At 36.1% G+C, this 72,089-nt stretch overlaps 1 protein-coding gene and 1 pseudogene across 4 annotated transcripts; both read right to left on the reverse strand.

Annotated features, from left to right (window-relative positions):
• Positions 1-5,952: 5,952 nt before the first annotated feature.
• LOC124964804 (fumarate hydratase, mitochondrial-like) lies at positions 5,953-8,078 on the reverse strand (annotated as a pseudogene).
• Positions 8,079-15,985: 7,907 nt separating this feature from the next.
• Positions 15,986-57,204, reverse strand: Il33 (interleukin 33). 4 transcript variants are annotated; one of them, XM_047524847.1, is made up of 8 exons: positions 57,163-57,204; positions 28,420-28,529; positions 23,123-23,243; positions 22,490-22,617; positions 21,082-21,189; positions 20,484-20,534; positions 19,457-19,554; positions 15,986-17,943 (listed from the first exon to the last, which is right to left on the reverse strand). In XM_047524847.1, the coding sequence occupies exons 2-8, from the start codon at positions 28,514-28,516 to the stop codon at positions 17,752-17,754; spliced, it is 795 nt and encodes a 264-aa protein (XP_047380803.1). In that variant the 5' UTR covers positions 28,517-28,529; positions 57,163-57,204; the 3' UTR covers positions 15,986-17,751. The 4 variants fall into 4 exon arrangements, with proteins under 4 accessions (XP_047380803.1, XP_047380801.1, XP_047380802.1 ...); XM_047524845.1 differs by having other exon boundaries at positions 21,082-21,207; XM_047524846.1 differs by lacking the exon at positions 57,163-57,204 and adding an exon at positions 32,255-32,349 and having other exon boundaries at positions 21,082-21,207.
• Between the last annotated feature and the right edge of the window lie 14,885 nt (positions 57,205-72,089).

The raw sequence follows: 72,089 nt of genomic DNA on the forward strand, positions 1-72,089 counted from the left end.
GCATGATATGTGCCACCATTCCTAGCTGATAGAACATTTCTAACATTGCAGAAAGTTTCCACATGCTCTTTTGTAATCTATTCCTGCTCTATACAACCACTAACTCAATATTTGTATATGTAGTATTTGGCTTTTTGGAACGTTTTACAAATAGAATTTTACAATGTGTACTTTAAAAAAATTTTTTTAAAATAGTATTCCATACTAGTTTATTTACTTAATCGTTTCCATACTTTCCAAACCACCAAACTTGTCTCATTTGTTCAGTTTTGCCCCTACTTTAGGCAGACGAGAATAAACATCTCCCAAAGATTCCTATGTAAAATTGCTGGATCCTACTATCCCATTACCTTTTATTACTGTTATGGTTTGTTTGCGAATTTAATGCAGCAAGAGAAGAGTGGGGTCCATAGGCAACATCCAGTGGTATGCCTCTTCAACCTCCAGGGTTCACTCAGGCAAGACCCTTAGGCACATGAGCTATAGACTGTGGCCTGCAAGCTCTGCATATGTTGTAGCACTGGGGTGGCAGGGATGCTGGGTGTGGCTACCCTGACTGCATATGACAGGGCAGGGCAGTGCTGAACCTGAGCAAGCCAGAACAAGCTAACTGGACTAGGAGGCAGGGTCAAGACTATTATGTACCCTTTTATGTTTGACTTACTTCATTTACCATAATGCTGTTGAGATTCATATATATTGATGCATGTATTAGGAGTGTCAACCTAAATAACAATCAGAGAGAGATTCTTCAATAATGATATTTATTCAGGAAAAACAGCAATGCGATGGGTACATATGCCACAGTAAATCTGTTTAACTATTTAACACCTGAAGTTGAATACTATATAAAAAGTTTATTTAGCTTACAGTTCTGTAAATTCAGGAGCATGGTGTCAACATGTTACCACTTATTTTTAGGGTCCCTTTTCTGTTAATAACATGGCAGATGGTATCATGGTAGGAGTGTGTGTGAGAGGGAGAGAGCACATGGTAAACAGGATGCCAGAGAGGGATTCAGGGGCCAGGCTTGCTCTTTTATTTATTTATTTATTTTAATAATTTATTTCTTTTTATTTTGAGACAGGCTCTTGCTAAGTTGCTTAGGCCTCACTGAATTGCTGAGGCTGACCTCAAACTTGAGATCCTCCTGTCTCAGCCTCTTGAATTGCTGGGATTACAGGTGTGTGCCACCATACTCAACTCCAGGTTTGCTCTTTTATAATAATTTTGCTCTTACAAGAGCTAACTAGGAATTGCATTAATCTCTTCCAAGAGCAATGCCCCCAGTGACCTAACTACCTTCTACTAGGCCTTACCTCTTAAAGGTCCCACCACCTGTCAATAGTTTTGTTCCACTGGGAACCAAACATCCAACACATAAACTCTGGGAGACACACCCAAACCATATCCAAACCATATTTAGTCTCTGGTCCCCAAGGTTCATGTTCTTTCCACAAGGCAAAATACAATCGTTCCATCCCCATTAGTCCCTAAAGTCTGAACTCACTCCAGCCTTACTCAAAAGTCCAAGTCCAAAATCTTATCTGATACTCAGGGCAAACTCCTCTATCTATGAATATGCAAATAAAAAAATTAGTTATCTACTCCCAAGTCCCAGTAGTACAACAGAGATAAGATAAATGCTCCTATTCCAAAAGGGAGAAATAGGGAGGTAGAAAGGAATAATTAGCAAAGTAACACTGAATTAAATCAAATCTTAAAACTAGGTAGACATTAAATCTTAAAACTCTTAAAATCCAGTACCCTCTGTACACTGCAGTAGGGAGTGGGCCTTCAGGGTCTCAGGCAGTCCTACTCCTATTACTTTGCTAGTTAAGTCCCACATAGATACTCTCTCGGACTACATACTATGCCTTGACGCTTTCCCAGGACAGTGTTTCATGCTACTGTTGGGTCTACCTTTCTGGAATCTCAGTTGTGTGACTCTATTCCTATGGCTTCCCAAGTCATTCTAAAGAGAACTCTGGAGGCCTGTGGCCAACTTTGTCTGACCTCATAGGCTTTCCTTTGAAATTTCAGTGGAAACTGCCATGACCCCATAGCTTCCGCATCTGTGTACCTGAAAAACTAATACAATATGGGCACCACCACCATCTATTGCCAGCATGAGCTGTCCCGAGGTCTGCTTGAACCTTGGCTGAAGCAGCAACAGAGCACTTTGCTGGAAAGCAGATAACAGAATCCTAAGGCAGATTCTGTAGGCCGTGAGCCCATGAAAAGTGCCCTGGGTTCATTCCCTAAAATAATTCTGCCCTTCTAGGCAGGTGGGCCTGTTATAGGTAGAGATGGGGGGCTCAACGGTTTTTGAGGTACCTGAGGCCTATTTCCTATTGTCTTGTTGATTAACATCCTTGCTAATGTCTTTAGCAAGCAGTTGTTCAACCATATCTTCCTCTATCTAGGAATGTCCCCCACCCCCACCAAAGCTCATGTGTTAGGCAATGCAGCAGAGCTCAGAAGTGAAAATATTGGATTATGAGAGCTATAACTGCATCCGTAGATTAATCTACTTGATGGGTTAATTTTAGACCACTAGGTAGTAACTGTAGATGTGGTGTCTGTGAGTATAATCTTGGGGACTATATCCTGTTCCTGGCTCCTCTCTCTCTTCCCACTCCCTTCCTGGCTGCCATGAGCAGAGTGATTTTATCTGCTGTACTCTTCCACCATGATGTTCTGCCTCACCTCAGGCCTAGAGAAATGGAGTCAGCTGGCCATGGACTGAACCTCTGAAACTGGGAGCCCAAAATATATTTTATTCCTCAAAGTTGTTCTTGTCAGGTATTTTGGTCACAGGGGGTAAAAACTGAATAACACATCTCTCAAATATGCTTTGTCTGCTCTTTACATTGGCAGGCTGTGGCTTTTACAGATATCTCTGTTTCCTTTTGTTCTTGAGTCTTATTGTATAAGTCTCACTAATAGCCAGTGATAGCCATGTAGCAGCTTGAATGCTTCGCTGCTTAGAAATTTCTTCTGCCAAATAAACTTGTTCATCATTCTTAAATTTAGCCTTCCATAAAGGCAGAAGACATCAAAACAGTCATCTAAGTTCTTGGCCACTTCCTAACAAGGATGACCTTTTCTCCAATTTCCAGAGGATCCTCATTTCCATCTGTGACTAGTTCCCTAATCCCCTTGCCTCTAAGCCCTCATCAGAATTGCCTGTAATGCTTCACTTAAAGCACTTTAGGTTATTTCTATCCTGCTCTTCCAAATTCTTTCAACATTTTCCTATTACCCAGTTACAAAGCCACCTCCACATTTTTAGGTATAGCTATACCAACAAACTCATTCTCAGTACTAATTTTCTATCAATTAGTTTTCTTTTGTTTTAATGAGAAAATATCTGAGACTCAATACTTTGTAAAGAAAAGAGGTTTATTTACTTAGCTCATGGTTTTAGAGGTTCAAGAGCAGGATTCTGGCTTCTGGTTTGCTCTCCTGAGGTCCTCATAGTGGATGGCAACACAATGATGGGAGTACACATTGAACGGTCATATGGTGAGACAGGAAGCCAGAGAGTAGAGAAGGGCCAGTCTTGATCTTTTTATAGAAATTCACTCTCCTGAGAATTGACTCACTCCACGAGACCAGTATTAATCCATTCTGAGGGTAATGCCCCCAGTAATATAAGCAACTTCCACTAGGCTCTACCTCTGAAAGGTTCCACCACTGCTGTTTCCACATTGGAAACCAAACTTTCAACAGAAATGTTTGGGGGCAAACTCAAACCATATCCATACCATAGCAGTAAACTATATGCATATTCACAGAGGTTGAGGCATACGGAAGTTTTTATTGACTTTAATTTTCGTTATTTTTTATTAGGAAGAAATTTGTGTAAGCAACTTGTATGTAACATTCATTGGTCTTGGAAACTTGAGGCAAGAGTTGGCATCAGTTGACTGTTGGAGATGACATTGCCAGACAAATGTTCTATTGAGAGCATATTATCTGAATTGATGTAGTCTTTTTGTTTTTGAGAAGGAAAAATAAGTTTTATTGCTTTGCTAGTGAAGGAGAAACACAGAAGACTCCTGATCAGAGTCTGTAATTCTCCTGCTGTAATCTTAAAGAAGGTTAAAGATAAAATTTGTTACAGAAATCTATACCTATGTTTATGTGAGGCATGCATATGAGCATGGGGTATGTATAGCCTGAGAAGGAATTTCTTATGAGTCTTTAGAAAGTCCTTGAGAATTACTTCTCTCACATAGGCAGATATGAGTTCTTTCTCTTCATTATTACCCGGTTCTAATTCTGTCTGGTTCTGGCAAGAATGATTTGGTATCAGCAACTTTCACAATTGTTTTTTCCTTTTAAATTGCAGAGTAGTATTCTATATTATATTTTGTTTATCATTTACCAGTTTGGACATTTTAGTTGTTTCCAGTTTGGGGCTATTATCAATAAAGCTACTATATGCATTTGCATTCCAGTATTTATGTGGAAATATGTTTAAATTTCTCTTGAGTAAATGCTTAGTAGTATAATTTCTTGGTGCATGCCTGTAATCCCAGTGCCTTAGGAGACTAAGACAGGAGGATTGCAAGTTCACAGCCAACCCTAGCAATTGGTGAGACCCTATCTCAAAATAAAATAAAATAAAAAATAAAAAAGGCCTGGGGATGTGGCTCAGTAGTTAAGTGCCCCTGAGTTCAATCTCTGGTACAAAAAAGAAAGAAAGAAAAGAAAGAGGAAGGAAGGAAGGAAGGAAGGAAGGAAGGAAGGAAGGAAGGAAGGAAGGAAGGAAGGAAGGAAGGAGGGAGGGAGGGAGGGAGGGAGGGAGGGAGGGAGGGAGGGAGGGAGGGAAGGAAGGAAGGAGGGAAGGAGGGAAGGAGGCAGGGAGGGAGGGAGGGAGGGAGGGAAGGAAGGAAGGAAGGAAGGAAGGAAAAAGGAAGGAAGGAATAAATAAATTGCTAAACTGTTTTCCAAAGTGACTGAACAATTTACATTCCCTCTAACAGTGTAGTAGACTTGTAGTTGCTCTTCATCCTTACTAGCACTTGATATTGCCTGTCTTTTTTGTCTATTATGATCAGATTATAGTAATATGTAAGTGTGGTTTTAATGTGCATTTCCTTGATGACTGATGATATTAGTCATTTTTCCTTGTAATTGCTTATCAACTGCATGCTTTCTTTAGTACTGGTTCAAATCTTTTATCTCTTTTTTATTGGGTTATTTGTCTTATTGTAAATATTTTTTAATTATTCTGAATACAAGTCCTTTATCAGGTAGATGTTTTCTCAATACTTTATTCAGTCTGAGGCTTACTTTTTCATTTTCTTGGTGTTTTTTGAGGAGCAGAGGTTTTTAATTTTTATAACATACAGCAAATTTTTTTCTTTCATGGTTGGTACTTTTTCTGTTACAATTAGTATTTTCCTAACCTAAGGTTACCTTACAGGTTTCTCTTATATTTTCTTTGAGAAGTTTTATAGCTCTTACATTCAGATCAAGGGTCTTTTCAAATTAATTTTTATATATAATGTGAGATAAGGGCAGAGGTTAATTTTTTTCTCCTCATCTCCTCTCCCCTCTATTCTCTCTCGCTCTCTCCCTTCTCTCCATTCCTCTCCTCTCCTTTCCTTTCAGGAACTTTTTGTTGATAAACTATGTTTTCTCCACTGATTTAAAAAATAATCAACCATATATAGTTGGGGCTATTTCTATAATCTCTCTGTATTCCATGATATATATGTCTGACTTTAAGCCAATATCATATTGTCTTGATTTCTGTAGCTTTATAGTTAGTCTTGAAATTAGAAAGTGTGAGATTTCTAATGCTCCTCTAAACATTTTTTGGGGAGACTTTTCTAGGTCATTGGAATTTCAGTACAAAATTTTGAATTAGTTTGTCAATTTCTTTTTTTTTTTTTAAAGATTGCTGTGACTTTGATAGGGATGGTACTAAACATAAATTTGGCAAAAACTTATACCTTAACAATATTGATTCTCCTATGCATTCACATGCTATATTTTTTATGCTCTTAAATAAATTTATTGTACATTTAAGGTTTGCTATATGACATTATGAAATACATAATGATAGTAAAAGTATTACTATAGTGAAGCAAACTAACGTACCATTATCTCTTACCCATTTTTATTTGTTTTTGTGGCAAGACTGGTCAAACCCTCATTTAGCATGAATAACTTGCACTTCTACATGACGTGTGCTAGAATACCCATGTTCTAGATGACTGGTCTGTATTCTATAAGGAAGAATATGTGTATGGACTATAGATAATAAAATTGTACTGTAATTGGGATTCATGCTGTATATTTTTAAAAGAAATTTTATGTGTTTATTTTCATTATAAATTTATTTCAATCAGTTTGGACCCAGCATGTCCTTAGGCTTTACCCACTCATCAAACTGCTCTGCTGTGAGATAGCCAAGCTCAATAGCAGTTTCCTTTAAGTTTGATCTTTTTTGTGTGTGCTAGCTTGTCATACCCTATATGACAGTCACCAACATTAGAGACTCATTCATTATCCTGTCTGTTGCCTGGATCCCTACCACACTGTTTTCTGTGAAGGAAACTGAAGCATCCCTCAGCAGCCTGACTGAGTATAATACAGTTTTAATCATCGTTGGCTTGAAAACTTTAAACTCAAAATGTCCATTGCTGCCTCCAATAGTAACAGTGACATGATTCTCCATGACTTGGTTTATAACCATGGTCATTGCTTCACACTGAGTGGGGTTCACCTTGTCTGGCATGAAACTGTTGCTTCCTGGTTTATTTTCAGGCAAGATCAGTTCTCCCAGACCAGACCAGGGACCAGAAGCCAGAAAATGAATATCATCTTCTATCTTTATCAGACTGTATGCAGTAGTATTCATGGCTCCACTGAGCTCCACCAATGCATCATGAGCAATAACAAAAGATAAGCCTGTGAGTGCAGTCACTTTTGCAGGAACCTTTTCTGCAAAGCCAATTCTAGTATTTAAACCAATACCAATAGTAGTGCCTCCAGTTGTGAGCTCATAGATTCTTGGCATGGTAGTTTTTATTCTGCTTATTGCATATTGTACCTGTTGAACATAACCACTAAATTCCTGCCCAAGAGTAAGTAGAACAGCATCCTGAGTATGAGTATACCCAATTTTGATGATCTGTGCAAACACTTCAGATTTTGCATTGAGAGCATCAGGTAGCTTTTGCAGCCCTGGTAACAGTACTTCATGAATTTCTACTGCAGCAGCAATGTGCATTGCTGTGAGAAAAGTGTCATTGGAGCTCTGGGTTTTATTATCATGGTTGTTGGGATGCACAGAGTTCTTGCTACCAAGTTTACCTCCTAGCATTTTAATTGCTCCATTGCTAATGATTTTACATGTACATTTACATTCATATTTGTCTGTATTTCCGATTCATCTGCCATTCATCTCCACAAGAGGAAAATGATCATTTAATTTACCTTCAGCTACCTCATCTGCTGCCTTCATTACCGCATTAGCAGTCTTTGGATCAAGACCTTAATCCTGATTTACTTCAACAGCGGCTGGCTTCAAGGTGCCAAAAACTTTCATAACTGGGATCAGATGAAGCCTGCTACATCTAGGTTTACTAGCCTAACCTGCAATCCTGCACTGACTATTTTTCATACTCCAGTTGGGCTCCATTAGAATATGTAATGTATTTCATCAACTCTTTTCATGCGTTAAACTCTTGGCATATGTTCTCTCACACCTTCAGTCTTAAAAGTTCATTGCAGATCTTACAATCTGGGCGCCATAATACTTACCACTTGGGACCTTCGGTTCACCAAAGGTATCATATTCAATTCGAAAGGAATTTTGACTTGCCATTGGAGCGGTGTTTAGGCACTGGAGTGGGAGGACAGCCATGCCACCCATTTCAGGAGCTAAGGTAGTAGTGGGATCTAGCAGGACGCGTCTAGATTGCGTAAGCAGCTGGAGTGTTCCATGCATCCACATGCTTTTCATTTATTTAGATCTTTAAATTTTTTTCTCAGCAATACTTAACAATTTCATTGTCTTTTGTTCAATGTATTCCTGAGTATTTTGCTTTGATTCAATTGTAGATGACATTTTTCCATATTTCAATTTTCAGTGTTTTTTTACTTGCATATAAGAAATTTTGTATGTTGCCCCTGTACCTTGTGATCCTGTTAAAATTATAAGTTCTAAAAACTTTTTTGGTTGATTCTTTGGAACTTCCTATACATAGCATCATGTCATCCACAAACAAAGGTGGTTTTACTTCTTTCTATAACTGTATGCATTTTACTTATTTTTCTTGCTTGATTGTGCTGGCTAATATCTCCAGTATAATATTCAAATAAAAGTGGTGAGAACAGAAATCCTTGTTAATGTTCTAGGAGGAATGTATTCAGCTTTTAATAGTTTAAGATGAAGTTAAATCTATGTTTTGAGTAGATATTTTTGTTATTTCTAGTTTATTGAGAGTTTTTAATCCTGAAAAGATGTCAAATTTTGCAAATGCTTTTCTGTTTATTTATTGAGATTATTTTGTTTTTCTTTTTTATTCTGTTGATATGGTGAATTACGAGGATTTGAATATGGGGCCAACCTCACATTCGTGAAATAAATTGCACTTCATGATGCAATTTATTTCTTTTTATCTGTTTCTGGTTTCAATTTACTAATATTTTGTTAAAACTTTTCAAATTGAGGTTCAAGAAGGACATTTCATAACAAGTTTTATGTTTTTGAAGCATCTTTGTCTGGTTTTGCTATTGAGGAAATTCTGTCATCATAAGATAAATTGATGTTACTCCGTCTTCTATTTTCTGGAGCAGTTTGTATAAACTTTGTATCATTTCTTCCTTAATTATTTGATAGATTTCACCAGTGAAGCCATCTGGAACTGGAGTTTTCATTGTGGCAAAGTTTTAACTATGAATATAATTTCTTTAATAGACATAAGGCTATTCAGGTTATTTGTTTCTTAAGTAAGATTTGGTAAATAATTTATTTAAGAAAATTTCCATTTCACCTAAGCTATCTAATGTATTGGCAAAAACATGTTAAAAATATTCTCCTGTCCTAGAGGATCTATGGTGATGTCTTCATTCCTGATGTTGATATTATGTGCCTCTGTTTTCTTGATCATTTGGTGACAGTTTTATTAGTTTTTTGACTGCTTGTTCATTTTGTGCTAGGGTTTGAACCCATGCACTTTTGTATGCTAGGCAAGAGCTCTACCACTTTTTTGTCATTTAAATTATTTTTGAGACAGGGTCTTGCTAAGTGCTCAGGTTAGCTTCACATTTGTGATCATCCTGCCTCTACTTCCCAAGTGGTTAGGATTATAGGTGTGCGCCACAACACCTGACTCAGGTTTCTCAGAAAAGAAGTTTCTCTTTTTTTCTTTTTGTTGTTGTTTTCTATTTCACTAATTTCTCCCATTATATCTTTCATTCTTCTTACTTTGTTCTTTATGTTCTTTGCTAGTTATTAAGATGGAAATTTAAAAGCATCTATTTGAAACCTTTCTAAAATAACTATTCAATGTAAATTTCCCTCTAAACAGTGCTTTAGCTGTGTTCCACTAATTTTGATTCATATTAGTTTCATTTGATTAAAATATTTTCCAATTTCTATTGTGTTTTCTTCTTTAATTAATAGCTCTTTAAAAGTGTTACATTTAATTTCCAACTATTTTTCTCTTAGTGATTTCTCATTTAATTCCAGTATGGTCAGAGAACATACTTAAGATGTTTTGAATCCTTTTGTATTTCTTTTTGGTGAATGTTCTATGTACCTTGAAAATAATGTATATTCCTCTATCGTTAGGAGAAGTGTTCTATAAATATCCACTAGGTTTATTTACTTGATAGTGTTGTCAAAATCTATATCTGTAATTATTTTTTTTTTCCTGTTTGCTCTGTCAGATACTGAGATAGGTGTATCAGAGTTTCTCAAACTATGATTGTGACTGTCCTATTGTTTTCCCAAAGTGTGCCTTTTCTGGCACAGAAATACCAGGATGGATCCTATAATAGAGCAGGCACTAGCCAGGCCATAAATAGAAGTATCCTTCTCTGAATGACTCCCCAAATTTATCCAGATTTTATAATTTTATTGGAAATGCTCACTTTTGGTTTCTAAGAGATGAAGGGAATGTGGTTTATTTCTCTACAAAGTTAATATTCCTCAAAAAGATGACTTTTCCATCCCTTTCTTGTCCTTTTTTCATGTCAGGGGAGAGATGGTTGTTCCAAATAGCAGCATTTCAAATATTGGGTACTTTACTCTTTTTGTTTCCATGGAATTGCCTTGGTGACAATTCCAGGGGAAAATAGAAAAAATTCTGTTAAAAAAGTTAGACTTGAGTGAAACTGAATTACTAAATCAGTTCATATTGTTCTCCTTGAAATTCATTGAAAAAATAAAAAAATTCTTTGCTGTAATTACTTAGACTGTTCACTGAGGAAAAACTGTTTAGCCAAACTGATGGTGTTCCAGCTGAGGCTCATTCCAAAATTCCAAAGTGTTTGTTTAATGTTGCAGAATGATCATTCTTTCAATAGAAGCAAAGGCCAGTATTGCAAAAGGAAGGCATATCATGTTATCAGCATTAAAAAGAGAAAAATATTTAGTTTCTTGCTTGAGTTTAACTTTACAAGATGTATTTGTTTGAGGACTCATTCAGTGGCAGTGCTCTGACCTGTAGGAGCATCTGTTGGTCCCTTTAAGAATCTATGCAACACGAAACTTTGCAATTTTTGTTTTCTTGTGACTCTTTGAGAAGATTTCCTTGAGGAAAATAATACAAATACCTATTAGACATTAAATTATAAATGCATATGGAGGGAAAGAAATAGGATTTATATGATTGAGCTTAATATAAGCCAGGTACTGTGCTAGATGCTTACAACCATTTCCTTATTTCATTTTTTTCAATAACCCTAAGTGATGTATTAGGCCCATTTTATAGGCAAGGAGATTGAGGTTCAGAACATTACAAAAATCCCCTAACTGGCAGAAATTGAGATTAGAACCCAGATGTCTCTAATAACAAAGTTTATGTTCTTTGCTATCCATTATGCATTATCATTAATAAGGTGATCAAACACAAAAGTAACCCACGTTCCATGACTGTTTTCATCGATTAGTTCAGTGGTTTCTAGAATGGCCTGCTTAAGAGTGGTTAACAGTTGAGTCCACAAAATGTCATCTTTCTCTTTAGATTCATTGTGTTAGGGAAACTTTAATCATGCCACTTTCTTTAAGCAGAACCTGAATTTTTTTTTTTTTTTAGAACCTGAATATTTTGTCTTAGGGAACTTTCACATTATACAGTATTGACATCACTTCCACTCCAGCCTTTGCAGATATTAGACTTAGTGCCAGGAATGAACAGTGAGTAACTTTGGACTCTCTGCTTAGACAAGGAGGGAGGATTAGGAAAGTTTAAAGATCATTACAAGGTTGGTTGACTAGTAGGAACAAGAAAGCTAGTTGAGAGGCTACTATAGGTGTTAGAATTCAGGGTAATACATATATTAGAGTCCCCAAGTGACTTGCTACAACTGGGAATGATCATTCAAAATAGTAATCTAATATTCATGTGATCAGTGACCATTTACTTGTGTGATCTGAAAGAGTAATTTCTGAAATGGTGATCACTAGCCAGTAGCATTAACACTACTTGGAGTGTTGATCGAAATACAAATTTATGTGTTTCACTTCAACCTTCTGAATCAGAATCTCTGTGACTAGAGCCCAGAAACTTGTGTTTGGAAAGCTTTCTAGATGATTCTTATGCATGTTCATGTTTGAGAACCTCTAAACTAGAGGAGCAGAGCAGTAAAGAGCAAACCAAAGTTATTGGTGGCTTGATTGCTTCAAATATTTAATAAAAAGTTATTGAAAGTCCCAGGCCACTGCATTAGGTGCTGGTAATTCAGAGATAAAGAGATAGAGAGTCTCTGGTGATGAGATAAAGGAAAAGAATGCATTTGGATTGGGGTTGTATTGAGTACGATGAATCTAAGTGGTGTCAGTCTATAGTCAAAATTTTATTGATTTTTCCAAGATCCAGTTTTTGGTTTTTGATTTTTCTTGTCATTTTTCTGACTCATTTAATATTAATAAATTATTACATAAATTTTTGGTTGTCTTATTAACCATTCCATATCTTAGAATATTTGCACTTTATCCTGTGCTCTTTTGAAGAAATATAGATATTTCTTTCATTTTTACTATTAATAGTTTTATGTTTATAATTTAATATTTGATATGTATTGTTATGATCTCAATGTTTGGGTCTGCACACTGCAAATTCAGTTTGAAATCCTAATCCCCAAGGTAATGGTATTAGAAGGTAAGACCTCTGAGAAGTGATTAGGTCTTAAGGGCAAGATCCTTATGATTGGGATTAGTTCCCTTAAGAAAGAGACACCAGAAGGGTGGCTAGCCTCTTTGATCACGTAAAAACCTTATCAGATACCAAATATACCAGTGCAGATTTTGGATTTTCAGCTACCAGAACTGTGAGAAATAAATTTCTGTTGTTTATAAGCTACCCAATTTATGGTGTTTAGTTGAAGCAGCCTGAATAAAGTATGACACATACAAAAGAGTAATATTTGTAGGTCAAGAAATATAGTCAAAGCTATGAGATTTTTAGATTATTTTATAACCTATCAGATCTCATCCATTCTGATTTATTCTCTCCACTTCATCTTTCAGAGGTAACTTAAAGTTGTAGAGGCATGCATATGTTTTTAAGGTTCTAATTGTACCTAAGAAAAGTTTTTCTCAGTACCAATCAAATTTGCCTATTTTTTAAGCTAACATTCTAGTGTTGTAAGAATCAGGTGTCAAAATAATCTTTTCTATTGGCGAAATTTAGTTTAAACTTCATTCAACAGAAAACCCAGCACTAGCTTAAGCAGATGTGAATTTCTTTTTCTCTCTCAACATAAAGTCTGCAGTTAGTATTTCAAGAATAGTATGGCAGCTCAACAATGTTACATGTGAATTTTTTTTTTAATGTTAAGTTGCCCAGGAGCAGACTCTGTATTAAGCGTTTTTGAACTTGTGATTTATTACTAAGGTAGTGCTTTACAAGAAAAACTAAGGGAGTTAGGGCAGGAGAGGGCAATCTATGTAGCATTTAAGCAAGGAAATAATCTCATGCTAAAAGTCCAGTAGAGTTAGCTTCAGCATGAACTTAGGAGGGAAGTTCTGAGTGAATGCTAGGTGAGGTTGTGGAAGGAATGTAAACTCAGACACTCATGTCTTTCTGTGAAGAGGGAAAAGCATCATTTGTACCATCAAGGCTGTACTTGTGAGAAGAGCTACAAGTGAATATTGAAAGCACACAGAGGATAGTGGTGATGGAGATGTGTGGTACTCACAGAAATGGCATCAAAGGAGACTAGGACTCATCAGTACTGTCTGTTATACCAGAGTTCCATCTTTTTCTCCTGCCATTTTCAATGTATAGGTCTTTATGCCCCTCCTCATCACCCCCTGATCAGAAGGAGGCTATTGTACATTCAACTTCATATCTTTTGTCCTGGTAGAAAGATGGGGAGGATGAAAGACTGAAAAGGTACATATCAGTCAAATATGTCATTTTAAAAGTTTTCTCAAATGGTTGTCCTACTTATATTTTATTATCTGGAACTATATCAAATGGTTACCACAGGCATCTGGAATGGTTTGTTTCTAGTTGGATAAACCACTGACTGGAACAACGTGAAATTCCATTGGTAAGCAAGTAGGGGTAGTAGTGATATATATTAAGTAGACAACTACATTTTATGGAGAAACTGAAGTTTCACACCTTGTTGAAGCCACACCATCTGTAAGTGGTAAGCCAAGCCTATGTTTTTAATACAGTGGACAGTGATTCATGCATTCTTTTTATGGCAATGTCCTCTAGGATAAGCTAGGGACTGTAACTGGGCACGGACATATTTTACTTCTTATTGATACCTCAACAAAGAAGAGCTCATTGATTTTATCTCTGCCAGCTGGCATTCTTTCATTTCTTGCATCCATTCTTTAGATTTAGCTTGAACCTTGACTATTAATAGAATTGGAACAACTGAATTTACCCTTTTTGCTTAAGACCTGCAGAAGAAACCTGCTTAACATGATTTTCGGAATAGATATATGAACCAATCAGGTGGGTACTAGGGCATAGGGGTAGAGAATTAAGTCCTCTTTCTTTCCCTGAGGATAGACCCACACTGATTTCTGTCACCGTACATGACTATATACTGTAGAGTTGGAATTTTAATATATACTGTACGTGTATATTATATATATTCCATATGGACAAGGAGAATAGCTTAGATTTTTTTTTCTATATTTTCTTTGGGTTCAGTGTGTATGATATGTATTTAATTAGTTACTGTTAGAAGATGAGATTTCTGGTCTGTATAGGTAATAGTATAAGGGAAGAAGGAATTTGGGGACAAGTAGACCCAATCTCCGCCAGACCATCCCAACTAAAGATCTCACAATTCACCATGAAATTTCTCATGAAGCACAAAGATTAAAATTGTTATTTCTGACTTGTTTTGTTCTGTGTAAGTAGCAGTTATGAGTCGATCTTTCTAGACTTAATTCAAGGTGCTGCATTCTAATTAGGCAATTTCCTTTCCAACTTCCCCATTCAAATTTAATTCATACTTAAGTTTCCTCCCAATTCTAAATGATCTCACTCATTCAAATACATTTTTCTTGACCATATTTCTAGTGTTATGGTTTAGATATGAGGAATCCCCAAAACACTCATGTGTGAGAAAACAAGAAAGCTTAGAGGTAAAATGATTGGGTTTAAGAGCATTAACTTAATCACTGCATTAATCCACTTGCATGGATTAACTGGGTGGCAAGTGTAGGCAGATAGGATGTGGCTGGAGAAAGTAGGTCACTGGAGGTGTGCCTTTAGGGTATATGTTTTGTCCCTAGTGAGTGGACTTCTCTCTCTTCTTTCTGATTGTCATGACCTGAGCAGCCTTCCTCTGCCACAACCTTTTGCCTTGAGGTTCTGCCTCACCTTACACTCAGAACAATGGAGTCAGTTGTTTATGGACTGAGATACCTGAAACCATAAGCCAAAATAAACTTTTTTCCTCTTCTAAATTTTTTGTTGTCGTTGGGTCTTTTGGTCACAGTGACAAAAAGCTGGCTAAAACATCAAGGTATCCAAAAATACATAGAAACTTACAGAATATTAATGAAATATGAGGGAAAAGTAAGTTTTGACATAATTTTCATTTCTGGTACAGTTAAATGGACATATTCCTTCCAATAATGTATATTACAGGCCATCAAAACACGTGCAAGTGACAAAATGTCACAATACCTTTAATATTTTAATTAAACAACATTGATTATGAGAATGGTAGAATTTTTTTTAAAAAGAAAAAACAAAATAAGATAGATGACTCGAAAGATATCTAAATAAGGAGTCATAAATCTGAGATTAAGGTATAATGAAGGTGTGTGTTAGCTGTTTGATCTTGGGTAAAAATCATCTAACATCCTTGTGAGGGCTTCTATACCAGGAACTGGGAGGACACAGCAAAAGTCTTACTTGATTTTGAATTACCAAAATATCAGTAAGTCATTTGATTTACTCTACATACCAACGCTGATATGTTAGGGTGTGCTTACTTTCACTTGAGAATTTCAGAAAATTAGCCAACGGTGGTGGTACACGTCTGTAATCCCAGAGACTCGGGAGGCTGAGGCAGGAGGATTGTGAGTTCAGTCAGTCTCAACCACTTAGCAAGGCCCTAAGCAACTCAGTGAGACCCTGCATCAAAACAAAATACAAAAAATGGCAGGGGTTGTGGCTCAGTGGTTAAGCACCCTTGGGCTTAATCCCCAGGACCAAAAGAAAAAAGAAAAAAAAAAAAAGAATTTTGGAATATTGAGTTGTTTCATGATAAAATCATTATAACCATACATACTTTTAAAAAGTACAGTTTATTGAGGATTATAAACAGTATAATGGATATATTTAGTTAATAATTATTTTAGGTATATCATACAGATGCACATAGTCAATGCTTACTATTTTGGGGAGGGAATGATATAGGTTCTTTTATTTTTGTCTCTATAGTGAAGTTTTGACAAATTATGAAATAAAGGTATATTCTACAGTTGCATAATTTTTATACAATGATTCTCAGCCTCTTTTGTCTTATATTCCACCAGAAATTATACCCAATAGGTTCCAATTAATTAGAAATTTAAAAGCCCATACTTTAACCAAAGGTTACATTTCATTTTCTATTATTATATTTGCCATTAATTGTAAGCAATGTCTATGAAAAATTATAGTATAAATTGCTAAGGATTGAAATAAGCAAAAACTATTCCTTTATTTGTTCAAAAACTATTCCTTTATTTGTTCTATATGATTATTAATTTTAGTATCTTAGTAACAATAAAACACAAAGATGGCAGTAAGCAATTTTGTCATTAGTAGGCAAAAATTCTACAGTGCTGGTACTTTATGTAAAAATTCTACATTGCCAGGTACACAAAGCAGAATAAAGGTAGGCATGCAGAGTTCAAATGAAATGGAAATGAAGGTAGGGGTAGTGGTGCCAAAGGATACATTGGTCAAAAGAAGTAAAGAAAGGTCAGAGTTTAGTGAATATTCCATAGTGAGCAGAGTCATTGAGAAGCTGAACAACAAAAAGACCTGCTGTGTTCATGGAAAGCAAGGACTAGAAGAAATGTTATCAAGGTGATGAGCATATCAAAAGTCATAGATCTCTGAAAGTCAGGAGCCAAAGGACATAGCATGCACAAATGTGAGGGGCAAACAGCTATTGAAATTTCAATGTTAATTTTGTGTCTTTTCTGACCTTAGTAAGTTAGAGGACTTCTGGTTCCCTCATGGTATTTGAATCCCACGCTACTTGGATGTCCCAAGCATACTATTGTGACTCAGTATTTTAAGAAAATGTTTTAGTTTGTTAGATATTACCAATTATTTCAATTATGTGTGTGAACTGAAATTTGTTTCCTAATATAAGAAGGCCTTGTAAAGTTAACTCTCTATATAAAAATTATTCCTTATTTAATCAGAATTTTAAAAATGAAACAGGTAAAATTATTCATTTTATAAATACTGGGTTTATTTTTTTTAAGTTTTAAATTATCCTTGCCTTTTCATTTATTTTACTACATAAGCATGCAGGCATTTGAAGTGCTGTAACTCTTCACACAGAGAGCCAAAATACCTAGGGCATTTAGAAACACACTCAATATTTTATTCTAGTTGAGAAAGGTCAGTTTATGCAGTATTTGTTCGTTTTACTAACAGCTCTAGTGTTTGAACCTATTGTTTGGAACAAGGGAAAAACATGTAGTTCTTTAAAATGGATCCCTATCTAAAGGGCAACATGAGTTATAGACTTGCTTCTCTGAAGCGATCTAAGCTCTAAATGTGAAATTCTTTCTGGACTGAAACTAGAAAAAAGTAAAGATTAGCCTATATCTCTTCAAAAAGCAGATTTCTTTACCAATATCCTATTTTATATACCCATACTTTTATTGAATATGTAGTGATACAAAGAAAAATAAAACAACTGAAGGATTAGAAAATAATTTTTTTACACATAGTAAATGAAACAGTCCCACAGCATTCTAAGCCTTTCCCCTAGATATTGCCTTTCTCTTTCACCCTTCTCCTTCTCCAGTAGTAGCACTGGGTTGCCCAAACCAGATCCTGCAGCTCTCTATTACATTAAGGAGAGCTTAAACATGATATTCTCACTAGTCTGACTCTTTCCTTCCACCAGAGCAAGGTGATTATCTTTGACTCCTATATACATTCCACGATTACTCTTACATTCGAATGAAACAAATTCAGAGGATTCCTTATGAAGTACAAAGAAGGTCCGGTCTGGCAATGGGGTTTTACACTTTTGGAGCTGAGGAAACAAGAGAAAAAGCAACCAATATGTGAGTCAGAGGTCCAGAATCAACTTTCCCTTCTTGTGTTAGAACCTAAATGGAAATAATAATCTATAACTTGCTATTCCAGCAAGCCTGCTTATTGAGGAAGGAGGTGGGGAGTGAGTAGAGGGTAAAGAGTGGGTGGAATGATTTAATTTGATTGACTGATAAGCATACTTAGAGAGGCAGTATGTCTTAGAATGACTGAATCTGAATGCAACAACTTTGCATTTATATCCTTGTTTTGTTATATACTCTTAAGACCTTGAGCATGTCGCTTTGTCTCTTAAGCTTCAATATTTTAGTCTAACCAGTTTCTAATTCTCATCTTACCTATAGGTATATGAAGAATATACATGATTATATCTTAAGTCACTAAGTTTGGGGGATAGTTTGTTACTCAGCAATAGCTGAAACATAAGTTTATGATGGAATATAATAGCTCCATCAGACTTAACTGTAAGGATTAGATGAGATAGTGCTTAGCAAATTCAGTATTTAGCAAGTGCTTGGTATATGATAGAGCTCAGATGAGTTACTTCTTATTGTTGAGTAGTTATAAATGCTAGATGCTGTGTTATATATATTTAGGGATATTTTGTTATGGAAAATGCCAGTTAATTTCCACTATTTATGTTAATGCCGTACACAACTGTATTAGTTAGCTTTATAATTTTGTGTATTTATATAATCTGTATTATACTTTCATGTTCCCATCCTTGAATCTACCTTTGACTATTTGTTCTTCGAGATATTTATAATTCCTTGTCATGACCAATATAATATTACCATTTACTAAGTAAACAATATGCAGTGATTAGATTAGAATCACTAATGATTAGAATGATTAGAATGTAGATCATTTTGCTATCCATATATCTTGACATGTGGAAATGTGTGCTGCACCCCCTAACCACCCCTTTAGCAGACTTGGAGTGTAAGATTATTTTACAAAAAACAATTCCTAGAAGAACATAGTTCCTAAAGCCAAATAAAAAGAAACTGAGGGGGCTGGAATTGTGACACAGTGGTAGAGTGCTTGCCTGGTATGTACAAGGCCCTGGGTTCCATACTCAGCATCACATATAAATAAATAAAATAAAAGATCCATTTACACTACAAAAAAAATATATACATATATATAAGAGAAACAGATTATTCTGTATAGCAGTGCTTTCCAAACTTTAATGAAATTGTGCCTCTCTTGGAGATTTGTTAAAATGCTAATCCTGATTCATTCCTGGGGGAGCTTGCAATCCTGCATTTCTAACAAGCACTCAGGTAATTCTGTGCTGCTGACAGACACCACATTTTTAGCAGCAAGGCCACATATGCTTTTCTCCTTCCCCTACTGCAGAAGAAAGTCATTAGTAACTGATTGTTTTATTTACAACAGCAAACAAAACTCCTTCAAAATATCCCAAACACCCAAATATACATGAATGAATAGAGTCAATCACCATAGTTATATAATCATGCATCTGTTACCTCCACAGACTGCTCCTTGTTGTTGGCATGCAGCAAGATGTCTCTGTCTTTTGTAGGACTCAGGTTTACCATTAACAGCTTACCATCAACACCATCATCTTATAATTAAAATGATAATTTTGTGAGGTAATACAGTTTTCAATTAACTAGATTTAACTATTCTATCATGTATACACACTTCAAAATTCTGTTATACATGAGAAATACATAGGTTCATATGTCATTAATTACGAAATTAATAATAAAAAAGTAGAAAAAATAAATTGTAAATTATGAAGACTGCAACTCATCTTTAATTTAAATCTTTTAACACCCAGGAAATGTCAAGATATCAAACAAAATAACTACTTCACTTACTTAGATATATGTGCACCCAAATGAAAGTAAAGAGTCATTATTAAATAAGTAAGAGGGTACTTCTAAATCCCTTGAAGGAGAGAGGTTAGTATTTAAAATATATGCTTTCCAACTGGAGAATTGTGACTCATGGGCATCAGCTTCCTGTCTGCCTGTAAAGCTACAGGACTTTTCATGGATGTCCCCTAATATCTACTTCTTCTTCTTACATAATAATAAAAGATTCCTAGCCTGCTTCTCATGGCTTCATGCAGCAATGAACTGAGTTCTTAGGTCTAACTTCTTGTGCCCTTAAAAGAAAAGAGAATGTATGCATTCGTTTTCCTCTGTCTCACTGATTGGATGTTATTATGGTGTCTAGAAACCTTGAACCATGTAGCTGCTGATAGAGCCACAAGGTAGAAGCCGTGCATCTGGACAAACTTTAAGCAGAACTACCATTCCAGTCCTGGGCAAATTTTTATTAAATGCAGCCAAACCTTTATCCTAAGTATTAATCTAAAAAATTAATGTGATGGAATAAATCCTCTAAGAATTTGAGATTTTATCATGAGCTTGAGTTAGAGAGAACCTTTTGAAATCATCTTCCTTTCCCATGGAGTATTTTGGATTTATTTTTACTCCAAACTTAAGAATTCAAACACTACAACTACTCAAGCCTCCAAATTACCTGATGTACTCGAGGAGTAGGGAGACACATGGTATCGCAGTAACACCTTGTCTAAAAGAGAATGCATGCAATCAATTTGGTGAGATACATTTTTATCAAAAGGTTTCTGTTCCATCATATTCATAACATCAAAGAATAGCCTCTCCTTTATTATATATCAACAAAAGCAAAACTTTTGTGGTTCTGAGGAGGTCTTAAAATTTAACATGATCTGATAAATTCAACACAGTTGTTATTAAATATTTATGTCATTGATAGCAGTGGTATATTCTTTTTGATAAAGATTATACTTTGGTGATATTAATGAGGCTAGAAAGATCTAGTGGGCAATTTAGCAATAACAAATACATGGGGTCCATCCCTCCACAGTTCACAACATATATACTCTCAATATCTATATTCTTGCATAAGTAATCCTAATTAAACTTCTGAATCCTTCTCAACATAGTGATGTTCAGATATCCACTAACAATGCATTGGAATGAGCACAGATAACTAAATCTATTTGCTGTATCTGAATTAATCTATTGTTGATGGTTTCATAGATTTATTTTTTACTAATCATAATTACATAATTGTAGATAAGGAAATATTTTACCTTTCTCTTGGTCTTCTGGCAGGTCTTCAACATTGGTCACATAATTTCCATCTTCCCAAACAAAACTAACATGTTGATCATTGTATGTACTCAGGGAAGCACAAGATTCTGTAACACATGAAACTCCTGCAATAAGTAAAATTCATAAAACTTGTTCCCATGAATAATTCTTTTGATAAACAGTTTTTTGAAGTGTGTCCTCAAAATTTTTCTTTTACTTTGCAATTTGAGCTATATTTTGTCAGTGGTGGCACAAGTTTTACATAGCTCAAAGGCTGAGGTGTGACACCTGGATGTGATTAAAGGTGCTAGTCTCCTGAATGAATACCCTAGGAAGACCTGTTAGAGTACTTATGGGAGGATTTGGTGGGGAGAAAGAAGCTGGAAAAGTGACGGGCACTGCCTGAAGAAACCTCCATGTCTTGGTTTCCTGTGGATTAGGGGACTGTGGGAAAGAAGAGACTCTATTTTGACAGACTTGTGTAAATGAATGCCCATCTATAAAATGTGGTTACTTAGAGACTTATAATAGTCCAGGGAAATATAGTTGTAATCCCAGTTCTCTCCTCTAAGCTAAATAACAGAAATACTTAGAGCAATGTCCCAAACATTTTTTAATGTCACAGCACACATAGAAAATGATAATATTTTTAAAGCATGCAGGGATAAACTGGTGCAGATTAAGGGGTTACTTTATGTTATAGGATTATACTAAAAAATATATAAAATATTAAAGAGATTGCTAAATATTGAATTTACATGTGAACTTCTAAAGCAAAGTGATCGAAAGACTCTTGGTGAGAAACTTCATTTTTACTTTTGTGAACTTAATATGTTTTTATCAGGAATAATGCTTTAAGTGGCAACATGTATTCCTTATCAAGTTTCCTGAATGATGATCCATTCACTTTTTTCCCCATGCCCCCAAGGCCTTGCACATGGTAGACAAGTACTCTATCCCTAAGCTACACCTCTAGTCCCTCTTCACTTCTTGATCGTACCATTAATTTGAATCTTTGTGCAAGCAGGTGATAAAATTGAAAAACATTGTAACTTTAAAATATATTAAGTATTGAAATTATATTTTTAAAAATAGATCTTCCACTCCTTTCATGGACAAAAGGTGGAATTTGGGGGAATAATACAATTTTTTCTCTCAAAGAATAATTTATTTCCATGAGGAATAACATATAAAATTCCAGTCCACAGCAAGCATTTCAAAATCATGATGGCATTTAACTATAGAATGCTCAAGTATTGTTAGATCAGTTACACTTGTTTGGATACCACTCAGTGGGCACATCAGCATCAAACAGAGGTTCCTGATGCACATGAAAACAGACTTGGGACTGCCCACTTGTATCTTACAACCCTCCTCCCTCCACACCACCCCTGTGACCCATCACACCTTGGATACTTGATATGTTAAATGTTTTAGTGTTTTCTTGGGTCCTGGCTATTTTAAAGGTGGAGTGTTCCATAGCAGGTTGATAGGCAGCAAATAACTGGTGTTTTTCTTTGTGCTTTTCACCTGTAGGTCAGAAGTTGAACAGGAGTGGACCATTAGTCCCCACTCTGTATACATTCCATCCCCTTTTGATGATTCCCAGTCAAGTCTGCTTGGTTACAGTGGTAAATGATCCCAGGTCTTTTGGCACCCCATGATCTGATGGGATTAATATCTCCTGGGATTCTTATACCCTAACAGAGCACACTAGGAGGAAGAAAACCGATCACCTATGGTCTCAACACTCCAAAATAAACACTATTAACCTTTTAGTTGACTCCTTTAAATAACATTACTTAGAAATATTATAAGGCTATTAATATATAATTTTGTAGCCTTCATTTTTACTTAACATTATAACTAACCATATCCCTCATGCTGTTAAAAACTCTATGTGCCTCTTTAAAAAGGGAAAATAAATAGTTCATCATCTCTACGCTTGGGTGAAGAAAAAACTTATGTATTTAGATGCAGTAAGTGAAGGCAAATAGATACCCATCACCGGTTGCCAGGAAATGTGGTTTCCATTACCTGTTTTTGTGCACACCGTTTGGTGATTTTTTCCTAAAGTAACAGGCCTTCTTTTCTATGATAAGCCAGAGCGCAGCTTCATACAGTACACATGGCAAATTTCTTTGGTCTCCTGTCAGGGATTCTAAACAATGAGAAAAGTGTGATATTGTTTTGTTCTGTCCATCTTTCTCTTTTTGCAACCCTAAGTGCAACATATGAAAGCAAGTACAGATCTCTAGTATTCTACAGAAACTCGTGGAATTGTGTTTTAAAATTCAGAGTTTTTTTGGATTTTAGAATTGTGATGTAGAACAATATCATCTATATGTGGGACCTTTAATAGGGGCTGGTGTGGCACTGCTTAACCAAAAATTAATTAATTTTTACAGTGAAACATAGGAAAATTTACAAAAAGTAAAATAAAGATATTCAGTTCAGGATTTAATGAACAAATGATTTCAGGTCATATGTTGCTGCCAAATGAGTTATGAAAAACTTTAGGTTTTAAAGAAACATTTGGTTTTCAGAATTACATTTGAGGAATTACAGGCCTTCATTTAATATACATAAATCTTTACCTTAGAAGAAATATGTATGGCCATGTGAAATCTGAGATCTAAAATAGATTTACTTATGTAAAATACACTTAATAATTTTACTGGGATAGCTATATCCTACAAACTTTATTGATATTAAAATAACTGATATTTACTAAGTGTCTATAGTAGGTCAAGTACTATGCTAATTATTCTACATACTTTTTCACTTAATCCTTCACAATAATCGTGGAAGGTAGGCGTTATTATCCCAATTTTATAGATGATAATCTGAGGCTTTTAGGAGTTGTGGACACTTGTCCCAAGTTTACATGACTGATGAGAAGTTGTGACTGAGTGTGTCTAATATAAAAGCTATTTTTTATACCCTACCTCCCTTTAAGAAAACACTACCCTGCAGTTTGAGGGAGTAAAAAGTACAAATTCAAATCTAAAAAAGTTGAAGTAGAAAAGTTAATCATTATTCAGTAAGTCTTATTTCATTTAAGCAAATAAAAATTTGCCCCAAATAAAAAAAATAATTTGTTACTTGGAAATCATAACAACCTCTCAGAGTCAGACAGAATGAAAATTAAAACGAGTCAGGCTGGGCCCAATGGCACATGCCTGTAATCCCAGTGACTCAGGAAGCTGAGGCAGGAGGACTACCAGTTCAAAGCCAGTCTCAGCAACAGTGAGGCGCTAAGCAACTCAGTGGAGACCCCTGTCTCTAAATAAAATAAAAAAAGGATGGGGATGTGACTCAGTGGTTGAGTGCCCCTGAGTTCAACCCCCATTACCCACCCCCCCCAAAAAAACCCAAACCCAAGTCATATGACCTCAATTTTCAACATTATATAGTAGTGAAATATCAAATAATTTATAAAATATAGTCAAATTTCAATTATTCACAGTAATTCAGAAAAAAGAATATTTGACTTTGGGATCCATTCAAAGATATTTTAAAATTCTCTAGAAGATTGCCTTCCTAATAGAATGCTTTTAAAGTCAAGTGGAATAAACTTTTATTAGCTACCATCTTGATTTATCCATATCTTGCCTCCAGTTCAGAGAGCTATTATGACCTGTAAGTATTTTCACCTCTTTGAACAAGGATTGACCATTCCAGCTTGAAATCCCCAACATCTCTTTATAATTCAGAAACATCAGTTACAGTATCTCACATTTATAAAGGCTTTTACAGTTACAAAATAATTTACAATGTTAAGTAGTGCCAGAGCCAGCATTGTACTTGTTTCTCCTGATAATCAGTTTAATGCAATATTTATTAATTATACCACATTGTGTCTTCAGGTTTAAAAGGCCTAAGACCACACTGAAATTCCTTATATGCTTCTCTTTATGTTAAAGTGGCATCCCATGTGGACGTGGTAGTCATCTTTTAATATTGAATGTAGACTCTAGGGAAAAAGAAATGATCTTGGGTAATTTGAAGTGAGGGTCATGACATGCAGAAGTATTGTGGAGGTAGAAGAAGAAAGGGGTTAGGAAGAGAGTTAAATGTATGAATGTGTGGAGCTAGCATCTAGTGGGACAAATGCTGGTTATAATTTATGGGGGAATGTGACTACATTTGAGTATTTAAATCCTTTACACTGGAAGAATTTGAAAGAAGTTATACTTTGGTGCTCTAGGCAGCCGAAGGTGTGAGGGGTCACGTGGGGGCTCTGCAGGAGAGAGTGCTCCACTGGGGTCAGGGAACCAGCTCAAGTTTACATAAGGCTATTACAAATTCCTGTGTCTCCATCCTGCCTGCTCTCTGAGAGTAGAGTCTTAGTGTGACTTTTAAGGAAATCTCACAGCTAATAACTAATATCATATTGGAACAGCATGCGTTCCCTAAGGCAGTTTTAGTGAGTACATAAGAAGAGGCCTGGAAATCTTTCTGTAGTTTTAGCCCCATGGTTGACAGAAACTACAGATTTGAAACACTTCATCTTTCATTTCTTCCTCAAATACCTATTTCACCGCATTCTTTTCTCATTGCTTCCTAACCTTGATCTATCTGTGGCATTTGACTCTGGGGACAACTTCCTTCCTTGAACCCCTCTTCCCTTATGTGACTAGTACATTAGTTCCTGTGTTTCTCTCTGATCAGTCTACCACTCTCTTTGTTAGTTCTCTCCTCTACCTAAAATGTCAGTGTCCCTTAGGGTTTTCTCCTTTGTTTTCTCTTGCTCTAAACTTTCTTTCAAGCCATCTTGCTTGCTCCAGTGACTTCACACATCTGCTTAGTGACTGATGACTCTGCAAACTGTAATTCTGTCTTTTGTTTCCTCCTGATTTTTCTCCACAGGGCATTTTGAATTAACTACCTTCAAGCATCTCTGTCTCTATCTATGTATGTCCTCTTGAATGAATTATGGACATTTTTACCTGGATGACCTACAGCTACCACAAGCTAAAATATGGCAGTAATGATGATGAGGGATGAGATGATAAAATAAAACGTCTTTATCTTTTTTTACCATCAATATATTTCTCCTGAATTCCTTGTCTTGAAAAAATAGTACAACTGTCTACCATTATCTGCCCAATTCTTAAATCAGAACGTTGAGAGTCAGAAAGTTAGAATCTTCTCTTCTTCCATCCTTCAATTTAGTCAATACAATCATTAAATTTTATTGATTTCACCTTCCAAATGTATCTGAATTGTAATCCTTTCTCTCCATTTTGCTGTCTTAGGTCAGACCTTCATCATTAGTCCTCTAGATGATATAGTAGATCTCTAACCGTTTCATTCCTCTCTGACTCATTTCTATCTTCACACATCATTCCCAGTTAAACATTTCGGTGGTTTTCTCTTGTCCACAGTATAAATTGAAGTTCCTTCACCAACAGAAAATCTTACATGGATAGACTTAAGCTAAAGGGGTTGATCTCTACCTAGTTTCTGGCTAACTATATCATGCAGGAATATGGGTCCAGTATTTCTAGATCTTTAGATTTCTTCAGAGAACCTATATATTTAGATTCTCATGAAAAAGTTCCTAATTTTGAAAACTTGCCTCAATTAAAAAACAATACTGTTCAGGCCAATAAATGCTTATGTAGGCTGAATCTGTCCGTGAATAAAGGAGGCTAGGTGGTTAGGAAGAGAAAGTGTTGATGGATGTGGGGGAAAGGAAGCAGGGAGAGGAGAAGGACCTAACCATGAGGAATATCTTTCCTCCAGGTCATTAAGTTCTGTACCCTGTTGGCACCAGAGGTGAAATATTCTGGGGGTGAACTAATGTGTGACTGACTGAATGGATACCTGTAGTGAATGGATATTGAGTTTGTGGCTTTGTGGACTGTGAATTGTGTCACATCCAGGTAGCCCAAGGGAGAGAAGGAAATAAAGGAGTGTGTGTGTGTGTAGGTTTTCTTGTGGCTTGGGGGCTCAGAGCAAAGTTTATTTAGAAAAATAACATGTGACATTTATTGCACTTTGAGTTTTGAGAACTGGTTCAGATCTGTCATAAACTGCATAGGTCTCTGTTGAATTTTTACGGAGTGTTTAAATACTTAAATTTAGCATGGAACTGAGTTTCAACTTTAGAGTAGAACGGAGCTGATATTATTGGAAAGGAGATTTTCTAAGGATGATAAAAAATGTGTTGTATTGCAAAGTCATATTAATGATTGGATTATCCTTATCACTGTCCTCTGGTGCAGATAAGCAGTTCCTGACTCATAAAAGGGAAATTACATTTTAACTTTGGTATCAACACTAGAAACTCCAGTAAATCTACTCCTTCATTCCTATATCTGTAAAGAACCTTTATTTCCTGGATACAAAGAAAATGCATTCTTATTAAGAAGGAATTTGGGGACATGGAGTCACTGTTTCTGCACAAAGCATTTAGCCTCAGTAAAGGAATAACAATGATTTCCTGGCCATTCAGAATCTTTGTCAAATTAGTGTTTTCCCTGGTTACCAAAGAACAGTATGGGTAGGCCACCCTCATGGAGGACAGAAGGGGACAGAAATGATATTCCTTAATACTGTGGTCTTAATACTGGCCTTAAAGGTGTTCATGGAAAGAGGGAGGAGCACAAAGGACAAGGATACACCAGTTGCTGTTATCATTCCTGTCCTTCATTTTTTCTCCGCCCACCAGGGCTCTGTTAACTCTCTTGTGTTCCATGTGAAAAATGAGTATATAAATTTGCATTATTCCTTCTTAGGTAGATAATTTTAAGGTCAAAGAGGCATAGAGTCTTTCTATCTCGGAGCTTTATTACTTGACTTTATTTCCTTTTTACCTTAATTCAAACTCTTTTAGTTTATTACTACATAACCATGAGTTTCATTTGATTGATTTTGCTTTATCTGAAGGTTGGATTATTCAAATATCTTCACTTGTTATTCTCTCCTTCATCAGTATTTGTAAGTCAAGACCACATGGTTGGTACACCAACTGTCTTAACAAGTATTTGTTGAATGAAAATGGATTCGTTTAGAATTTTGTTTTTTTAATTAAGGAAAAGATTTGGGCATTTAGTGGCAGAAGGTGTGAGGACAATATAAGGATCAACATAAAAGACTATGATTAAGTTTATATAATTCATAAGTTTAAATTATTTGAGTTATTCCTATCCCATGATGTATTAAATAAGCAAAAGTTGCCTGTCATATCTATGAGTCATCCTTTTAAAATTTAAATTCTTATATTCTTAGTAGCTTTTGGCAAGGTTATATATGTAATCATTGAAATAATAAAGTCTTGATATCAGATAAAAATAGTGTAATATAAACAAGAACGCTTAAGTCCTTACTTCTTATCTTGCAAGGTTTTACCAAGGTTCTGTCTGCTGTGCTGTTCAGCTTTGCTGAGGAGATTTTGGGGGTTGAATACTTCAGTTTAGGCTTCATTTTTTTCAGATTTCTGTTGGATTAAGATATAATATTAGTTCAAATTCTTAACTTAAAACAAACAAGAACCATGACTAACTCAACATGAAATTGATGACCACATTTAAAAAGTTAAGCAAAATTTGAACAAGTATTCTGATTATACATTTATACTAGAATGTAGTCATAGAAAAAAGAGAACTGCAAAGAAATCTTAACTTTAGTTATATTTATTGTTAGTGGTACTACAATATTGAAATTCTGAGATTGTTTAGTTACATTTTAGTACAGAGAAAAGAAGGATGTATTTATGCTACATGATTTCCATTGTAGGGGAAAGGAGATACAAATATAAAATTAAAAGAGCCAAGGAAAAAAACCCTGTAAATGTTAAAATTGAATCAATAACCAATGCCCAGCAATAAATATGCGCCCATATCTTAGTTTCTAAATACTTCTTCCACTAGAAGAAATATCCATATCCACTCCAGATCTGGACTGGGAAAACAGTGGTAAATATAGAACATTCTATTGTGCCAGAAAGCATTAATATTGTTTCAAAAGCATATGTGAACTGCTTTAAAGGGTTTCCCACTGGCCAAATTTGGCACTATTTAAGAATAATGCCAAATTAGTATTTAAGAATAAAGAATTGGCACTAAGAATAATGATGGTAATTGATTATAAGCATTTAACCCATTAAGTTCCACATTTTCAGCTCTGTGTACATTCATTTTCATCTTCCTTGTTAAAATAAATAAAAATAACAACCAACATTCATGTTAGCTCATTAAACAGTTGGCTATAAATTTGAGTTAAGCAAAAAATCAAGAAAAGTGTTCTGTAAGATATGGTATGTTACAATAGAGTTTTGTATGTTTCATATTTGCTGATTGCATGCTTACATTGTTTATATGGATAACTTTTATGATAACTTATGTATACATATAAAAATATTTCCACAAAATCAACACAGGTGCATTAAAATAGATTGGAAATCATAATCTAGAGCATATATATTCTTTTTTATTTATTTTTTTAGTTGTAGGTGGACACCCTTATTTTAATTTATTTATTTTTATGTGGTGCTGAGGATCAAACCCAGTGCTTCACACGAGTTAGGCACTCTACTGCTGAGCCATAACCCCAGCCCTATATATTCTTTATATATACTTCTGTATATAGTAAACATACTTTTTCAAACACTTTAATCATTCACCTATTACTTTTCCCAAAGAATTGAACTCTAAAAGCATAATTATTTCAAAAGTTACCAAAAGTATTTTGTTGCTCAATTTGTTTTTATTTAAGTGTCCCATCTGGAATGATGGGACTTGATGGGTTAATAAGAAAAAAACCCCACAAATACATAGCATTTCTTGAAAATGAATGAATAGAAAGGGATCTGTTCATTACAGAAGGAATGGTAAAACTAGAAGAATCACCATCTTGCAATCCCCAAATTAATACTTAGTTCAGGAAAGGATTATCAATGGATGTTGTACTTTGAACAAGCTGGATTACATTATCATACTGAAAGAATATGAAATTCTCTATCATAAATTGTGGGAAGCTCCTTATTATTTTAGTATGATACTGCAAGCTGGCTTCACAGGCAAGGTATGGCAGTGTTGTGGTTTGTGGAAGAGTAGGACTTCTCCAGTTTTACACTCTGACTGCCTGATATTCTGCCAATGATTATTGATTTTTTAAAAGCATTGGTCTCCTATTTTGCTGCATTTTAAAAAACCCACAAATTAGCTATGAAGTGGGTACACTTTAAACCTTTTCTAAACTTCAGGTGAATCAGCTCTTCTAGCTGAGTTAGAGAGGAGACTCTGGGTTACAGAATTTTTTAGAGGATACACTTCATGCACCTTTATTTTTGTCTGCAGATTACAGAGACTGAAATTCCAAATTATCTTCTCTAGGTGGAGCTAGAATCTTATATGCAGTTTGCTTACTTATAGTCACTATCCTTGAGCAAAATCCTCAAAGGTAGCCAGTTGAAGGACTCCCTGTTGTGCCCCCTCAGTCTTGTCATGGAGTGGATATTATCCTTACACTGCTTGAGGACTTCACATAAATCCTACTTCTTTCTCTGAGTCTCCCATCCTTTATTGATCCAGAGTGCTGAGAAGCAGAGAACCTTATACATGATGTTACTAAGTTCTTCACTCTATGAATGAGTAGATTGAGATTCTGAAAGATTAAATGCCTTGCCTAGGCTCACAAAAACAGCTGTGAGCATAATATAGTCTATTGACTAACATCTTGATGCCAGCACTTCTCCATTCTGTCTCCTTCCATCCCATCCTATGTCCCTTCCCTCTTTAAAATGTAGTGGGGAGAAAAAAAAAAACACCAACAACTGGGAATTTAACTTAAAACATTCAGCCTTTCTTCTATACAAGCAGTTGTCAACTTCTTTGAAATAATAAATTCCGAATATGGTATATGAAACTGAAGAAGTTGCATCTATACTCAAAATCCTGCAGACTGACCTTGGCTGAGTAGACTATCCTGATTGTAGAAAGATGGGAATGTTGTAGTTCGTAAGCCAAAATTATCTTGGGCTATCTTAGGCCATTTAGATAAATAGTCATTCACTTTTAACCTCTGTATCTGACCTAATAATATTCTCACAACTATTAGGTAAACTTTTCAGACTGTGTGTTAAGCTTAGAAGACAATTCCAAAGCTAAGAATGCCATAACAATTATACCTACAGGAAAGATATCCCTGCTTTGCTATAGCCTGCCTACCTCATGCCCACACCAATATATTGTTGAATATACTGGTTATGAATCTCTATTCTTTGACTGTAAGAGTTCATGTAACCTCTTTCATTTTGGAAAATGTCATTTAGGGTAACTGAATCTGTGTTCCTGGGCCATGGTCACTCATAATTGGCTCAGAATAAATAATTTTCTTATTTCCTTTAAAGCAGAGTTGAATTTTACATTAACAGCAGCCAGTTTATGACCATAATACATGGAATAGTACAGGTTAGGTAGTCCTATTGCAGTTAAATTTTAAATTACACAGGAAATAGTTTAAATAGTAACCTGTACAAGTAGGCATTGAGGTTCACTTTACTAACATGAACCCTGCATTGCTGTGATAATTTTTGTTTGTTTTTTCTTTTATTCAAAGCTACACATGCCCTAGGAAAAAATTTTTCCTAGTCATTAAAAAAAGTTGCATTTTCAAATAAATCTTTGTGTTCCAATCTGTATCCTATCTCTTAGAGAGCCAGATCTCACATTAGTATAATAAAGATATTGGTAGTCCGTCATTGAAGAAAAACTTAGCTATCTTTATTGACCTAATTGTTTTTAGTAATTAGTTGATATCCTAACATTTTTCCCCACCATTTTCACTTCTCTGGACTGGCGTGAGAGAACACATTAGGAAGAATTCTGTTTTAAATCACTGTTAGCTTGTGTAGTTGAACAAGATAAGAAGCTGAAAAACACTGCCTTTATGATGGACACAGAGAAAGTCAACACCTTTTTAGAATTACATAAACCAAAAGTGTAATATGGCAATATTCTCAAATCCTATTCTGAAAAACAACCTATAAATCTTTACTTTGCTAAGTATAACTATTTTCACCATTTTCTTCAGACTAAAATTTACTCTTTCTTACTCTCTTTTTAATGTTAGAACATAAGGCAATATAAACACCATAGATTTTTTTGCTGTTTTTTCCAGTAACAGACAACAAGTATTCTGCACACTGATTATAATACTCACTTAAATTGTAAATTTGAAAGGCTGCTCTCAGCTGATATGGTTTCCTGTAGTCAGTACTTGGTAATAGTTAACGAAGTTACATTCCAGTTCTATTTAAATATACACACACATGGATTATGCAACATTAGGTGACAGCGTTTGATGAATGAGACAAGCAAACAGAGCTGGTTGAATAAATTACAATGTGTGAAGCATATCTTTTTCCTACAGTCAAATCCTATATAGAGATTTCAGATTATTTTAGTTGCACACCTCCAAAGAGTTATGCTTAATTAATTATTAGTTTTTATAACCTCTGAGACATGAACTCTAGGTAGTGCTTTTTCTGGAATATAGAATATACAAGGGAATAGACAGTTTAATTGCCTTTCTGTTGTCTATAGAAAGTAGAAAACAAGTAATTTTTTTCTGATTATAAAAATGATGTATTTGGAAAATGTATAAGTGACAGGAGATCATATATACTATGAATCTTGACATTCATTTTTCACTGTTGACATATACATATCTATTTTTATTTTAAATAGTGCCATACTGCAAATATTTTATAAGCTGCCTTTCCTATTTTCCTACTAACTCTATATCATGAGCATTTCCCCATGTCACAAATGTTCTTTTAAAAGTAACATTATAAATAACCTTCAATCATACAAATAATCTTAACCAGTCCTTTCTTGATTAACACATTGGCAAGTCCAGGTTTTTCTTTCTTTTTTTCTTTTCTTCCTTCTATGTATCCCTCCATTCTTTTCTTTCTTTTCCCCCCTAACATCAGTGATCAATGTTGCAACTACTAGTTTTGTGTGTGTGTGTGTGTGGTGTGTGTGTGTGTGTGAGAGTTTGAGAGAGAGAGAGAGAGATTGAGATTCTTAGAAAATTGTTTTAAGTTCATTGGTAGAATAAATTCCTAATCTGAGAATTATCAGATTAAAAGGTACATGCATCTCATGGTTTGATAGATGTTACCTAATGACTTCCAAAAGTTTGTATTTGTTTATATTTGTCAACAGTTCAGGAGAGTGCTCTTTTCCCTATCTCTGAAGAAGCCAATTGATGTCATCACTTTTAACAGTTTACCTTTCTAGAGTAGAAAATATAGTTCTGAATTTTGTTTTTATTTAGTGAAATTAAACATTTTTATAAAACCATGTGTGTTGTCAGTTTCTGCAAATTATTTATAGGACTCTTTCTAAATCAAGAAGTTAAATCCTTGCATGGATATGTATTAGAACATTTTGTCCAGTGCCATTTCTCTTTAGATTTTGTTAGTGACATGTTTTGCCCATAAATATGTTTTCAGATATTACATGAAAATTTAATCAATGTTCTTTTAGAACTTCTGGGTTTTATGTCTTGCTTCAAGAGATCTTTCCTCCTTCAAGATTATAACAAATTTATTTATGCTATTTTCTAAAATTTTACACTTCATCTTTGGTTGATTCACTATTACTTTCATTATAAATATAACTTAAGGATTTATTCCTCAAATGCTTCTCACAACCATATTTGCAATCTAGTCAGACAAATTGAAGTTTTACTGCATGTTGTGTTGGGGTCAGTATGGAAAGGGCTGCAAATGCAGTAAGGAGTTTGAATTTTATCCAATAAACAACATAAAACCAAGTGAGAAAGATCATTTTGTGAATATATTTTATGGCTGTGGAAGCTCTATCCAAAGAAAGAAAAGAAGGAGAAGAAAGGAAAGAAGATCAGACAGGTGGCCAATTAAAATAGCCTGGGCAAAATGCAGTGAGGACAGTTAGGACGATGTTAGTTGGACTAATAAGAAGGTGCTGAAGGTGAATGAGTGCTGCAGGCACTTCATAGAGTCCTTGGTGTGAGAAAGGGCTTCATAGGTCCTAGTTCCAATTCCACTGAGTCACCCAGCTGCTCAACGGTTTAAGTCAGGATTAGAACCTAAATTTCCCTCCTGGCTCAGGGATGTGTCCACTACAGTGTCTCCACAGCTCTTTTTGGATGAGGATGTACCAGCTATGGACTGTGTAAAAGGGAAGTGGAGGGAAGTGAAGGTGGTGCCAGTGGTTTATCATAGGTGACTCAGGTGGGGAGTTCACTGGTAGAGACAGGAAGTGAGTTAGATATGGGTCAGATAAAGTTTGAGGTACTTGAAACAACTATAAGGAAATTTCAGCAGGGAGCTGGAACCGAATGAATGTGGATTCATTCTTCATTTGGAAGCATGATAGTTGCAGGTGTGGGAACAAATGAGATTGGCTTGGCTAAGTGTGGAGCAGGAAGAGAAAACTGTGGAGAGATGGAACACTGGGGATCTTACATTTAAAGGGTAAGAGAAGAAAAAGAGTCAGTAAAGTAAACCAGAAGGAGAAGCAGAGAAATGAAGAGACTCAGGGAGAACACTGTCCCAAAACAACAGAAATAACTGGCAACAAGTAACTATAGAAATCCAGCTGGAGATTAGAGACCTTGCAGAGAGTGGTATAGCTATGATGGGAATCACAAAGCAACTACAGTGGACTGCCCAGGTAGGAGAAGGAGGAAGTGAGACTTTTTCAAGAAGTGTACTAATGAAGAAAAAAAAAAAAAAAGAAAAGAATGGTATCTCGAAAGAGTAGTGTGGAGCAGGGAAGGTGCTGCTTACTAGCTAGAGATCTTAGGAAAGTTATTTGATGTTTCTAAAGCCACAGTTTCATACATATTTAATGCAATTTTTATAAAAAACTTCAATGACTTTTTTCATAGAAATAGAAAAAGCAGTCATGAAATTCATTTGGAAAAATAAGAGGCCCAGAATAGCCAAAGCAACCTTAGCAAGAAAAATGATGTGGGAGGCATCACAATACTAGACTTAAATTATACTGCAGAGCTATAGTAACAAAAATGGCATGGTATTGGCACAAAAACAGACACTAAGACCAATGGAACAGAACAGAAGACACAGAGGCATACCAACATAAATACAGTTATTGCATACTAGACAACGTTGCCATTAACATACATTGGACAAAAGATAGCCTCTTCAACAAATGGTGCTGGGAAAACTGGAAATCCATAAGTAGTAGAATGAAATTGAACCTCTATCTCTCACCCTGCACAAAACTCCACTCAAACTAGGATCAAGGACCTAGGCATTAGACTAGAGACACTCTGGAAGAAGAAAAAGTAGGACCAACTCTCCACCATGTTGGCTTAGGAACTGACTTCCTCAATAAGACTCCTAAAGCACAAGAAGTAAAATCAAGAACCAATAAAGGGGATGGTATCAAACTAAAAATCTTCACAACACAGGAAACAATCAAGAATGTGAACAGAGAGCCTACAGAATAGGAGAAAATCTTTACCACCAACATCTCAGATAAAGCATTAATCTCCAGGGTATATAAAGAACTCAGAAAACCTAACACCAAAAAGAAACCAAATAACCCAATCAATAATGATCTAAGGAACCGAATAGGCACTTCACAGAAAAAGAATATAAATGGTCAAAAAATATATGAAAAAATGTTCAACATCTCTAGCAGTTAGAGAAATGCGAATTAAAACTACACTGCGATTCCATCTCACTCTAGTCAGAATGGCAATTTTCAAGACAGAAGAAACAATAAATGTTGGACAGAATGTCAGGAAAAAGGTTCATTATACATTGCTGCTAGGACTGCCAAATTGGTGCAACTACTATGGAAAGCAGTATGGAGATTCCTTAGAAAACTTGAAATGGAACCACCATTTGACCCAGTTATTCCACTCCTTCGATTATACCCAAAGGACTTACAAATCAGCATACTACAGTGATGCAGCCATTTCAATGTTTTATAGCAGTTCAAATTACATTAGCTAAGCTATGGAACCCAACCTAGGTGCCTTTCTACAGATGAATGGATATAGAAATGTGGTATACATACACAATGGAATATTACCCAGCCATAAAGAAGAATGAAATTATTGCATTGCTGGTAAATGAATGGAACTGGAGAAAATCATACTAAGTGAAATAAGCCAGTGGCAAAAAACCAAAGGTGTGGAGAGCAGTGACTTGGACCATGGGTTTTGACTGCCTCAGAGCTGAGGCTGCACTTTTCCTGGGAACTTTCTGTGCAATGGAGCAAGATAAGATTGCCCAAGTGGTATGGTAATGCCCGCCTGAGAAAGTTCTGTGCAAAGGTACAGAACAATAACAGTCTTGACCTAGAGCTCAGACACCAGCTGCCAAAGGATAGAGATTCTGAGCATAACAAGATAATCATAATACCTCGGAAGTGCTGCAACCTTCAACCTGCCTGATTTGCAGAAGCTTTCCCACAAAAAAACCTTTGATGATGAAACCTGTATAATAAACATGCTGTGCTAGGTCTGAGTCACTGTTCTTCCATCAGAGATTGGTGTTCCCACGGTCCCAGTTTTCTCTTTGTAAATGTCTTGTGTGTTTTTCTTAATCCCCCATAGCCTCTTGGTGGTTTTTTAATGTTCAGCCACGCAGGTTGCCGCACAAAGGCAAGATGTTCTCTCCATATGTGGATGTTAACCACGGGAACATTAGAAGTTCATTGGACTAGACAAAGGAATGAAGGGAAAAGGTGGAGGGATGGGGAATAGAAAAACAGTAGAATGAATCAGACATATCTTTCCTATCCTTACATGTGAATACATGACCAATGTAACTCCACATCATATACAACCGCAATATGTGATCTTAATTGGAACAAGTTATATTTTATTCTATGTGTGTATAATGTCAAATACACTCTACTGTCATTTATATCTAGAAAGAACAAATAAAGAATAAAGCCACAGTTTCTTCATAAGAATAAATTTCCTCATAATTTAAGCTCATAAGGTTGTTGTGAGAATCAATAAGGTGTATTTTATGCACTTAGCATAGTAGAGAGCATATAGTAGAAACCCAATATATGTTTTTAAAATATTATTGTTATCATTATTGATGTTTTGTTGTGATGTGGAATTCTTAGGTATGTTTTAATGCAGAAAAGAGTCAACAAAAAGTGAGGAAAACCCTGTATGATAATCCTAGGAGGAGATAGAGAAGAACAGTAGTAAGAAGGGTCAGCTTTTTGAAGGAGGAGTCATCCTACTTCTGTAGAAGAGGAGGAAAAGTGAGAGAAGGGAGAAAAATATGAATTTTTAAGGTCTAGGACATGAACCTGAGAATCTCATAAAATGAACATCTATCTTTTTAGTAATGTAAATTGTGAAAGGGTCATAGAGATGAACATAAAAAAATCATTGATTTGAATTTTTGAGAATAAGTGGGAAAAAGTCTAAAACAGCTCCTTGAAGGATATAAGAAATTAATCACCTAAAGAATAGGGAATTATTGTTCATAGGTACAGAATTTCAGTTTTGAAAGAGGGAAAAAAAGTTCTGGAAGTAGGTGGTAGAGACACTTGCAAAACAATCTGAATGTGCTAAATGCCATGGAACTATATACTTTAAAATGGAAAATTTTATGTTATGTGCTTTTTCACAATTAAAAAGTGATTTAAAACACAGAAGCAGAAGAAATCGAAATGGAAGTTTATGTGTAATAGGGGAATTCCAAAATTTCCAGCTTAGTCACAGAGATGTTCTGGTGATAGTGGTGGTCAGATGAGATTTCTGAGCCAGCTGTTGAAGAGTGTTAGAGTCATGAAAGCAGTCATAGAAGTTGTCCAAAGTGACAAGAGCACAGGCAATGATGAATGGAAAAGGAGACATTTCCCTCAATTGACAATGACAAAATATGTGTGATATAATCCTTTTCAAAGTTGCAGATACGTACAGTTGCCTCTTTGACTGGAGAAGTCTTCCAGAAACTTTTATTCAACAAGTACTGAAGCCCATTTTATGCCAGGGACTAGGTATTTCATTAGCATTAACATTATCTCCTACATTTTGTTGTTGTTCAGAGATGAATGGCCAACTAATGAATTTCTATTTAAGATATTGTTCTTGACAGATTAAAATGTCAGATTTCCTCCCTAATTTAAATGCATGTCATTTTTCTGAAACATTCTCCTCCCATACACATGCATACTTCTTACCCTCTCCCCTCCTGTGAGAAGGTACCTGAAAATTTCATTTCACTTTATCATATTAGCTACCTTTGAGCAACTCGAAAATAATTTTCACTCACTCACCTTTTATTTTTAGGCAATGTTCTTTGACTAGTAATTGCCCTCTTTTAAAATACTTATCTGCTTAAAAGTGTTAGGTTGTCTATTGAATTTTCTTTCCTTATTGTGAATACTTCAAAAACTTTTTTAAAAAATTTTAAAAATTTGTTCTAATTTGTTGTACATGATGGTAGAATGCATTTATACATTTTGATAGATCATACATAAACAAAAATGTTTAAAAATAAGTTCAATTTCCTGTGATGAGTCTTGTCATAAAATGCAGTTTGTAAGATTTTTTTAATTAAAATATATAATCATTATGGATAATTTGGTTGATACATAAAAGAGGAAGTTTACCCTATGATGCCCAAGAAAAGTAATTAAATGATTTGAACAACTGGCAATCATTGTGAGGATATCCTAACCTCAGTGTTGTCCTGAGGCCATTAACAGTGCTGAATTTGAATCCGTTTGTGGTAATGCACAGAGTACTGCATAACATAACAACGACAATAAATCAAACACTTAGTCTAATGTTAGGCTAGATACTGGAGATACGGCAGTGAACAAAGCAAAATATTTCTTAGTAATATAAATATGGTCATATAAATATTAGTGAACAATGATAAGTTGGGGCAGAAGACAAAGGAATAAAGTGATACTAAGGTAGTGTAGTCAGATAAGTTAACATTTAAGATGCATCCAAAAGATGCAAAGAACATGTGGAAGGGATGGGAAGAAGGTGATTTCTGAGCAGAGGAAACCCAGGGAAAGGTCCTGAGGTGGTCAGAACCTGCAGTGTTAGGGAACCAAGGGGGACGGGCTGGCTGGAGCAGTGGGCTATGGGGAAAGCTTAATGCAATGAGGTAGGAGATGGAAGGGAACAGAAGTTAGGTTAAGGCTGACTCTGGAGACCAGAGGAAGGAGCTTGGATTTATTTAAAGGGCAATGGGAAACCAAAAAAGGGTTTCATGTAACATGGATATGAATTTCTTTTTTAATTAGTGCTTTGGCTGCCACGTGAGGAACAACTGGAGGGCGATAAGAGGGAAGAAATGGACCAGCAAGGAGTTTGTCTTAGTTCAGACTCTTAATAATGGCACTGGTGGCGGTAACGATAGAGGCTACTGTGTTTCTGGTATCTTACATGGGCCAGATGCTTTATCTCTAATTGTCATTATGATCCTGAAGTTTAATATGATTGTCTCCCTTTTAGAGGCTCTTTTTTATTTTCTTTTTTGTTGGTGGTGCTGGAGATTGAACCCAGGGCCTTTTTCATGCTAGGCAACCAACTGAGCTATATCCCCAGCCCCTGACCTGTCTCCATTTTAGAAGTGAGGACTGGTTATGGGTTGCATGCCTGTAATCCCAGCTACTTGGGAGACTGAGGCCAGCTTGGACCAAGTTACCAAGACCCTGTCTAAAAAGAAAAAACAAAAGAAAAAATTTTAAAAAATGCAAAGGAAATAATGACCCAGAGAAATTGTCCTTGCAAAGGCCATATACATAATAAGACGCAAAGCCAGAATCTGATATCAAGTTCATTGGTTCTCTTTTATCTTATGGGAAGGACTAGTAGAATGGGGTGATTCCTAGGTCTTCAATTCATTCACGCTTGTTGAACTTTCGTGCCCTTGCATGTCTTAAGTTGAATAATACTTGGCATTTATAAAACAATTCTGTGCTTTCCATGTTTTTTTCTGGAGGCAATATTATCTGGCTCATTTTTATACACTGGCCCTATGTGCCCCAACAACTTTTATCACCTTATCTCTCCCTTCATATTCTCTACCTTGCAGATGACTAGACTTAGTTCCTCACATGCTTTCACATCTCCATGCCTTTGTTCAGACTGTTCTTCCTAGTGATGCTCTTCTTATTTGTCTGGGAAGCTTCGACCTAACTCTTGGAGCCCAGTTCAAATGTTTATTTCCCTAACAACCCAAAATGAAGTAGACTCTATTGCTTCCTCTTTTACTTGCTTATTGCTACCATAGGCCAACTCTGTTTGTATGTATGTCTGCTCCACTGGACTTCTAGCTTCTTGGGAACCAGGGTTGTGCCTTAGTTGTCTTTGTTTTTCCAGAAACTTTGCAGAGAAGGCACTTGATAAGTCATTCTGTAATTTGGATCAGTCATTGAAAAATCCCTATAAACCAAGTAAGTCAGGCATCATCCACTAAAATATGTAGGGACCCTGTTCAAATTTCAAAGATATACAGAGCAGTGAAGCTGGAACTTTGTGTTGGAGCTGTAAGAAATTGACACTACTCCACTATTGTTGATGTGCAGAAATGATGACTTTATAGGCTCAGCCTATCAGAACCCACATCTTCTTGTTCTTGGGTCATGCTTTTTTGAAAGCATTAAAAGAAGCTGACTTTCTGGCTGGCTTGTGACTGGCCCTATGTTCAATGCACATTGTTGTTTTATTTTCCACTCCCTTCTCATCCTTCTCACCATGCCATATACACTTGGGGAGGCCCAGCCTGTGTAGTAGATCAAGTCTTAAGTGATTTTTGAAGAAGCAGAACTAGAATGGCCTTCTTCCCTAAGCTTAGTAAACCTGGGTTTTCTCCCTCCCCTCAGATCCCTTTGGCTTTTGAAGTCTCCATTTCCCCATCTTAAAAAACAACTTCTGCTGGGGTTGTGACTCAGTGGCAGAGCACTTGCCTAGCACATGTGAGGTACTGGTTTGATTCTCAACTCCACATATAATAAATAAAATAAAGTTTCACTGCCAATTAAAAAAAAATTTAAAAAACCAACTCAACTAGAATTGAAGCCACCCAAATATTCCCATGGAAAACTTCCAGGAGTGAGCAGTTTTGTATTCAAAATTTATAAAGCAAGCAAGATGCTAGGCATTATGATAAGAGTCCATAGAAGAAAAAGGTAGCAAAAACCAACTGTAAAGACTTCATATATTAGGATAATCAGAAATGACATAAATATGACTGATTTTTAATATGTTAGTAGTGTTCTAAAAAAGATTGAAAAGACAAACAGGGAACCTAGAAATACAAAAAAAAAAATTGAAATCAAAACTCAATAGAGGGGGCTGGGGTTGTGGCTCAGCGGTAGAGCACTTGCCTAGCACATGTGAGGCACTGGGTACAATTCACAGCACCACATAAAAATAAATAAATAAAGGTATTTCATCCATATTATAACCAAAATTTTTTTAAAAAACTCAAACAGAGGGGCTGGGATTGGACTCTATGGTAAAGTGCTTGCCTAGCACATGTAAGACACTGGATCAATCCTCAGCACTACATAAAAATAAATAAACGTATCCATCTACAACTAAAAATATTAAGAAAAAAACTCAACAGAGAATTCCGAGCCTGCTGGGACAGGAGCTCCTGTTTCCTGCTTTCTATCGAAGCATTAAAAATTCTTTTTCTTCCTTTTCCTCAAAACCATATCCTCATTAGATTGGTGTTGGGGACAAGGACCAAGATTTGGTAATAAATTGCTGACCAAGAAGGGACCAAGAGCATCTCCTGTCTCTGTTTTTTCGGGATAGGTCTGGCACTCTGGGCAAACCCCCTTCCTTGCCAAGGATGCAAGTGGGCTGGTGAGCTTGTGAGGACCATCCGCTAGAGATTAGGAGATAGGGGAGCTTGCCTTGGGCTGACAAGGAGCTGTTACTGTGGAAGGACTGAGGGCCCATCCCAGCAACTGCCAAAGCTCCTTTTGCTTCAGGGAACTCTCACCATCTCTTCTTGAACTGTACAGGTTTTCTCCATCAATCAATCAATCTACGTTGAGAAAAAGGAAACTGAATGCAGTCAAGTTGTGACACAACTGGCCATTTGCATGATCCCTGCCCTGTGTATGCCTTTAGTCACCTGCCCGCTGAAACCATGGGCTTCTACTCTGATGCTAAATACCCTTAACTGTCCATGCTTCATCTGATAGAGAACAAGAACTTCAGGTCACTTCCCACCTTTGCCATTTCTCAGCAGAAAGCAGCTTGGAGATGTCATTGCCCATTTTTCCTTAGAAATGCAATGTAAAAATTGACAGTGGAGACGTGTAACAGTGGTCTACTTTACACCTTGAAATAAAGTCCTTGCTGCTCTGCTACTGTGAATTATTCAAATGGACATATATCTTTCTCTTCCTCTCTCCCCTTCCCTAATCTGGAGTGGGTGGAGAACAGGATTACCTTTCTTCCCTGCCACATTCAGAGTTATTTGCACACACCTATCACAGGAATGAAGTAATTCAGACTTCTCAGAAGGCACCAGAAAATCTAAAAATGACCACTCTCAAACTAACAACTATAACTCCAAACAAGAACACCTGGAATGTAACCTTTGAATCACCTCTTTAAAAGACTCCTGTTCCCCATGATGGGAAGAATCAACCCTTTGGGACAGGAGACCCTGTGTTTCACCTTTGCTAGCAAAGCAACAACCTTCTTTTTCCTTTTAAAAACCAAAAACAAAACCCAAATCCCCTCCCCCGCAAATCTCAATGAATCAGTGAAGCAGCATATTTACATGGGTGAAGAGAGTTGGTGAATGAAAAACACATCTGTATCCAGATACACAGAGATGGAAAAGAAGATAGGAAAATTTAGAGGGTAAGAATGAGACAATCTAGTGTATATTTGGAATTATAGAAGGAGACAATAGAATAGAGAAAGAACTATATTTGAAGATATAATGGCTGGGAATGTTCCAGAATCTTCAAAAGATGCAGATATAAGAATACCAATGAATCCCAAGCAGGAAAAAGAGCAAACGGAGAAGGAAAAAGGAAAGACAGAAGGAGGTAGGGAGGGAGTCCACATTTTGATACATTAATTATGAAACTTAAGAACATTAAAGAAAAGATTATAATTTCATTCACTGAGGACAATGAATCAGTCTATTGAGATGAATAAATACAGTTTTGATTGGGCTATGGAGGGATGCATGCAGTCTTACAGTAGCTTCAGAACCTGTGAAATTAATTACAGATATTTGCAGAACCAGTGAAGCATCTCTGCCAACCAGTGAAGCATCTCTGCCGTCCATTGAGCACTATTAAAAACTGCAGAGATAGGCTCAAATTCTTATTTTACAGTTGAGGAAAGTGATGCTCAGAGCTAGTACTTGATGCTCAGAGCTAGAATGGGTACTTGGGGGAGCCAGCACCAGATCTTGGGCCTTCCAACTCACAGAGCAATAGTGTGACTGCTATTCCCTCTACCCTGCTGTTGTTTCTTTAAAGTATTAAACGACAGCATAAAAAAAGTGTGAGGAAAAGTAGTTTCATTTTATCAGAGAACTTTTGAAGCTGTCTTTATGTCTCATGTATAAAAATTAATCACTTTTTATATATTGTCAGTACAGTGCCTCCTCTCCAGGAAAGAAAACTGCTCACTTTTTTGGATGGAGGGTAATGGGATACTGCCCTGATTTGTTTCCTTCTAGTCAGGAAGAAAGCATGAGACTTGAGTAAGAAAGAGTTTTAGAAAATGTGGTTTAAACTGAGTCACAGAAAAATATTTTGGCACAGCATTCTGTAGAAGGTGGCAGGGTAGGAAGAGGTGGAGAAATCTCACCATATACAAAGGCTATGATAAGAAAATCACAGGGGAAAAGCAGGTGCCAAGTCACTGTGTGTGTGTGTGTGTGTGTGTGTGTGTGTGTACGTGGGTGTGTGTACACACCCAAATCACTAGGTTATAAATCAGTTCACAAAACTAGGGGGAGATCTTATTTGTCTTGCTTTAGTTTATTGCTTTAGACCTTTATATGATTTTTTTTCTAAAAAAAGTTTACACCCTAGACCTGCAAAGGAAGGGTAGGGGATGTTGATATATTAAGTTCAATCACTGCTGTTTATTCATGAAAAGATATTATTGTGTTTATACACATGTATGTATGAAAAATTATTTGTGTATATATATGCATATATGTGTATATATGTACATATACATACCAACAGGTTTGAGAACATCTGCATTTGGCAATAATACAGTCAAAACAGATTGATTAACTGAAGATGTCAGACTCTGGGAAAAGTACCCAGATCTCAAAATCAGAAGTGCTGTGCATAATTTAGTATTTAATAATTCCAGATCCTGACAAGGATGGCTATCAACTGATTGCTCTTTAAGAAAAGCATGAGATTTTCAGACAGCAAAGTTTTGGATTTTGAAGTTTATCTTCAAAGAAGAATGCAAACTAACTGTCTGTCTGTCTATCTATCTATCTATCTATCTATCTATCTATCTATCTATTTGCAGTACAGGGGATTGAACCCAGAGACACTCTACCACTAAGCTACATCCCCAGCCCTTTTTATTTTTGAGACAAGATCTCCTTAAGTTGCCCAGGCTGGCCTCAAACTTGTGATCCACCTGCCTCAGCCTCCAGAGTCTCTAAGATTATGGGCAAGAGCTGCCACACTTGACTCTGCTATATAGCTCTTTAAATTGATTTACTTGTAGAGAAGCAGGCTGATTTGCATATGCACATTTCTCAAACATAAAACATTAAGAAGAAGAAATTTATGTCATAGTTCACAGATATTTAGACCCAGTGAAAGTTGTTCCTAACTTTCATTCATGGTACATAGAGATGCCAATAAATACTTGAAATGTATCCTGCAAGCCATTAAAATTAATTTGAAGGTAAGTTTAGAAAACAACAAAGAATAACAAGAGGAGTGTCTAAAAGAATGAGGCAGATATTTATGGAAATGAGTAAAGAAGAATTCTAATCTCTACAATTTAGGTCCAAAAGAAGGAACCTTAAAATACCAGTTTGCAATAGCAAAACTTTGCATTGGTAGAAGTTAAATGTACCAACTTCATTTAAAAATAAAATTAAAAAAAATAGTTTTCTCTTCAATAATGGAAAACATCTGCTGTTTGTAAAGCATTTGCTAGTTACATTTTAAAAACTAAAGACAAGTTTCAGAAGTACAACCGAACATTTTATTCTCAAGCTCCTGAACCCCAACCAGAAGATAAAGATTGCCCTTCTGAACCCTTCCAAACTCATTCTATGACGCTAATATAGCCATGATACCTAAACCAGACGAGACACATTGAGGAAAGAAAATTTCAGACCAATATCCTTAATGAACATAGATACAAAGATTCTCACAAAATTTTAGCAAATCACATACAAAAACACATTAAAAGTGTACCATGATCAAGTGGGTTTTATCCCAGGAATGTAAGGTTGGTTCAACACCTGGAAATCAATAAATGTCATTCACCATATCAACAGACTTAAAGACAAGAATCACTTGGTTATTTCAATAGATGCAGAAAAAGCATTTAATAAAATACAGCACCCCTTCAAGCTCAAAACGCTAGAAAAAATAGGGATAGTAGGAACATTCCTCAACATTGTAAAGGCTATCTATGCTAAGCCCATGGCCAATATCATTCTAAAAGGAGAAAAACTGAAAGCATTCCCCCTAAAAACTGGAACAAGGCAGGGATGCCCTTTTTCACCATTTCTATTCAACAGGGTCCTTGAAACTCTAACCAGAGCAATTAGACAGACCAAAGAAATAAAAGGGATACGAATAGGAAGAGAAGAATTCAAACTATCCCTATTTGTCGATGACATGATTCTGTATTTAGAGGATCCGAAAACTCCACTAGAAAACTTTTAGAACTAATAAATGAATTCAGCAAAGTAGCAGGATATAAAATCATGCTCATAAATCTAATGTATTTTGTTCATAAGTGATGAATCCTGAGAAAGAGAATATAGGAGAACTACCCAATTCACAATAGCCTTAAAAAAAAAAAAACTTGGGAATCAATCTAACAAAAGAGCTGAAAGACCTCTACAATGAGAACTACAGAACACTAAAGAAAGAAATTAAAGAAAACCTTAGAAGATGGAAAGATCTCCCATGTTCTTGGATAGGCAGAATTAATATTGTCAAAATGGCCATACTACCAAAAGTGCTATACAGATTCAATGCAATTCCAATTAAAATCCCAATGACATACCTCACAGAAATAGAGCAAGCAATCATGAAATTCATTTGGAAAAATAAGAGACCCAGAATAGCTAAAGCAATCCTTAGCAGGAAGAGTGAATCAGGGGGTATTGCAAAACCAGAACTTCAACTATACTACAGAGCAATAGTAACAAAAACGGCATGGTATTGGCACCAAAATAGATGGGTAGATCAATGGTACAGAATAAAGGACACAAAGACAAACCCAAATAAATACAGTTTTCTCATACTAGACAAATGGAGAAAAGATAGCCTCTTCAACAAATGGTGCTGGGAAAACAGGAAATCCATATGCAACAGAATTAAACTAAACCCCTATCTCTCACTCTGTACAAAACTCAACTCAAAATGGATCAAGGTCCTCAGAATCAGATCAGAGATCCTGCACCTTACAGAAGAAAAAGTAGGTCCAAATCTTCAACATGTCAGCTTAGGATCAGACTTCCTTAACAGGACTCCCAAAGCACAAGAAATAAAAACAGGAATCAATAATTGGGGTGGATTCAAACTAAAAAGCTTTTTCTCAGCAAAGGATACTATCAACAATGTGAAGAGAGAGCCTATGGAGTGGGAGAAAATCTTTGCCATGCATACTTCAGAAAGAGCACTAATCTCCAGAATATATAAATAACTCAAAGAACTCTTCATCAAGAATACAAATAAACCCAATCAACAAATGGGCTAAGGAAATGAACAGACACTTCACAGAAGAAGATCTACAAGCAATTAACAGATATATGAAAAAATGTTCAACATCTCTAGTAATAAGAGAAATGCAAATCAAAACTACCCTAAGATTACATCTTACCCCAACTAGAATGGTGATTATCAAAAATACAGGCAACAATAGGTGTTGGAGAGGATGTGGGGAAAAAGGTACACTCATACATTGCTGGTGAGGTTGCAAATTAGTGCAGCCACTCTGGAAAGCAGTGTGGAGATTCCCTAGAAAACTTGGAATGGAACCACCATTTGACCCAGCTATCCCCTCCTTTGCCTATACCCAAAGGTCTTAAAATCAGTATACTACAGTGATGTAGCCACATCAATGTTCATTGCTGCTCAATTCACAATAGCTAGATGTGGAACCAACATAGATGCCCTTCAATAGATGAATGGATGAAGAAACTGTGGTATATATATACAATGGAATATTGCTCAGCCATAAAGAATAATAAAATTATGGCATTTACAGGCAAATGGATGAAATTAGAGAATATCATGCTAAGTGAGATAAGCCAATCTCAAAAAACCAAAGGGCGAATGATCTCGCTGATAAGTGGATGATGATACATAATGGGGGGTGAGAGGGAGGCAAGAATGGAGGAAGGAGGGACTATATAGAAGAAAAAGAGGGGTGGGAGGGGTGGGGGCAAGGAAAAATAACAGAATGAGTCAAACATCATTGCCCTATATAAATGTATGATTACACAAATGGTATGCCTCTACTTCATGTACAACCAGAGAAACAAGTTGTATTCCATTTGTTTACAATAAAAAAGAAAAAAAAAAAAAAGAAAACTCATGAAACTAGTTTAAAAAAAAATTGCCCTTCTACTGAAACCAAAACAAACACACAAAAAACTAACTAGCTAAAGTAATCAGTCAGTCAATCAATCAGCTTTAGCTTTTGGGTATCAAATGTACGACCCCTTTATGGTCTGGTTTATGAAATGCTGTGATAAATTAAAGCAAATAATTGTATAATTGTATGTCTTTTGAACAATGTTATAATTTTAAAAATTCATTAGGGTAGATTATTATTAGTTCATAATTATTCAATAGTAACAACTCCATTTTCTTAAGATATATTTATTCAAAAGTCTATAAAAACTCTTTTTTATATGCACTTGAAAAGTGAATCCTTTATGAATTTTTTCTACTCTAGTAGAATATTTTAAAAAGTACTCCAGACCATTTATTTTCTGAAACACAAATATGATTTGTTTTATTAACATTTCTTTCCTAAGTAATGTTGCTCTGCAGTTAGAATAAAACAAAGGAGTCCCTCAGCTCCAAAATTATAATCCTATAGAAGATATTTTTTTCTAGCTAGTTAACTCAAGTTTGGGGAAAAAATACAGGTTGTCCCAGACTGACAGATGTATTTCTGGGTAAGGTAAGAAAGTAAAATGACCCAGGATGTGGCTCAGTGGTAGAGTGCTTGCCTAGCATGTGTGAGACCCTGCATTCCATCCCATCTCAGTACCATAAAACAAACAACATCAATAACAACAACAAAACCCAGAAAATGCATGCATCCTATTAGAATCCTATAAGAGTGACTAAAATGAGAAAGACAAAAGTTACCAAGTATTGGCAAAGATTGGTGACAAGTGAAATTCTTATACTGACTTATGAAAGTGAAAATCCCTACCACCACTTTGGAAACTAACATGGCAGTTTCTGTGGAAGCTGAACAAATACATTTTTTTGCTTAGCAATTCCACTTGAAGCTATATACCCAACAGAAAGGCATAAAAATATTCACCAAAAGACATGCAGTGGAATGTTTCTAGCAGTTGTAGTCCTATATCTTTACTCTGGAAATAACACAAATGTCCGATTACATTATAATGGATAAATTGTAATATATTCATTAAGAGGCATAAGAATTTAAAAGCAACAGTTATGTGCAACCACACAGATGTATCTCAGAAATTTAATGTTGAGCAAAAGAGGCAGGACACCAAAGGGTGTATAATGTATGAACTCATTTACATATAGTTCAAAACCTACAGGCAAATGTAATGGCATGCATTGCCTAAGAATGGGGATATGTTCTGAGAAATGCATAGTAATGGCTATCCTTAAGATAGAGAGCAGTTATTAGAAGGAGGCATGAGAGACTTCTGGGGTTCTCTACTCTTCTAATTTCTTCGTATGGTTACCTTGGTATGTTCAATTTGTGATAATTCATTATGCTATACAATTTGTGCAATTTGTGTAACTTTCTGCATGTATATTATATGTCAGTAAACTTTGCAATTTTTTTAAGTTAAGGGAAAGGTGGGGGGTATCAGTGGATTCTAAAATATATAGATTCCACACTCTGAAGTGTGGTGATCAAAGAGAATCACTGACAGAATTAAATAAGAAAAATTAAATTGATTCTTAAGAGTTAAATTAAAGGCTGAATGTTTTCTCTGATATGCGGTTGAAATTCACAATAAGCAGGAAAGTCGATAGGGAAGAATAGAGTTACTTAAAATTGGATAGAGGGGAGTGAAGGGGGGACATGGGGGTAGAAAGGATAGTAGAATGAAACAGACATTGTTACCTTACATACATATATGACTGCATGACAGACGTGATCCTATAACACGTACAATCAGGAAAATGAGAAATTATACTCTTTATGTATTATATATTAATGCATAAATGCATTCTACTATCATGTATAACTAACTAGAACAAATTTTAAAAAAACAAAAGAAGAGTTAAATACTTTAAAAACACTTCTAAAAATAATCAAAGGAATTTCAACATCCGTGTTAGGAAATGGTCAGACATTAAATAAACACATTCCTCTTTTTCCTTAGCACTAAATACATGCTTCTGATATGCTTGACTTAATGCTGTTTTCTGTTCAGAAAAACTGAACATTAATGAGCTAAAAGGGATATTTGAGGCATTTTGAAGACTAAGGCTGAATCCTCAGATTAACTTTACTTCCTCCCCTCCCCCAGTACTGGGAATTGAACCCAAGAGTATTTTACCACTGAGTTACATTCCTAGCCCTTTTAATTTTTTATTTTGAGACAGGATCTCACTAAGTTGCTGTGGATGGCTTTGAAACCCTCCTGCTGATGCAACCTCCAAGTATCTTGGATCTCAAACTGATGAGTTCAGCTGTGCTTTTCAAGGGTGGGCAAGAAGTCTTTAAAAAAAAAAAAGATTGGAATTCTGCAGGAGTTAGATGGTGATGAGAGCTACTGAGTCTGAACGTTGTTTCAGAGCTATAAATCTCTTTTCTTTCCCCAAAGAAGAAATAAAGATATGTGAAACATATGCCATTCATATCAATTTTATTTCTACTTGTCAACAAAAGGTGTAGAAGTGGACATGTGACCAGACCTGGTCACTGAGACAGAAGGGGAGGTCGCCTGGGACTTCTGGGAAGTCTTTCCTCCTTGAAATAAAAGGCATGTGAGAAGTAAGTTTTTTTGGCCCTTGAGAGGATATAATGCTCATGAGCCCTGAGGATGGCAGAGCAAAAGGGTGGGAAGAACCAGGGTCCTTAAAGATGTGCTTGATTCTTTGTGTCAACTCTGGGACAACCCACCTCTAAACTTTTGTTAAGTAAGCAACAAGTGATATTATGTTTGTGTGTATGTTGTGTGTGTGTGTGTGTGTGTGTGTATGTTAGTGTTACTCAGGATTGAACCCAAGGGTAATCTCATTCTGAGCTTCATCCCCAGCCCTTTTTATATTTTATTTTATTTACTTTTTTTTAAATTGACAAACTTGGTAGTTTTAGTGTTTGTGAAAAACAGTTCCTTATTTTGGTCTCAGCAAAACTTCATTTCTTTCCAAAAGCCATCTCACATTTCTGACAATAAAGAGGGTAAGCTTTTACTGGTACGAAGGCTACAGTTACTGCTGTCAACTTCTACAGGATTTTTCTTATGTGTTTGGGATATGCTTATTGAATGGTGACAGAAACACTCATGTATCAGTACAGACTATTAAAGATTCTATAAAGCTTTGTATATTTCACAACACCTGACTGCTACACCTTCACAAGTTAGCTGGCATAGTCAAAATGAGAGTCCCTCCCAAAATCCGGTATTTAGCTGATAGGCTCCATGGGCTAGGTTAGTTGTGTAAGACTGTTCCTTTCTTAATTGTTTTTGTCAATGCAACACCAGCTATTAAATGTTTTAAAAATTACAAGTGGATAGACCATGTAATTTTCTTTCACAACTAAATGGGTTTCCATAATATACAGTGTGTGTATTAGATAATTTTATTTCACTATTATAAGACATTAAATAATTAAGAGTATACAGGCTTTAGTGGAAAACCTTTATATTGTTTCAGTGCACAGATTATGAGAGTTCCTGGCCACTGGTTTGAATAAACTAAGACTCAATCCATATCATTCCCATATAGTTTAATCAGAGCTACATTGTGCAAAATACAATTTGAAGGCCTAAAAAACTCAACCACTATGCTATGACTAATCTTTTTCCTCCACTTTCCTGTTTCATGGGCTGCTCTATCTGTTCCCCAAATTGGTGTCTTCATTATCTTTTTTGTAGAATTCTTAGTAGGTTTAGTCTTGGTTACCTGGAGACTGAACTTGAAGTGAAAACTACTAAAATGAAAAGACTGTTGAACACCTCTCTTCTTAAAGACTAAAAAATATATATTTTTCTAACTGTCACATCAGAATGCAAATTACTTTAATGCTACTATATTTGGGTCTGCTCACATGGACTGGACAGTACTGGGGAGAAGTCCTGCTTGATGAAGTGAAGGTAAAATAATTAGACAGCCAGATATAAGCATTACCTATCATAAACTAGGCATGGTATGCTCAAAACTGTAAAGCAGTTAATACTCCTGTATTATTAGCATCCAATTTATTATATTAAGTGACAACCAAATAATGAAAATTATGATTGTTTTCATAAAACACACTCTTGAATAAGTCAGTACAGAAAAAATATGCATCCTCTTTAATAAAACATTATTCTATATATCCAATCAGATGTGAATCGTTTTCCTTATGAAAGAAAAAATAAGAAGCTGAGGATTGTCATGAAATTACATCTTTACCACATGCACCTCAGAGAAAGCATTGATCTCTAGGATACATAAAGAACTCAAAAAACTTGACACCAAAAAAACAAAAAACCCAATCAGTAAACGGGTTAAAGAACTGAACAGACACTTTACAGGAGAAGATATATGATCAATCAACAAATATATGAAAAAATGTTCAACATCTCTAGCAATTAGAGAAATGCAAATCAAAATTATTTTAAGATTTCATCTCACTCCAATTGGAATGGTAATTATCAAGAATACAAGCAAGGATGTTGGCAAGGATGTGGGGGAAAAAGTATACTCATACATTGCTGGTGGGAATGCAAATTGCTGCAACCATATGGAAAGTAGTATGGAGATTCCTCAGAAAACTTGGAATGGAACCACCATTTGGCCCAGTTATCCCACTCCTCATTTTATACCCAAAGGACTCAAAATCAGTATACTGCAGTGATGCAGCTACACCAATGTTTATAGCAGCTCAATTCACAATAGCTAAAATATGGAACCAACCTAGATGCCCTTCAACAGATGAATGGATAAAGAAAATGTGAGATATGGATAAAGAAAATGTGAAAATGTGTATGTACCACAGGATACACACACACACACACACACACACGTATGTATGCATTATGGAATATTACTCAGCTTTAAAGAAGAATGTAGTTCTGACATTTGCTGCTAAATGGATGGAGTTAGAGAATATCATGCTAAGTGAAATAAGCCAAACCCAAAAAAACCAAAAACCGAATGTTTTCTCTTATATGTGGTTGCTAGTTCACAAGAAGTCGGAGGGATAGGGAAGAATAGAGTTACTTTAGATTAGGTAGAGGGGAGTGAAAGGAGGGCAACGGGTATGGGGGAAGGAATGATAATAGAGTGAAACAGAAATTATTACCTCATGTACATATATGACTGCATGACCAATGTGATCCTACAATATGTAAAATCAGAAAAATGAGAGATTACACTTCATTTATGTGTGATCTATCAAAATGTATAAATGCATTCTACAACAAATTCTGTCATGTACAACAAATTAGAACAAATAAAAAAATGAATTAAAAAAATTACATCAGAAGGAATGTAACTTTTCCTAAGGTTGAAACTTTCTAAAGAGACTAGCATGACTTATTACTCAAGAACACCTAATACTAGTATTAATAATTTATCAATATAAAGCAGTTATACTATTTTTTCTTTTTCTTTCTTTTTACAGACTGCATTTTGAGTCATTGTACACAAATGGGATACAACTTTTCATTTCCGTGGTTGTATGTGACGTAAATTCATGTACACCATTCGTGTAATCATACGTGTACATAAGGTAATGATGTCTGTCTCATTTCACCATCTTTCATGCCCCCCACCCCTCCCTCCTCTCATTTCATGGAGGAACTTTGGTATACTCACCATTGATGAGGTATTTTTTAAATTTTTTTTAGTTGTAGATGGACACAATACCTTTTATTTTATTTATTTATTTTTATGTGGTGTTGAGGATGGAACCCAGGGCCTCACACATGCCAGGCAATCACTCTACCACTGAGCCACACCTCCAGCCCCAATGATATACTGTTGAATAGGATTGGTAAAGAATGTAGATAATTAGTAGTATGTGTGGCCAGGTCTGGGGGTTACACACCCATAATCCCAGTGACTCTGGCAGCTGAGAGGCAGGTTCAGGGACAGCCTTGACTACTTAATGATACCCCATCTCAAAATTTAAAAAAATAGAAAAGACTGGGGAATGTAATTCAGTAGTAGAGCACCCTTGTGTTCACTCCCCAGTACTGCACACACACACACACACACACACACACACACACAAATACAACATCAGGAAGGAGAAATTTTGGAAATTATAAATTCAGGTTTGAGAAAATTCATGTTTGGGTATAAAAAAGCTCCCAAAAGACAAGTGGAGAAAAGTTTATAATCTCTTCTTTAAAAAGAAAACAATCTGCTTAAGTAGTATTTCTTAAACAACTGACAGTGTTAAGCCAGTAGGCTAAGAAGTTAGAATGCTTGAGATTTCAGTCCAGCAGACACAAAACTATGAATTTCTGTTAAACTTTTAAAGAAAATATTGAGACTTTGTTAGGAACTCCATGGGAAATAGTGAGCAAAACATTCTTATGATTACATTTTTAGTGCATTGTTATAATACAACATTGGTGGGGAAATTCTTCACGATTCTTTAATTTATGAGGTGTTAACAAATGGAGGCAAATTAGATATACTTAAAATTTAAATTAGTTTATTTAAAAGTAAAGCACCAAAAGAAAAAAGAAGAAAGAAAGAAAGAAAGAAAGAAAGAAAGAAAGAAAGAAAGAAAGAAAAGAAGGAGAAAGAAAAGAAAAAAAGAAAGCACCAAACCAAGTTTGTGGGTGGACCCTTCCTGGTTCATAGTAATGAGAACAGCAAAAGAAGTTACATAAGAGAAAGGTGGCTCGCAGCAGCCCTTTTCCTCAGGTCACAGTGACCATAGCCCTGAAAAAGTAAGTTGAAAGTTTTAATGTTTTCTAACTATTATTTTTTGCTTTTGAAAATGGTGGAAACTCTGAATCAAGAAATGGCTTTCCAAAGTGGATTAGAGACATACTCATACTAAATGAAGTAGTTTAGAATTATTCTTATTTCTTAGTCCTTCTTCCTATAGTGGGACTTGGACCTGGATTTTAATCTTTGACTTGAAATTGACTAACTTTGTCAATTTGTACAATCTTTTCAAATCCCACTTTCTTAATTTCATAAATGGAGAAGATAATATTTATTTCACTGAAGTGCTGTGAAGATTAAAAGGGATAATATGGTCAGTGATTGATGTTACCTTTCATCACCCCTTCTAACTTGTAGTACCCATCACAACACCTCTCTTTGGTAGGGTTGTTTTTGTTGTTTGTTTCTTTTTTTTTTTCATATATTATCCAAAATGGGAAAACAAAAACAAAACAAAAAACAAATAAAAAACCTTGGGCTCAGGAAAGTTAAATTATACAGCAAGTCAATGACAGATAATGGATCTGAGGCCTGTCTGTCCCTAAAAGTCTGTTTGTACTATTATGTTGTATCACATTCTTTATTTAAAAATATAAACAAAACAAAAAAATCTTCTTATGTATAGCATAATTTAGCAATAATAACAAAAAGCAACATATGCCAGGAGTCTGCTGCTAGAGGGAACTGCCTCAAATTTCCAGTTGTCCCTTAATTCTCCCTTAATGAACTTTGCTTGTCACTCAACGGTAGTGCTTGCCTAGCATGCCAAAGGCCTGGGTTTAGTCCCTAAGCCCTGCAAAACAAAATTCTTTTACATTCAGATGTCAGCCCCAGAGAATCTGGAGGGAAAAACAGAGATTAGAAGTTCTACCATAATTTCCTGGAGTCCTCGAACCAAGCATCCTTTTGTATTGCCATTGACAACTTTAAACTTTCTTTTTATTATCCAACAGTTAAAATTTTGGCCTTGATATTTCTAAATATCCCTTCCGCAAACTGGAATACAAAGAAGGGAACTTCTGGCACTCTTGATATCCACAGTGTTTGCCAAAATCAAAATATATCTCAAAAGATATATTAATTTTGATTTTGGCAGTACACTCACATAAAATTAAAAAAAAAAAAAAACCCTCATGCTATCAGACTTACTGGCATAAATACTCCAGACATATATTTTTTCTTCTCGTAATAATTTAATTCTTTGACAGAGCTGAACTTTTCACAATTGAAGATCATGCACATTCCAAGAAGTCAGTTGCAAGCTGTTTCTTTAACCCTTGGCAGTCCCTGGTCAGAAGTGGCAGCTCCCATTTCTCATCTCTTCCCTTACTTTCAGCCCTGATTATTTCAGCCCCTAAGTGAAAGTTTGCCTCAGAATTCTTTCCTCTATAAATGGGAAGGGGAAAAAGGTGTATTCTGGCTATGGATATTATAAGTCAAACAGTGATGACAAAGAGTTAAACATTTAGGTTGTTGCGAAAACCAGTTCCAAAGTCACCGAAGATGGAATGAAGATCTAGAAACCTTACAGAGAAGAATGGAGAAAATGTGAGGAAAGGGAGTCTCGTGCTGAGTTCTTGTGTGTTTGGAGGATAGTCTCCACCTATGTGATTTAGTTCAAGAACCCCAAACTAAGAAAAAGAGATTCTTACATTTTCTGAATGCACAGCTATACATCTAGGAGGAATTAAAAATAGGAGCATTAAGTATTTGAAAGACAAATGTGAGAATTAATAGGTAGGGATGTTGGGAACAATGTTGGACCACAGTGGCATATAAGAATGATTCAAGTTGAAGAAGCATAGTGCAGAGGAACAAGTAAGAGTCAGGAAGTTCCAGCCACAAGTAAGCTTGGATAATTCACTCTTAAGTCTCTAGCTTGTGCAACAGCCAGATTCTGGTTGGATTTTGTGCCGTTTTCTTTACTTAAAAAAATATCAGAGACTATTCGCTTATGGAAAGATAAGGTAGAGAAGAGGTAAGGAGTTGAGAAGGAAAAAAAAAAAAAAAAAAAAAAAAGCCAGGAGACCAACTTTAAGGAATACAAAAAAAAAAAAAAAAAAAACCAATCTTGAAAAGAAAGTCTCTAAATGAAGAATAGTAGCAAAATTGATGAGTTTTTGAATTTATCCATTTTGGTTGTCAATTATTTGTTTTTTCACGAATGGTTTTTTAATTCTTCTGTTTTTCCTCTTTTACTAAAAACTACTTGTAAACAAGTGCTGATAGTTTTGCCTTGATTAAGCATTAGCAGTGTTATCAACTTTATAAAGTTGAATTGGTGGGACAGGGAAATTTACTATAAACACTATTATAATCTTTTTAGGTAATTTATTAATAATTTTACAAATAACCCAAAAGAAAGCCAATGGAATTATAATTTAATAGCAATTGTTGTTATCAAATTTTATTTCTATTAGCAATAATAATAACAAATCAGCCTAATAATTTATTTTGCCAAAATAAAAAATAGGTCTTCTATGACTTATAAGATCTTCCTTTGCAAAACCTGGCTAAAAATCTCCCACAATTTGGTTTCAGTCTTACCTTGTGATTTTGTTTCGATTTCTCCCCTGAACAGCTGCAGCCTTTTCTCTGCTGCTCAGAGAGCCTACAGACTCTTTTTATTACCCACAGTTTGGCAGAGAACCAAGTGGCCTTGAAGGGAGAGTTGGGCGGATGGAATTTTAGCTAGTTTTAATTACATCTAAGAGCCAATAAATTTACAAAACTGTCAACATCTTAGATCCACTCCTTTTCCCTTCTCCTCTGTCTTCAGTTTACATTTTAACCAACAAGGATTGATTTTATGGATTTTTTTTACATCTAACTCACATCAGAATTGCCTCGTGTTCAATTCTTCTCTCCTTCATCTCCAAGTCCCAACTCTTCCTATGCTACCACCTTGTATATCTTAGTTCCTCAAGGCTAAAACTTCCAAGTTTAAATCTAAAACTTCACCTCCCATACTGTATACATTGAAATTCTTTTGCCTTTTATATTTTCACTTTTGACCATTGGCTTCTTAATTTGCAGTCTTCACTAAGAGGTCAATTCCCCTGGTGTTGGGCTTCCTTGAGAAGTCAAGAAAGGGGTCTGGCATACCCAGGGATCCAAAAGCCTCCAATATCCAGTTATCCCCAGAAAACCTCTGAGTTGCCTTATGGTCTGGGGTAGAGGGTATCATCCTATAGGGACAATCTTTTTCCCCTAGACTGCAGGTTCTTTGAGACAAATAATCCGAGATATTGAACCTGTGGTTGGCGTAGTTGGGTTTTCTTTTTTGAGTCCTTATACCTTCTATTGGCTAGGTAATTCAGTAGTTCCGTAGTGGCCATTTGACATTCCTATTGGTGGTAGCTCATAGGAGGATGTCATCCACATATTGGAGGACAGTTACAGATGACCTGTCCTTGAATTCTGCTAGGTCCTTGGCAAGGACCTGCCCAAACAGAGGTAACACTGTCCAGGTTAATTAAAATCCACTACCTGGCTCCTCAAAAGCAAGATATTGTGATTTATTATCTAGGGGTATACAGAAAAAGGCATCCTTCAAATCTAATATAGCAAACCAAGCAGTGGCAGCCGGGATCTCAGATAAAAACGTGTAAGGGTTGGGCACCACAGGGTGAAGGGGTTGGCTGCTTCGTTGATTATCCTAAGGTCTTGGACTAGGCACCATTCTCCATTTGTTTTTTGGACTCTTAAAATGGATATATTTCAGTAGCTACTGCAAGGCACTAAGAGTCCCTGTTGCTTTAGGTTTTGAATGACCTCTAATAACTTGGCGCAGGGGGATACTGTTTCTGGTCTGGGAAGATGGGGCGGGGGGGGGCCTTCAAAGTTATTGGAACCGTACTCTTTGCTTGCCCACTTTTGCCCTTGGTGGCCCATACTTCAGGGTTTATATCACATTCTAATAGAGATAGACATAATGGACCCTAGTGTGGGAAACCATCCTTATCTGGCAGAATCAGACTAGGCTGAGCCATGTGACACAGCGGCCTGGCTTCTGGGAACTGCTGGGAAGTATGTGGCACTGCATGGGAGTGGTTCCCTGTCTCCTTCTGGAATTTTCCCCCTAAGAGGTTGGCTCCCCTAACTCCACCCGATTCTGTCCATCAAAGAAGAAGCTCCTTTGGTCCTTGCCCCTTTTACCTGTCTGTCTATAAATTAAAGAGAGTTGGGTGACTCATTGTTGTAAAGAGGTCAGAGTTGGTATGGCCTGGACCTGTCACACTCCCTCTCATAAAAAGAGCATTGGCTCTTGTGTGTTTATTGAATAGATAAATTTTGGGGGTAACAGATAGAAAAAGCGTCAACATCCTCCCTCCGGCAGTCAGCCCATTCCTCCTCCATGTGGGACGTGGCAGAGAGGACCCTGACACTCTGGGGTCCCAAATTTATGGTGATGGAAGCCTGAAGTTTGAGAATATATCTCTTCCCAGTAAAGGAGTAGGGCACTCTGGGACTATCAGGAATGTATGAGAAAACATCACCCCGTCCCATTCACAGCTTAACGGGCAAATAAAGTATCTAGTGTTATGTCATCCAGACACCCCTTGTACTGTCACAGTATCAGAGGAGAGGGGTCCAGGGTAAGAGATGAGTATGGAAAAACTGGTGCCAATGTCTAGAAGGAAATTGATCTTTTAGCTATCTACTGAGAAGCATACCCAGGGTTCATGCATGGTAATGGGAGTCATGAGAGCCATTAAGGTTGACCCTGGAACTCTTCGGGCCTGACTGGGGGAATCTGGGCCCCTGAGCTTGCACATCTGGGGACATTCATTCCTCCAGTGATTGCCTCGACAGATAGGACAGGACCTTGGTGGGATTTGCTTAACTGTTGTCATTCCTGTTGGTAATGTCTCCCCTTTCCACAGCGGAAATAAGTTCCCTTTGTGATTCGATATCCATTCCATTTACCTCCTTTAACACTCTGGAAGCTTGCTTCCTGCAAAATGACCAGTACTTCAAGCTTCCTTCTATGTTCCCTTTCCTTCCTCTTCTCCTGATCTGTTATAAAAGACAGATTTGCAAGTTGGAGAATGGCATCTAAGGACTATTCAAGGTCATATGCATATTTTTATAGTTTTCTCTTATCTGGGGCGGACTGAATAATAAATTTATCTTTTAGAATTATGTGGCCTTCTGTGAATTTAGGATCTACTATGGTGTGCTTTCTCAATGTCTCCCTGAGTTTCTCCAGAAAGGTTACAGGGCTTTCCTGAGGGCCTTGATAGATTTCAGACATCTTAGAGTAATTAATAGACTTCTTGAGACCTGCAAGAACCAGAGCCTGAAAATGTCTCATTTCCAATCATCTGATTCATCATTTGGATCCATTTAGGATTATTCCTAAGAATTGCCTGTGCCCCAGATGGATCATTAGATTTACTCTTAGTCTCTGTTGTGGGGGCATGGCTGAGATGCAGATAATCTCCAAAATGCTCAGCTGACCCCTTTTCATTAGAATCAAAGTTTGGTTAAGCAGTAACATAATATCCTTCCAGATATTACACCTGACATAAGATTTGGAACACCTCAATGTATTTATCTGGATACTCTAAGAACTTTCCTAAGTCCATCTTATTTGCCTCAGGTCTTCAAGGGAAAAAGGAAGGACCTTGGTTGGCCTCAATGACCCTTCTGGCATTTCCTGAAGTGGCATTGTGTTTTGTTCTCCTCTAGAGGTGGATGATGGGGGTCCTGTTTTCTAGAGGGTGGACATGAGGGGAGTTGGCAGGAGTTAGTAGGGGCTGGGAATACTTGGGATTTCTCTGACTATTCTACCCTGGCAGGTATCTTAGGCTTTTCTTCCACCATGGCAGCAACCATAGCTGGGTCTAGCTTACACTGCTGACATGATTCGGGGTTCTCCCTTAGAGCAAAAAAAAGCCTTAATTAGGGAACCTCAGACCATTTTCTTTCCTTCTTACAAAACAAACTAAGTTGGAAGGTAGTATTAAAGTTTATGCTTCCCTCCAGTGACCATGATTATCCATCAGAGAGTTTGTATTAAGGCCACATCTGATAGCAAAAGAAAATCAGGTGCTTTTTTTCTGAGCATCTGTGGATCAAACTTGTCCCTAAGTTCCTTAGGTCTTTGGTTTTTGCATGACAAAGACCCTGGGGGAGCCAGACTTGATGGACCTTACTGATCTCCCTTGGTCAGATATAAGATGGCTGATAATTAAATGTTGATGTATGTATTTCTCTGCTTTCTATGTCAATAAAATTGGTGGGCCTAGTGCATATGAACTCTCCTTCTTTCAAGGAAGGTTTAAGGAGACTATGTAAAGCCAGAGTCATCAAGGACAAAGGATCATTTTAAAGGGGTTTTTTCATCTATAATGTGGATCCCAGGAGTCCTGTAAGGACAAAGAGGACAGATTGTCTCAGAGGACCTTCTGTCTTCTTCATGAAGAAAAGAAGAAGAATTTAACAGACTCTGAACCCGGTGGGCTTGTAGACACTTGGAAAGATTGATTTCAGCTTCGTTTGAGGTGGGGGAATGTGTGAGAATGTGCCTTCCTAGATGCCTAGAGAACATAAAGGGTTGGGTGCCTCCCCTTCTCTTCCAGGCAAAGGAATCAGGGAGACACATGGAGGCACAGAACAACAACAGGGTATCTTTGGCAAGTCTGAGCCCTTAAATATGTGAGAGAGGTAGCCCAAATCCATCCCTAAAACCACTCTGCTGAGTATATATCTTTCTGTTGGTAGATTTTAGCTATGAGGGAAGCACTCAGGAGGATTGAGTGTGAGGAAGAGGTGCAGGTGGCTCATACAGAGTTGCCAGCCTAGCAGAATTTTTGCTCAGCACCATAATTAAGCAACCATCATAGGATACTCCAAGGGACCACAGGGAAATAGTGACAGAAGGGCCTTTCAAAGTCATCAAAAAATGCCTCGGTCAGAATCTTGCAGTTGCCTCTCAACTTCACCCAAATTCTTGCATCCAAAGGCAGGCCAGGATCAGGGGCTACTGTCTACTTGCTTGAGGCACACCACGAACCAGAGAAATTGGAAATGACTCTGTAGAGCCCAACATGTCTGACCCACATGGCAGGTGATTGGGAACTACAGAAACTGAGAAACTATCACCTGAGACTTGAGACTGGCAGTTATGCTAATCACTTTTATGTGGCTGACAGTGCCCAGTTTTTCTTCAAAGGATAGTGAAGGCAAAGAATGTCAGATGCAAATGACTTACCTTGGTGGGTGTTGGGGATCCTGGATGAGCCCCCAAGATATTACCAGCAGGAGTTGGGATCAGGTTAGTGTTCCATGAAGTTGAAGAATGAATACTGCGAATGCCACCAAGGTAAGCAAGTGAGCAGGAATTTTATTTAAAAGGAAAATGAGAGAAAGACTCAGAAGTCCCAGCACTCTGAGAGGCAAGAATGCCATTTAAATCTTATAGTGTTCCCTTTTAAAGGCACATAAGGAGATGTGCCACACCCATGGAGGGTGTGGGCTGGATTATGGATTGTGCAGATCACTTTCTGGGAGATGGAAACTTATACCCTTTGAGAAACAGGAACTGTTTTATTTTATTTTATTTTCAATAAAATGAATTTTTTCTTATATATGTATTTTTTATTTGTTCTTTTTAGATATGCATGACAGTAGAATGTATTTTGACATTATACATACATGGAGTATAGCTTCCCATTCTTGTGGGTGTACATGATGTAGAGTTACACTGGTTGTATATTCATATACGAACATGGGAAATGTATGTCCAATTAATTCTACAACTTTTCCTAGTCCCATTCCCTCTTCCTTCTCTTCATTAACTTTTGTCTAATCATTGAACTTCTTTTTTTAAAAAAAATATTTGTTTAGTTGTAGGACACAATATCTTTGTTTATTCCTTTATTTTCAAGTGGTGCTGAGGATCGAACCCAGTGCCTCACACATTTGAGGCATCATTCTACCACTGAGCTACAGCCCCAGCCCCTAATCCAATGAACTTCTATTTTTCCCTTCCCCACCTCTATTGTATACCAGCATCTGAATATCAGAGAGAATATTTGGCCTTTGGATTTTGGGGGAATTGACTTATTTCACTTAGCATGACAGTTTCCAGTTCCATTCATTTACTGGCAAACACCATCATTTCATTCTTCTTTATGGCTGAGTAATATCCCACAGGAACTAATTTTTTTGTCGATACAGTTATGAGATCTTTTTAAACAAATGGGGTACAACTTGTTTCTCTCTTTGTACATGAAGTAGAGGCATACCATTTGTGTAATCATACATTTATATAGGGCAATGATGTTTGACTCATTCTGTTATTTTTCCTTCCCCCACCCCTCCAGCCCTCTTTTTCCTCTATACAGTCCCTCCTTCCTCCATTCTTGCCTCCCTCCCATCTGCCATTACGTATCATCATCCATTTATCAGCGAGATCATTCGCCCTTTGGTTTTTTGAGATTGGCTTAATGTCACTTAGCATGATATTCTCCAATTTCATCCATTTGCCTGCAAATGCCAAAATTTTATTATTCTTTATGGCTAAATAATATTCCATTGTGTATATATATATATACACAACCATGTATATATATATCACAGTTTCTTTATCCATTCATCAATTGAAGGGCATCTAGGTTGGTTCCACAATCTGGCTATTGTGAATTGAGCAGCAATGAACATTGATGTGGCTGTATCTCTGTAGTATGCTGATTTTAAGTCCTTTGGGTATAGGCCAGGAGTGGGATAGCTGGGTCAAATGGTGGTTCCATTCCAAGTTTTCTAAGGAGACACTGCTTTCCAGAGTGGCTGCACTAATTTGCAACCCCACCAGCAATGTATGAGTGTACCTTTTTCCCCACATCCTCTCCAACACCTATTGTTGCCTGTATTTTTGATAATCACCATTCTAGTTGGGGTAAGATGGAATCTTAGGGTAGTTTTGATTTGCATTTCTCTTATTACTAGAGATGTTGAACATTTTTTCATATATCTGTTAATTGCTTGTAGATCTTCTTCTGTGAAATGTCTGTTCATTTCCTTAGCCCATTGGTTGATTGGGTTATTTGTATTCTTGGTGCAGAGTTTTTTGAGTTCTTTATAGATTCTGGAAATTAGTGCTCTATCTGAAGTATGCGTGGCAAAGATTTTCTCCCACTCTGTAGGCTCTCTCTTCACATTGCTGATAGTTTCCTTTGCTGAGAGAAAGCTTTTTAGTTTGAATCTATCCCAGTTATTGATTCTTGCTTTTATTTCTTGTGCTATGTGGGTCCTGTTAAGGAAGTCTGATCCTAAGCCAACATGTTGAAGATTTGGACCTACTTTTTCTTCTATAAGATGCAGGTTCGATTTTCTCCTGAGTCCACCATATCAGCCATTCAGCTCTAGGCTTTACTCTCCTCCTTAGGAGCCCCAGGTTGCTCTGCTCTGCAGGGGTTGAAGAATTCTAGGGAGAAGGACCGGCTCCTGAAAACCTGGAAATGGTTCAAAAAACTGGAGAGACACTGTCCTGAATGAAAGCAGAGTGCTTTAAGCAGAAAGCTTCCAGAGCTCCCAGTCTCCAGTAGCCTGATACATGAGAGGTATATGACAATGAGCTTCCAGTTTCCAGTAGGCGTCTCAGGATGGGATTTTCCCTACCTAAAGATGGCAGCTTGTGTTTCCCGGATAATCCAAGATGGCCACACTGGCTTACAAGAACTGTTGACATTCAGGGATGTGGCCATTGATTTCACTGAAGAGGAGTGGAAATGCCTTCAGCCACCTCAACAAAACTTATATAGAGATGTGATGTTAGAGTATTACAGAAACTTGGTCTTCCTGGCAATAACATCTCATAATACTGAAGAATTGTCACCAGACAAGGGCATAAGACATATATTTCAAAAAGTGACTAATGGAAAATATGGATATTGCAACCTTCACTATTTACAATGCTGGACATTATGGAGAAATTTAAATGAGAGTGAACATCAGAAATTATATTATCAAAAACGATGCCTCATTCACCAGCAGAGAATTCACGCAGGAGAGAAGCCCTTCAAATGTACAAAATGCAGCAAAGCTTTTAATGAAAAATCGAAACTTATTTGCCATCAGAGAATTCATACTGGAGAGAAGCCCTACCAATGTAAAGAATGTGGCAAAACTTTCTATCAAAGAACATGTCTTACTCAACACCAGAAAATTCATACTGGAGAGAAGCCCTACAAATGTAAAGAATGTGGCAAGCTTTCTATCAAAGATCACACCTTACTAAACACCAGAGAACTCATACAGGAGAGGAGCCCTTCAAATGTACAACATGCAACAAAGCTTTTAATGACAAATCACACCCTTATTCGCCCTCAGAGAATTCAACTGGATGGAAGACCTAGCAATGTAAAGAATGTGACAAAGCTTTTTACTGCAAAATTCACACATTATATGCCATCAAAGAATTCTACAGGAAAGAAGCCTTACAAATGTATAACATGCAGCAAAGTCTTTAATGAAGAAGTTGACCTTAGTCACCACCCAGGGAATTCGTACTGGAGAGAAAACCCTACAAATGTACAGAATGTGGCAAAGCTTTTAATGTAAAATCAAACTTTATTTGACACCAGGGAATTCATACTGGTGACAAGTCTTAGGAATGTTCAGATTGTGGCAAAACTTTTAATAAAAAAAGTATGACTAATTCACCACCAGGGAATCATACTGGAGAGAAGCCCTACAACTGCAAAGAATGTGATGAAGCTTTTAATGGAGAAGTATACATTCTTCACTAACAGAGAAATCATACTGAAAAGAAATCCTACAAATAAAAAGAATATGGCAAAATTTTATTTGTCAAAAATTATTTTTAATTCTTTCCAATTAGTTATATATGTGACAGTAAATGTATTCAGACAAATTGTACACAAATGGAGTACAAATTCCCTTCCACAGACTGCAAGTGTTGCAGACACAAAAGTAGTTTAATTACACATAAATTCAGGGTAATGATGTTCATATCATTTCACTGTCATTTCCCTCCTTAACTGATTTCCTTTCCCCTCCTACCTGTTGCAAAATCCAAAGACCCTTCATTCTACCTACCTCCCACTATGGATCAGCATTTGCCTGCCAGAGAAAACATTTGGCCTTTAGTTTTTGGGTTTGACTCATTTCACTAATTGTGGTATTCTCTAGATCCATGCATTTACTAGAAAATGCCATAATTTTCTTTTTCTTTAATCTGAATAACATTCCATTGTGTGCATATGCTACCTTTTCTTTATCAATGCAATATGTTGAAGAGCATCTAAGTTGGGTTCCCTAGTTAGTTATTATGAAACGAACTGGTATAAACAATGATATGGTTGAGTCATTATAGTATGCTGGTTTTAAATTCTCTGTGTTTAAACCAAGGAGTGTTATAACTGGGTCAAATTGTTGTTTCATTCTGAATTTTCTGAGAAATCTCAATAAAATTTCCAGAATGGTTAAATCAATTTGTAGACCAAGCAGCAATGTATGAGTGTACCTTTTTCTATATATCCTCACAAAAACATATTTTTTATGATTTATTTTTTAAAAATTCTCATTGTAATAGGAGTGGAATAAAATCTTCAAGTAGTTTTGAACTGCATTTCTCTAATTATTAGAGATGATGAGCAATTTTTCATGTTAGTTGATCATTTGTATTTTTTCTTCTGTGGAGTGTTGGTTCAGTTCATTAACCATTTATTGATTGGGTTATTTTTGGTGTTAAGTTTTTTGATTTCTTTGTATATCCCATAGAATATTGCTTTATCTAAGGTGTATATGGTAAAGATTTTCTTCCTTCTGTAGGCACTCTCTCCATGTTACGGATGTTTCCTTTGCTGAGATTTTATTTGAGTCCATCTATTTATGGTTTCTTGATTCTACTTGTGCCTTTGGAGACTCTGTAAGGAGGTCAGTTTCCTAAGCTGACCAGGTGGAGGTTTGGTTCAACATTTTCTTCTATTAATTGCAGGGTCTCTGTTATCGTGCCTACATCTTTAATCACCTTTGAGTTGACTTTTCCACAGCATTAGAGATAAGTTTTGATTCATTTTGCTACATACGAATTTCCATTTTTTTCCAGCACCATTTGTTAATAGGCTATATTTTTCTCAATGTATGTTTTTGGTGCCTTAATTTAGTATTAGAAAACCCTATTTATTTGGGTTTGTCTCTGTGTCTTCTGTACCATTGTATTATATGTCTATTTTGGTGCCAATGCCATGCCATTTTTGTTACCATTACTCTGTAGGTCTGCATTTTGATCCCTCCTGCTTTACTCTTCTTGGTATGTATCTCTTTGGCTATTCTGGGTCTCTTGCTTTGCAAATAAATTTCATGATTGCTTTTTCTAGTTCTGTGAATATTGTCATTGGTATTTTAGTAGGAATCACATTAAATCTGTAACAGTCTTGGTAGTATGATCACTTTGACAATATTCTGCCTTTTCTAGAGCATGGGAGATCTTTCCATCTTCGAAGGATTTCCTCCATTTTCTTATTTAGGATTCTGTAGTTTCCATTGTAGAGGTCTAAACCCTCTTTCATTAGGTTGATTCCCAATATTTTTTGCAGTTATTTTGAATGGACTAGTTTTAATAATTTCTCCTTCAGTTGATTCATCACTGATGTATAGAAATACATTTGATTTATGGTATTGATTTTATATCCTGCTATTTTTCTGAACTTCTTTATTAGGTGTAGAAATTTTCTGATGGAGCTTTTAGGTCTTTTAAATGTTGAATTGTGACTTTGTGAAATACTGATATGTTAGATATGTTAAATTATTATTTTCCTGTTCATATCCCTTTAATTTCTTTCATCTGTCCAATTGCTTTGGCTAGAATTTCAAGGACTATGTTAAAAAAAGTGGTGAAAGAAGGCATTCATGTCCTCTTCCAATTTTTATGGGGAAGGTTCATTTTTTCTCCATTTAGAAAGATGTTATTCTTTGACTTAGCATAGAAGACTTTCACAATATTGAGCTGTGTTCCCACTATACCTTGTCCTTCTAGTGTTTCAAACATGAATGGATCTGCATTTTGTCAAATGCATTTTCTCCATCTCTAGAAATGAACATATGATTCTCATCTTTAAGTCTATTGAAGTGATGAATTATGTTTATTGATTTCCATATGTTGAACTAACCTTGCATCTCTGAGAGAAATCCCATTGGATTATGGTGCACCATATTTTTAATGTGTTTTTGTATGTGATTTGACAGAAATTTTTAAGAATTTTTGAGTCTGGTTCATCAGGGATATTGATCTGAAGTTTTCACTCCTTCATGTATATTTGTCTGTTTTTTTTTTTTTTGTATCAACATGATACACATAGAATGAGTTAGGAAGGGTTCTCTTCTTTTCTGTTTAATGGTATAATTTGAGGTGTATTGGTGTTAATTCTTCTTCGAAGGCATTGTGGAACTCAGCCTGAAATCTATCTCTGGTATGTGGCTTCTCTTGGTTGGTAGACTTTTGATAGTTTCTTCAATTTTATCATTTTTATTGGACTGTTTACATTGTGCATGTCCTCTTGATTCAGTTTGGGTAGTTTATTTGTCTCTAGAAATTTGTCAAGGTCTTCAGGATTTACTATTTCATTGAAGTATACATTTTCAAAATAATTTTATTTTCTTCTGTACTTCAGTAGTGTCTATCATGATATTTATCTTTACATCATAAATTTTAATAATTTGTGTTTTATCGCTCTTTCACTTCAATGTGTAGCTAAGGGTTTATCAATTCATTTTCTCAAAGATGCAACTTTTAATTTTCTCAATCTTTTCAGTTGTTTCTTTTGTTTCAATATCATTGATTTCAGCTCTGGTTTTAATTACCTCCTGTCTTCTACTACTTTTGGTATTGATTTGTTCTTCTTTTTCTAGTGATTTGAGATGTAAAGTTAGGCCATTTATTAGTTGACCTTTAATTCTTTTAATGAAGGAGCTCAATGCAGTGATATTTACTTTAGGCCTCCCTTCAGAGTATCCCAGACATTTTGATATGTTTCATAGGTGTTGTCACTTACCTCTAAAAACATTTTTAATTTTCTCCCGGATTTCTATTGCAGTTCATTTGTTATTTAGGTGCCAGGTGTTGGAGTAGTTTTATTTTATTATTGATTTCTAGTTTCAGTCTGTTATGAACTGATAGAATGCAGGGTAGTATTTCTATTATTCGTATTGGCTAATTATTTCTTTGTTTTGTAACCTATGGTCTGTTTAGAAAAGAATCATGTGCTACTGAGAAGATTGTGTATTTGCTCGATGATGAATAAATATCTATATATAAAAAAAGATGCATGTCTCTGGTTGATCCAAGGTCCTTGATCCATTTTGAGTTGAGTTTTGTGCAGGGTGAGAGATAGGGGTTTAGTATCATTCTGCTGCATACGGATTTCCAGTTTTCCCAGCACCATTTGTTGAAGAGGCTATCTTTTCTCCATTGCATGTTTTGGCACCTTTGTCTAGTATGAGAAAATGGTATTTATTTGGGTTTGTCTCTGTGTCCTCTATTCCACAGGAACTATTTTATAACATGTTGTCCCGGCACGGTCCTCATGCTTCCCTCTTATCAACCTTTACTTTCCCTTTCTTATTCTCCATGGTCTAATCTTTTCTATCTCATTAGTGTTGTTAAATCCAGGGGAAATAGAAAATGAGATAATGATAGGTGGCTGGCCAGAGATTGGGAAAGATATGACTGTGATAGGTCCCCTTTGGAAAAAACAACTGTGTTAGTGAAGAAAATTGAAATCTGTTACCAATTTAAAGTTGTTTTCTTTTCTGTGTAGTAATTCCCTTTTATCATCTCCCAACTGAGCAATCGTATGCTTATAAGTCATGGTATTGCATTTGTAAGGAATGAAGGAAGAAGGTTATGTCTACCCTTTAGAGAGTTCAATCCCCAGCACCACAAAAAACTTTTACAGAGTTAAAATTGTAAAACTTTCAGAAGAGAAAATAAAGGGTAAATCCTCCTGACCTTTCATTTGGTAATGGATTTTTAGATATGAGTAACAATAAAAGTAGATAAGTCAGACTTCATTAAATTAGAATATTTGTAATTCAAGGACACTATCAAGAAAGTGAAAAACAGCCTACAGAATGAGACAAAATATTTATAAATCATATCTGATAACACAACAAATATTGAACTCTTGAAACCAAAAAATAAATAACTCAATTTTAGAATGAATGATGGACTTGAATATAATTTCTCTAAAGATATAAAAATGGCCAACAAACACATGAAAGATATTGATGTCATAGTCACTGGGAAAATGCAAATCAAAACCACAAAGAAATACCACTTTGCAGCCACTAGGATGGCCATAATTTTTTTAAAGAAAGAAAAGATTAAGTGTTGTTGAGGATGTGGGGAATATGGAACCCTTACATACTCTAGTGAAAATGTAAAATGATGCAGGCACTGATGTTTCTCAAAAAGTCACAATAGAATTATTGTATGACTCAACAATTCCACCCCTAAGTGTATATCCAAAAGAATTGAAAATAGGTATTCAAATTAAAATTTGTACATGCAACACAGTAGCACCATTTGTAATAGCCATACTGTGAAATTGACCAAAAAGTTCATTAACTGATGAATGAATGAACAGAATGTTGTATGTCCATATAATGGAATATTATTCAGACATAAAAAAGAATGAAGTGCTGATATTTGCTATGACATGGATAATATGAAAACATGCTGGGTGAAGGAAGCTAGACTCCCTCCTAAAAAAAAAAAAAAAGTCATTCTTAAGATTTCATTTATATGAGGTATCCAGAATAGGTCAGTTTGTAGGGATAGAAAGCAATTTAATGATTGCCAAGGGCTGGCATAGAAAGGAAATGACTGCTTTATACATGTGGAATTTCCTTTTGGGATGATAAAAAATATTTGGAATTTGATAGAAGCAATATTTGCACAATTGTAAATGTATTAAATGCCACTGAATTGTAGACTTTAAAATGGTTAATTCCATGTCATGTGAATTTTACCTCACTTTCAAAAAATTAATTTTTTAACTGAGTAATTTTGGGGGTGGGAGTGGAGTCCTACTATGTTGCCCAAGCTGGTCTTGAAATCCTGGGTTTAAGTAATCCTCCTGCCTAAGCCTTCCAAGTAACTGGGACTATAGGTGCATACACCTATGCCAGGCTTATTAAGATTAATAGTCTTTAAAAGACTATTTCAAACAAGTCACGTTCTTCAACCACAAGGCAATTAAGCTAGTTCTTACAATAAAAAGATTACCTTGAAACACCATTAGTTTGAAGAACTCAGATCAGGGAAGAAGTCAAAGTTCTTTAAGACAATTAGACAAGATGGTTATTTCATAAGGAGTTTCATAAGCTTATTTTATAAGGTTATAATCAAGACCAAAAATATCAGTACTTCTCAGAAAGACCAGACCAGCTAGTTTGGAAGAAAGAAGACATTTTCTCAGTGATAAGTCGTGTCCTTCCATGGAAAGGAACTGAGCTGGAGTTGAAGTACCATCATGCCCTTCCTCACCCTTTCAAAGGGGATTCAGACTCTTTCACAGTGGATTCTGAGCAGAAGCCAAAGCAGATCCCCTAGTGACAGCCAGAATCTCAGATGGCAGTTTGCAAGACTCTGAATGAACTGGGGTTGGAGTCCACATTTACAGTGGGGAAGGGAGGGTGATATGTCTTGAAGAAAGGAACAAGCACGCCAGGTAATGATGCACCGAGAGAATTCTGTGAAGGGGATATGATTGGATTGAGAAGAAAGGGGAGAGGAAAAGGAACAGAGGGAGGAAGGGGAGACATTCTTAAAGTGTCTGCCTTCCTCACAGAATATCAATAGGGCATTACAAAGCCCCATGGCCCAATTCTGAAAATTTTTACTTTGCTCTTTTTAAAAATATGCTTGCTTAAACCTTTCAGAAAAATAAGTAGTAAAACCTGTTAGAGGTTTACTTACTACCATACAGTATGTAAAGATAAAAGAGACAGCTTCTGGAGAGAGTAACCTGCTAGTGTCCCTCATTCCCTCGATTCATGATCACTGGGCAGATTTCAACATACTGAATTGTGGATTTGGGTCGAGAGAAGCACTGACCAGCAGACTACTTATCCAGGGAGATCAAAATTAAACTAATGTTTAATTTTCCTCCCAACCTCTTTGTTAGTTTACCCTTTCCTTTGGCAAGAAATGTGGCCAGGAAGGAAAGTACTGCTTGTGTAATGAGTGGTGTCAAGATTTAGAACTGTGGAGTTTCTTGATAAGCCTGGAATTTGTTTTTGTGGAAATAACTGACAAAGGTCAAGTTCCCTCTCAGTTCTTCCAGGAGAGATAATCCATGTGTCCCACTAATTCAGAAATAGGACATACTCGATGCCAGATGCCCTATTTCTCCTACAGTTAGATCTCAGACAGTTTGGAGCAGAAGTTTCTCCACCTGACAAACTTGATTTGGCTCCTTGGTTCTCAAACTTTTCCTAGT

This window comes from Sciurus carolinensis, chromosome 14 (assembly GCF_902686445.1).
Source record: "Sciurus carolinensis chromosome 14, mSciCar1.2, whole genome shotgun sequence".
NCBI classification, from domain to species: domain Eukaryota; kingdom Metazoa; phylum Chordata; class Mammalia; order Rodentia; family Sciuridae; genus Sciurus; species Sciurus carolinensis.

Excerpts from the sequence above, each read along its gene's own strand:
- Il33 (XM_047524845.1), bottom strand. The coding sequence starts at position 28,516 with ATGAAGCCTAAACTGAAGTATTCAACCCCCAAAATCTCCTCAGCAAAG. Across the intron at positions 20,535-21,081 it reads GCCAGAAGACCAAGAGAAAG|ACAAGGTGTTACTGCGATAC; the intron begins GTAAAATATTTC and ends ATTCTCTTTTAG. Across the intron at positions 17,944-19,456 it reads ACAAGGAGCAGTCTGTGGAG|CTCCAAAAGTGTAAAACCCC; the intron begins GTAACAGATGCA and ends TTGTTTCCTCAG.